Below are 70,012 nucleotides of genomic sequence, written 5' to 3'. Positions count from 1 at the left end.
CACATGGAACCACTGAGGGTACGAAAATGGCAGTGTCATTGACCAATATTTTCATGGCGGAAATTGAAACGAAATTAATTCAACAAGGTAAAATCAAGCCAAGAGAATGGAAACGTTACATCGATGACATTTTCTCCCTTTGGGATGCGACAGAAAAGTGCTGGATCGGTTTATTAAGACGAGCAAACTATCTCGACCATACTTTCAAATTCACGGCCGAAATATCAGAGAACCAAATCACTTTTCTCAATACGACAGTGTTTAAAGGGGAAAGATTTGCAAAAGATTTCATCTTGAACATCAAAACCCATTACAAGCCGACCGAGACCTTAATTCCAATTTACGTACTTCGCCTCGTGCCACCCACCAGGCGTAAAACATGATTTCATTAAAGGCGAAGCAATAAGATTGCTTAGAACTAACTCTTCGAAAAAACATTTGAAGAGGGCCGTTTGAAATTCAAACAACGCCTCAAAGCAAGAGGGTACCCAGAAAACATCATAGAAAGGTCTCTTTCAGGGATCAACTTTGCCTCTTGACAATCGGCCCTTAAACATACACAAAAGCCGAAAGGTCACGAACGTTTATTGGCTTTTGTCATAAAGTACCACCCGGCAGTTAAAAATTTAAAACAAATATTGATGGAGCATTTGAGTCTGATACACAATAAGCCCTTGCTGAAAAAAAATCTTACAAAACCTCCGATCATCTCTCACCAAAGAGAAATTCCTTTAAGACATGCTTGTGAGAGCAAAAATGTAATTTCAAGGAGATAATGCGACGCAACTTCGAAGACCACCCAGGGAGTCCATGCCGGTCTTTATCTTTTTTCTTACATCGTGTCGCCGCGACTTATCGATTGTATCCAGTTCTCTCTCCTCTCTGTTTTCAATTCTTCTTCGAAAGAAGACTAACTTTTAAAAACTGATGGTATTCGATAAAATCCAATTCCTTTGTCCTGATCAGTTCTGGTGCCACAGCCGAAAACTACACAAAGAATCATTTCTACTTTTTCACTTTTACCTAACTACAAGCGCATTTGTAACTATTTGCTTGAGCACCAACATGGCGGATAGCAACCGCCGTCAAGACAAAAGTAACTTGGGTGAAAACCAAGAATAAGGGAGAAAGTTAAAATACTAAAGAGCCCGAAACAACCATAAACCTCCGACCTTACCCCCTCCCCCCCTAGACGATAAAATATGACTGGTTCCTTAAGATGTGTGATTTGGAAATCATATATCTAAGCATTAACAAACTTTGTTCAACATTAAGCAGCCTAATCATACCTTTTTAAATTAATTTTCTTATTTCATCGGCTCATAACCAATTAGAACAATCCTCTCTGAATATTTCGTACAGGACCATTAAAACGTTCCCATTTCAATGATAGTTGAGATAATTTTATCAAGTCATGTTTCCGCATAAACCGTCAAAGGTTATGCAATGTTATATTTTAGTCATAATAATATCCTTTCTTTACGTGAAAAAGAGAAGCATCACAAGCAACTGTTACATCTTGCCAACCTGAACTTCACTTTTAGTATTTTAAGTTTGCATATTGTTTTTTGTAGTCTTAAGGTATGTGGGTTGAGATTATGAACCCGTTGTGCAACAAATACTGACCTAATCATCTTGCCAAAATGATATGGGTTTTTCGCATGACTACAGCCTATCATGATCTCCATCATATCGAAAAGTTCATGGTCAGTTCTCATCAAACATCTGGAGCTCATAAATAAACACCTGGTCAATTAAGGCGGTTTTGCCATTTTCGTCATTTCCTATTCTTCCCTGCGGGGAATCGAATTTTAGAAGCTAAATTAATTCATATCATACTTCAAATTAACGTCGTTTGGATCAAAGTAAATAGTTTTGTATTTGCATGTACCTGTAAACGTTTTCAGCTTGTCCTCGACGTTTTTGTCTGCTTCATTTGTCGTCTTCATGCGACTTTCAACGGCCAAAATACGCAGTTCATTGATTTGCGTTCGCTTGTTGATCATCTCCATCCTCAGGAACAGCGCAATAATCAGTAGAATTGAAATAAAAGAAAGAACCGATGAGCTCTTTCGAAAGACGTCGTCTGTCCTTTTTCTGTGAGCTCTCTCTGTAGAGTCCATTGTAGCTTTTCGGGAATTTCGGGCTCTTCTACTGAACAACGTTTATAATAAACGTGTAAGAAAACTGACGTACTTGTTTTCTTCCCGAGTGACTGAAGTAGCTAAAGTTTCCTGTTTATCTTATTCCTCTATCACGAATGCGTTACTTGTAAACGTAATACGCTTAGGATTGGAGACCGGAAATCTGTCTGTTGACCTCAAATTGACTAGAGTTGCATAATATGGGTTTCACCTAAGGTGTTCTCTTATTTTCAATTTCTCATGTGGAATCATAAGGAGTTGTTTTATTAATCTCATGGACGTTTGGACTCTTGCTCTGATAAAACACAATAACTATTGCACTTCATTTAAGACTAGAAGCGGCGAGTTAACATGTCAAAATGTATTATGTTAGTATCACGTTTCCCTTAAACGCTATTCTTTTCACCGTGAAAGCTGGAACCGGGACTGATACAATCTTTACTTCCGGTGTTCTCAATCCTTTAGTTGACAAACGACTCAGTTTTGCGGAGATCTTCTGCCACCAGGACATTGCAAAACTGAAAATAGACTAAACCATTGACCGAGCTTGAAAAAAATCAGTCTCAGAGATCTCGCACATCTGACTCTGATAATTCTTCTTTCAAAAAACCTCAGTGAAATTATGCTGACTTGTAGTGCTACTTTAACACAAAGAACAAAAACAATGCTCGTTTTTTATGCCAAAAAATAGGCTAACACAATTTATAAGGGCCTAGCTTAGATGGACTAAAGGGGAGATTGATAAGTTTCTTTAGTGAGACTATAAAAAATGGACCAGACCCTCCTGGAGATTTAACAATGAATATTTTTTTCATGCTAAATGAAATTAAAATGAAAAAGATTTGGAATGGAGAACTGATATTTATAATGAAAATGTTTTTTTGCAATCTCTTACCAAAGACTTCAACCTCTTCTACCTTTTATTTTTATGGCGGAATAAGGGATCTTTCACCAAGGATGTTTATCAAAACAGCAATGTGTTTATCTAATTACCCATTTATTTCTTTATGCTCATTCAATTAAACAATAGGTGTATGATAAAGTTTCACCAATTCATCACTACACAATCAATGAAAAATACTTCAGATCTCCTCAACAAGTTTAGTAATGAGTCTGTTAAAACAATTCTAATGAAAATGACTTTCTAGGAAAAAGAACTTAATTGCAATTCGTTGCCAATGAAGATCTAAAGATGTGAAAATCTTAAGATCTTTTCCCTTTCGTAGCTTTGCTTTGAGAGGGAAAAGATGCGATGTTAGTGACCATTTTTAAATGATCAAATAACTTGGATCACAGAGTGAAAATAAATAATTAATACCGTCCTCTCCACGGTTCCTTTTAGCAGATAATTTTTAACAGATCCACAAGTTCAACGACTAGGACTGGGATTGGTTGTCATGTATTTGAGCATCATAACCAAAGTCATATTTAAAAGGTGAAGAGATATTATATCATAACAAGTAAATTGTGGTTTAAGGGTTAATGTAAACAACGAGAGAATTAACGGTTTTGATTTTTAAAGTGAAATACAGTAAACCTATAAACTATTTTCTGAGTCTTATTTTCTATTTTTTGTCAACTTCGAAAGCTACTGCTGTTTTAAAAAAGCCAAAATTTATAGTATAAAAAGCGATATATCTAAAACAAGTCTGCCATGTTGGTTGACGTCACCGAATCACCACAGCGCGATTTGCATATGTATCCCATGATATCAACAGCATCTCGTAGACAAAGGCTATCTATTAAATGTAAAAACCTTGAGAAATATTGCAAGGTAAATAAAACGCAAGGGAGACTTCCAACCAATCCCTCCCCCCCCCCCCTTGTACAACGGTGGAGGTTTAAGCTTTCATGTACGTTTGACAATGAAACTAGGATAATAAAGTGACAAGAAATGAGCATTATCCTTTTCAACGTTCTTCAGTCCTAATCTTAGTTTGAAAAAGAAAGATCGTATAATTTTCAACGGATCCATAAGTTCAACGAGTAGGACTGGTCTAGAGGGGAGTTTGGCCTGGCATCATAACCAAAGTCATATTCAGTTTCACCATGACCTATTTCAACGAAAGAAGCAGCGTCAGTTTCTGTGATCCCAATCCCATGATCAGCACGTGCACAGCTACCTCCTCCTCCTCCAATCATCATCACTGCTCCATCCCAACCCACATCACACCAGAAGCCGATCTTGTCAGCGCTTTGGATGCTTCCATTGCAATCAGCCTGTTGAAACCCGTCTGTTGACTTGTACTGTCCGCCATATTGAACTGCACAACTTCCTCGACACTGATCACTGGCCCAGACCTTGCCATTTCTAAAGTCGCCATAACTTGTGATTTTAGATCGGAATGTTTGTCCAGCCAAACAATTACCTGTGGTCTGTAACAGAGGAGTGTGACTGGGGTCGTCACTGCGCGTGATTTTTAATTCTCTGCCGCTGACTGACCAAAAGGCTGTTGAAATCATATCGTCGTTCTTTGAAGGGTTGTTTATCGCTCCAATGGCAATTTGTTGGTCATACCACCATCTACCATCGTCACGCATCCAATTTTTGCCATCGCTGTTTGAGAATCGAGCAATAAGAGTCCAGCCTGTAGTGAAAAAACAGTTCTCATATTTTCTGTTTTTTGATTATTATTATTATTATTATAGTGCATGGACATTTTAATTTTATTTCTACGTCTTTCTGGCATATGATGGGAATATTGTAGAGGATAGCTCTGTATTCTCTTTCTAACTTGAAACGAATTGTGCAATGTTCCCACCCTTCTTCTGTTTTTATCGGTGGTAAAAAAAAAAATAATAATAAAAAATAAAAAAAGCGGTGACTATAATGAAAAATATTAACCGTTAGCCGTAAAAACTATCACTACATTCAGACACTCTTTAAAGACCAACTTTTGAGCCAGAGGTAGATCGATATAACTACGGATTTAGGGCACCGATTGCAATTTTCAGAGCCTCGCTTTCTAGTCTAATAGGAAAAAATGCGGGCGGGGGGCACTTTCTCGGTTTTACCACCTGATATCCACAATCGGCCAGAAAGTTTGGAAATGTGAAAAAGATAATGGTTCTTAGCTGTTGCAAAGAAATAATCCTATGTTTTATAAACCGTACATTTTCTTCTAGCCCCTTGTCAAATAAATCTTTGAAAGCCTTACACCAGAGGCCAAAAGCTGTCCGTATGAAAATGTTGTTTTTGGTCAGTGAGCGCAAGCTTATTTAAAAAAAGATGAAGTTATCAAAACTGGTGGAGAGGAATTAGTTATAGCCTAACTAATAAACTGACTATAAGTAGTGTGACTAATAGAATCCATTTTTACAGGAACACTTGTGGGAGCCATAGGTGTTCTGGCAGTTTGCATTAACGTCACAAGGCCGGATGGAAGCACTGCACTCGTCCATATCTAAACATTAAACGAAATTAACTTGGGTCGGAATGAATTAAAGGAAGAATTTGGAAATATTCGACGAGGACAAGAAAGTGGTAAACAGCAAAGTTCTAAGTCATTCTCCGGTAATGGAAGAGAATTACGCCGTCAGTTAAGTTTGAAGCAGTCTTGTAAATGTACACTAAATTATGTCTCACCCGTTTCGCAATGTTCCCCTGTGTATCCTTTCGCGCAAATGCACACGTAACTGTTCTTCTCGTACTGTACCGCACATTTCCCATTGTTCTGACAAGGCCATTTGAAACATGGAGACTAAAGAAAATATATAAAAATAAGAAAGAAAGGAGAAAGATGTGGCACCAATCATTTTAAATATCATCACGGACCGTGTTTACAATAGAGTCTGTATATCTCTAAATAAACCTTCCCCGCTAATACCCAAAAATTCTTTGTAAGTCTTCCGCTTAAATAACCCCTCTCCCAATTTCTGCAATTAATCACACTGTCCTCCTTCCACTGAGGAGAAACTTCCAAAGAAAAACATAGAGCTCAAATGTTACAGTTATCAGATTGGATCAGTTAGCCTTAAGCGTATTATTGAAAAAGCTAAAAAAGAAAAAACTTCCACAATAAATTGTCTGTAATTCCTTGCCTTTTCCTTTCATAAAAAGAGAGTCAATGTTTTTCATGTCCGACTCACTACGATACTATAGTGATGGTGACTCTGACTAGGGACAAGGTTGTCTGAGTTGTTGTACAAATCCGATGGAAGTAATTCACACAGAACTTTGCCATTGATATCATGAAATGCAGCCAGGTTTAAACTAAAAACACGACTGAATGTTGACACAAGCAAATCCACCCTCGCTTTCCTTTCCAACCTGGAGCGGTTCCAGGATGTACTGAACGGGGGTTCGGGTAAACGTCTGCTGAAGGGAGCCTATCCAAGGGGTCGGGGGCATGCTTTCACCAGAGTATTTTGAAATCTAGATCGTCGGAAAGGTGATATATCCAGGTTTTTTGAGCCGATGATTGTAGTTCATTAATGCCATTGAAAAAATCTCTGTTTTGAACTATTTAAAATTTTTATGTCCATCAACTCGTCAGAAACCGCGCGTATTGAAATGTTTTTCATTTCATTGTAGGGTGTTCGGCCGAACCCCCCGAAACAATTCTGCACCTGCCCTAGAGTGGGCAACTACTTTAGGCCTTTGTTGAGAAAAAAGCAAGGCGCATTTTAACTTGGTTTGGCGAGTGGCTCACAACTGAGACAGGGTTGATGTTTACCTTTGTTTACATTTACGTGAGTGTTCGTAAACGAATCCGAAGTGTTCTTTCCACACACAAACGCTGATAAAAGTTCTTGTTAAGTGTTTTCATACACGCGTGTACATTCTGTTTAAAAAAATAAACTCTTCCAATATGGTTTGCGTGTGAGAGAAAGGCCTCGACACTTAAACAAAATAGGATTAAGAACGTAAACGTAAGCCTGTGGAGCATATGCCAAGGGATTCAGAATCAGGCAGCGACAGATGTTTCATTGCTCCAGTGTAATAGTTTATCCTACAACTCATAATCAAGAGAAAGACTAACTCTAACGGAGGTTAACTAACCGTGAGATTAAACAACTGTGCAAAGATGAATCCACGCATAGGTAGAAGGGAAGAGGTATCATCTCCAGCACCTACTATTCCTTCATCGTTTAGTTCACAAATCATGGTTCTTTCTTGTTCCTTGTAATTCACCGAGAGGCAAAGTGGACGGCTTCTCAGGCAGAGATGGACGCAGGATAAAACGCTGGACGCCTTCTGACGATCTATGACATGACCGGTTAGGTAATAATCTTTCACAATTTTAATGAAGGATGATCGGCCCTGTAGAGCTGATGATGAACTGTACACTGCAGTGGTCACAGTCAGTAGCATCATGAAGACGTTCATGTTCTAACCTGTGAAAAGCGGAGTTGTCCTACACTGGTAAGGCAAATTATAGAGGATCGATTGCCGATATATTTTTTGTTGAAATTAGAATTTCGCATTTCCTAACCCATCTGTTTAACTGATTTTCATTTGTTGATTGTAATAAAACTTTTCAAAGCATATTTTGTTATGGCAATAGAAACGAGTGTAGCCCAATTCGGCCTGTAATCATACGAGTGATCGAGTGATAACAAAGTCGGACGACCGCGAAGCGGGAGCCCGATTTGTTTATCACGACTTTACGACACGAATTCTTAAGTCTCTTCTACCAAAATGCACTGATGTTGCTGAGTAAAGCAGAACATTGGAAAGCTGATGTTGTTTTTCAAGAAATTTGCGTCATTGTCTTTTCAGTTAGGAATGAAAATTTTCCATACCACACATTTCAAGAGTTCATGTCTTCCGCAGTATCTGATCGAAAGGAAGCTTGAAAGCTACAATCACGTTAAATTTGCCCCTCTGTTTCCGAAAAGCTAAATTCTTCAACCGAACATGAACTGATAGATATTTTGACCTCGCTTTCACAGACCTTTGAATCTGCTTTTATAATTACAATTACATGTATTTAAAAACATTAGCAGTGTAAGAAGCGAAAATTACCTGATGTTTGGTTATGTAATTCTGCTTTTGTATTCGACTTATTCCAAAGGTTGGATGTAAAAGATTGAGAAAGACAACCTTTAGTTGTCACTTAGCAAGCTTCTATATAAGGTTTTGACAGAATCATCGATCTGTCTGCAGGTTGTCTGCTGACAGGCGTCGTTCAAAAGTAGTATGTAATTAGTTAAACCTATTTTGCGCTTATGTCATGAGTTGCCCTTCGATCGCTTACAGCCAGAGAATAATCTCTGTAAGAAAGAGGAATTAGGGAAAAAGAGAAAAACAAAAGTCCACAACGCTTTCCTCTCGATCGAATAAAAGTACGAGAAGATGATTGGGAAAGAAACCGTTCGACGTTTGATTATGACGGACGTCAAAAATGCAAATAGATATCAAAAATGCAAATTTATATATGTCTTTTTTTGTGTGCACCCTGCCTTCGTCAACGGTAGAACCAAATGGAAACTTTTCGTGTCAAAGATGCATTTTATGTGCTTCGATGTTGGTTGGATAACCACCTGCTGGTGATTGACTGAAACATTGCACAGGACGAAATCACATGTTTCCGTATTTCTGAAACGTGGCGGAAACATGCAACTCCATGTTTCCGTTATGTTTATGTCTTACGGAAACGTGAAAATTAAAGTCTACGTGTTTTCGTCACGTTAACGGAACGAAAAACACAAACGCGAGATGGTTCTTTGAACAACAAGGAATCTTAATGCGACAGCTGTGTTATTTAATCCGGTTAGGCCAAATGAGACAGTTGTGTGACTTAGGTCGGTTGGTGCCAATGAGACAATTGTGTCATTTGATCTGGTTGACCCAAATGAGACGAGTTGTGTCATTTGATCCGGTTACCCAAAGAAGACAGTTGTGTGCACTGAGCTGGTTGGGCCAAACGAGACAGCCAAAATTAGACATTGTATCATTTGAGCCAGTTTAAGGCCAAATAAGACAGTTGTGTGATTTGCACCAGCTGGGCCAAATGAGACAGTTATGTAATTTAAGTCGGTTGGGCCAAATGAGACCACTGTGTCATTTGATCTGGTTGGCCCAAGTAAGACAAGTTGAACCGGTTGTGCCAAATGAGACAGTTGTGTCATTTAATCTGGTTTGTCCAAATGAGACAGTTGTGTGATTTGAGCCGGTTGTATCAGATGAGACAGTTGTGTGACTTGAGCCAGTTGGGCCAAATGAGATGGGCCAAATGAGACAGTTGTGTGATATGAGCCAGTTGGGTCAGGTGAGACAGTTGTGGGATTTAAGTCGATTGGGCCAAATGAGACTGTTGTGTCGTTTGATTTGGTTGGCTCAAATGCGACAAGTTGTGCCAAATGAGACAGTTGTGTGATTTAAGCCGATTGGGCAAAACAAGACAGTTGTATGATTTGAGTCCGATGAGACGGTTGTGGGATTTGAGCCGGTTGGGCCAAATGAGACACTTGTGTCACTTGATCTGATTGGGCAAAATGAGACAGTTGTGTGATTTGTGCCGGTTGGGTCAGATGAGGCGGTTGTGGGATTTGAGCCAGTTGGGCCAAATGAGACAGTTGTGTCATTTGATCTGATTGGGCCAATCGAGGCAGTTGTGTGATTTGAGCCAGTTAGGCCAAATGACACAGTTGCCTCATTTGTTGATTGTAATAAAACTTTTCAAGCATATTTTGTTATGGCAATAGAAACGAGTGTAGCCCAATTCGGCCTGTAATCATACGAGTGATCGAGTGATAACAAAGTCGGACGACCGCGAAGCGGGAGCCCGATTTGTTTATCACGACTTTACGACACGAATTCTTAAGTCTCTTCTACCAAAATGCACTGATGTTGCTGAGTAAAGCAGAACATTGGAAAGCTGAGCAGATGTTGTTTTTCAAGAAATTTGCGTCATTGTCTTTTCAGTTAGGAATGAAAATTTTCCATACCACACATTTCAAGAGTTCATGTCTTCCGCAGTATCTGATCGAAAGGAAGCTTGCCCCACTGTTTTCGAAAAGCTAAATTCTTCAACCGAACATGAACTGATAGATATTTTGACTTCGCTTTCACAGACCTTTGAATCTGCTTTTATAATTACAATTACATGTATTTAAAAACATTAGCAGTGTAAGAAGCGAAAATTACCTGATGTTTGGTTATGTAATTCTGCTTTTGTATTCGACTTATTCCAAAGGTTGGATGTAAAAGATTGAGAAAGACAACCTTTAGTTGTCACTTAGCAAGCTTCAATATAAGGTTTTGACAGAATCATCGATCTGTCTGCAGGTTGTCTGCTGACAGGCGTCGTTCAAAAGTAGTATGTAATTAGTTAAACCTACTTTGCGCTTATGTTTTCCTCTCGACTGAATAAAAGTACGAGAAGATGATTGGGAAAGAAACCGTTCGACGTTTGATTATGACGGACGTCAAAAATGCAAATAGATATCAAAAATGCAAATTTATATATGTCTTTTTTTGTGTGCACCCTGCCTTCGTCAACGGTAGAACCAAATGGAAACTTTTCGTGTCAAAGATGCATTTTATGTGCTTCGATGTTGGTTGGATAACCACCTGCTGGTGATTGACTGAAACATTGCCTGCTGATAGCAGTGCATATTTTTCTCCATTGGTTGAGGGTTGTGCAAGAAAAGCAAGGATTTTACCAAACGCGGAAGGGAAGGTGCATTTGAAATTGGAAGACGCATTTGTGGAGAACCATCCATTTTTCAAATCTAGAAGAAAGTGTTACGAGGCAATTTAATTTTTAAGTCGGTCAATGAAACTTGCTCAGTCCATTTTAATAATCAACATGGAAATGGCTTGTTCTGCTATTTTTGGCCTGATGTGAAGCTGGACGAGACTATCCGCGATTTAGACCACAATTTTATTCGATCCAAAAAAAAGCAACAACAACAGCTGAAGCAAACTACTACGAATACATCTTAAAGCAATAACGGAAATGGGGATAGTAACTCTTAAGCTTGGTGGTTAATGAGAAAGATACTGAAGTCGTTTCGTTTATTTTTTGCCCATGAATAGGGTTAAGGACACGTGTAGTGAAAAAATAGTTTAGTTCTTCTCCAATTCTCTTTTTTGCGTCACCACATGCCAAAAATGATTTTTGATCAGAGGAGAAGGGTCTCCTCGGATCACGCTGGTGTTAAAAATATTTCAGCTGAAGTTTCCATATTAATTTTTTGTCTGTGAACTAACTGAAATTTACACTTTCGATCGCTGTCCACACGGGTTGTCTAGCCATAAATTTGAATTAAGCAATTTATAACAAACTGAAAGGAACTTGCCAATTTTGATCTTCTCTACACTGTGCGTAGTTTATGGCCTGTGTTTCAAAGAAAATTATCGAAAAGGCGCCTTCCGATCACCTTTGGTTACTTTGTAAGCCACGCAAGCGCGCAAGTGTTACGATCGATCACGTTTACGCAATGCTCTCGGTCAATTTTCTTGATGAGCATAGACAGGATGCCTACTCTTGTTGAAAAGTCTGAATTATCGATCAGTTCGAAGTACATTAACATCTTTAATCAGGAGTCAGTCTAAAACGCTTTACGTACCACTGGAAGCCTGCGGTAGAAAAACTATTTCACTAGTACATGGAAATGGTTCCTTGAAAGTTCGAGGAGTCCAAACTGCATTTTAAAGTCGAAGTTGTAAGTGTTTTTCACCAGGCCACTGAAATTTCATTAGTTCCCTGGTATTTAAATTAAGCAATTTTATAGAAAATTGAAATGAACTTGCCAAAGTGTAAAACAAATGGTAAAATTCTAAGGGCTAAATAAAACTTTTTTGTCGTAAATTTATGTACGCCTAGACTGAAATTTGTTTATATCATTTAATTAGCATATACAAGAGGTCTTCTCCTGTTGAAAACTTTGAACTATTGATTAGTAAGAGGTATATTAATATTTTTTATCAGTATTCAGTCTAAAACGCTTTACGTACCATGAGAAGTATGCAGTAAAATAGCTATTTTCATTAGTGCATGGAAATAGTTCCTTAAAAGTTCAGGGAGTCCAAACTGAATTTTGAAGTAGAAGTTATATGCTACCTTCATCAGGCCACCGAAATCTGATCAGTTTCCCGGCATTTGAATTAAACAATTTTATAACAAACTCTAAAGAACTTGCATAAGCGTAAAACGATATGTTAAAATTCTAAAGGCTAATTGTTATTTGTTGTAACAGATCATATATCAATTGATAACCTGTTGTCTAGTTATATATATTTAGACTGAAATGTGTCTTTATCATTTAACTTGCACATACAGGAAGCCTCACTGAAAACTTTGAATTATTGATCAGTAAGAAGTATATTAATTTTTTATCTCCTTCACATAGTTTTTAGGTGTTTAAATTTCAATATCTTATCAAAGTATCTAAAACAGTCGAATTATATTACACCAAGGTAGTTAAGTGTTATCGAATGATTTTAAAACGTAAATTGGCCACCGTAAAGAGTTTAAAGGCTGACGTTTCGAGCGTTAGCCGTTTTTCAGGGCCCTACGTCCATCGCTCTAACGAAGGGCTAACGCTCGAAACGTCAGCCTTTAAACTCTTTACGGTGGTCAAATTACGTTTTCAAATCAGTTGGTAACACTAAATGACCCTGTTATACTCTCCCACCGACGCAGCACCACAGTTTCTTTAGAAACATACCCCCTTTATATTACACCACGCCTGTCTTTCTCTGCCATCTTGTATTTGTAAACTGACAAAATCTAACATCAGACGTGACTTCAGAAAATCAACCAGTTAGAGCTGGCAAGTTTTCACGGAAATATTTTTCTTATACTCTTTATGAGGACAATAACAAAGAGAAAATTCAGCAAAGGGATCGATGAAACAAACTTGTCGTCATGGATTCTTCAACATTATGAGTGTTCTTAAGACACCTGTCACTTAATTTTCCGTAGAAGTTGATATCCTTCAAACTTACTAACTCTTTTTCGGGACAAAACAGTTGCAGCACTTTTCAAGAAACATACAATTTTGGAGCAGATGCACGGAGAATCAAAATTTCACTCATACTCCTCGACCTATTTTTCCTTTCCTTTCTTCCTCCTCTTATATTTTGCTATTATTCTCAGAAACACCATCTATATCATTGCTCTCTCCATAAAGTTGTTAATCATCTCATGATAGGACTCCGCTTTTGATGAACAAGTTGATGTGTGTCTTGGTAACAATTTTAAGCATTTCACCCAAGACACCAGCTAAAAATTTTTCCCAATCTGGTATTTTCGAGGAAAAAAATGATCTTTACTGCATTCTGAAGTAGGTGTGAAAGAATGCCATGGGGATACGAAGGAGATGGCAGCTTTTAGCGTAACATTACCAAAAATGAACCAAAAATATAGTTCATCTGAAAGCTTTGAATGCATTCCAGCAAAATTATCCAGTTTACTATATAACTAGTAACATAATAATAATTATATCACCTTGGTCTGCAACAGCCCGGCAATGAAACCATGATGAGAATAGAAAAGACGCAAAACCAAAGGGAAGCACCGTCAAGAGGAAGCATTGATCTTTCAAATACATCATGTACAACCGAAATATATACAGCGACAGACTGTTCGTTAACTGCTGACGATTTTAGGATGTTGCACGACTAGAGATCAAGGTTGTGGTTTGTTTCTGCAACGCAAAGCAGTAAAATTTTAATGTTATCTGGCTTTTTCAGCATTATAAATTATTTAAAGCGTGGTTGTATACATTTTATACATTTTACTTGGTGACTACATTGTTAAATTCTTATATTTTAATATTAGCTAGTTCTTAATCTTAATTTATTTAAATTTATATACCTTCATAAGGCTTTATAATTTCCTTTTCTCTTTTTATTTCGTGGCGTACCTGTAAACTAGCTTTTAGCTAAGCGTTCTGACCACGTTAAATAAATTGATTGATTGATTGATTGAATTGATTGATTGATTGTTGTCTATGCCGCCTAGGATAGATCAGTTAACAACCCACGCTCACGATTTTGAAATGTGATTGTTTGGCATATGCTTTTTTTCGTTCGAGAAACATTCAGGCGCAATTCCCAACATCTTTCATCTTAATTATCTGGTTTCTCTTCCAAATAACCAGTTCTAGAGGCAGTTAACGCCAAAAAAGATTACATGGATTCGTTATTTTCTGCAATATTACCCGTTTATACCAATGGAATGAGACGAGGTGTTCTCCTGAAATGAAAAATTAAAACAAGCTTGTTTATTGGCAGAAAATGCTATAGAGACGTAGCATTTGTGCGTTTTGTTGTTAATATCCGACGTTTTATATGTATTGTTATAAAACAAACAGAGAAGGGGCAGTATTGGTCCTGCAGGTATCGATTTAGCGGGTGAAATGTAAACCTTGATTTGCAAGTGTTTCCCGTTTTTTCCTCTTCTTTTTGTGGTCTCTTGTTTGTCCATAAGCCTTTACACGTGGATACTCTAGATCTAGTAGTATTGCATACCGGAACTGAAATTTTCAATTGAAAAGACACTATTTTGACATGTCCCTATTGGAAAACTCTGTTTCAGATCTCGAGAAATTTCTTCCCATGAGAATCCCACTAAATGAACTCTAATGAATTTTCTACTACATTCAAACAACAGCTAAAAAAGGAATATGATTTACATTATTGTGTAGTATTCCTGCATTTATAAACATAGAAGGAGTCGACTTAGATTAAATTTAATTTATGTTTAAAAAAACATTGAGGTAAGATGCATGTCACTTATCAAGCGTAAAGATTTATGTTTTGCTCACATCGTGATTGGTTTACTCTAGATACTAGAAATATAGTTCTCAATCAACTTTTTGGAAGACAAACAGATGACACAGATATTGTACTCTTTCCACAACGCGCTACAAACAAAAAAGTACAATATACGGGGCCAGGCAAAGAAAAATCTGAAAAAAGTCTGCCATGTCGGATGACGTCACCGAGTCTCAGCAGCGAAATTTGCATACGAATCCCATGATATTAACAACATCTTGTGGACGACATAAGGCCATCTATTAAAGGTAAAAACTTTTCAAAATATTGCAATGTAACGAAAACGCATGGCAGGGTTCCAACTAACCCCTTCCACTCCCCTTGTACCACAGTGAGGGTATAAGTTTTTATTTACGTTTTGAAAATTAAACTTGAATAATAAGGTGACAAGAAATAAGTAACATCTTTCTTTTCAGCGGTCTTCAGTTCTGAACTAAGTTTGAAAAAGAAAGATCCTATAATGTTTTAACGGATCCATAAGTTCAACGAGTAGGACTGAGATGGAGCGTTATATTTGACACCATCATAACCAAAGTCATATTCAGTTGCACTACCACCATCTTCAACGAAAGAAGCAGCGCCAGTCTCTGTGATCCCAATCCCATGATCAGCACGTGCACAGCTACTTCCTCCTCCTCCAATCATCATCACCGCTCCATCCCCAGTATCCCAGTCACACCAGAAGCCGATCTTGTCAGCACTTTGGATGCCTCCACTGCAATCAGCCTGTTGAAACCCGTCTGTTGACCTGTACTGTCCGCCATATTGAACTGGACAACTTCCCAGACACTGATCACTGGCCCAGACCGTGCCATTTCTAAAGTCGCCATAACTTGTGATTTTAGATCGAAATGTTTGTCCACCCGAACAGTTACCTGTGGTCTGTAACAGAGGGATGTGGCTGGGGTCGTCACTGCGTGTGATTTTTAATTCTCTGCCGCTGACCGACGAAAAGGCTGTTGAAATCATATCGTCGTTCTTTGAAGAGTTGTTTGTCGCTCCTAGGGCAATTTGTTGGTCGTACCACCATCTACCATCGTCACGCATCCAATTTTTGCCATCGCTGTTTGAGAATCGAGCAATAAGAGTCCAGCCTGTAGTGAAAAAACAGTTCTCATATTCTCTGTTTTTTGATTATTATTATTATTATTATTATAGTGCATGGACATTTTAATTTTATTTCTACGTCTTTCTGGCATATGATGGGAATATTGTAGAGAATAGCTCTTTATTCTCTTTCTAACTTGAAACGAATTGTGCAATGTTCCCACCCTTCTTCTGTTTTTATCGGTGGTAAAAAAAAAAAAAATAATAAATAAAAAAATAAAAAATTTGCGGTGACCATAATGAAAAATATTAACCGTTAGCCGTAAAAACCATCACTACATCAAGACACTCTTTGAAGACCAACTTTTGAGCCAGAGGTAGATTGATATAACTACGGATTTAGGGCACCGATTGCAATTTTCAGAGCCTCGCTTTCTAGTCTAATAGGAAAAAATGCGGGGCGGGGACACTTTCTCGGTTTTACCACCTGATATCCACAATCGAACAGAAAGTTTGGAGATGTGAAATAGATAATGGTTGTTAGTTGTTGCAAAGCAATAATCCTATGTTTTATAAACCGTACATTTTCTTTTACTTTATCTTCTAGCTTCTTGTCAAATAAATCTTTGAAAGCCTTACACCAGAGGCCAAAAGCTTTCGGTATGAAAATGTTGTTTTGGTCAGTGAGCGCAAGCTTATTTAAAAAAAGATGAAGTTATCAAAACTGGTGGAGAGGAATTAGTTATAGCCTAACTAATAAACTGACTCTAAGTAATGTGACTAACAAATAACAAACAGGGTTTACCGCTACGTATACATGTTTTTCCATTTCCATAAAATCCACTTTTACAGGAACACTTGTGGGAGCCATAGGTGTTCTGGCAGTTTGTATTAACGTCACAAGGCCAGATGGAAGCACTGCACTCGTCCATATCTGAATATTAAACGAAATTAACTTGGAGTGAATTAACGGGAGAATTCGGAAATATTCGATGAGGACAAGAAAGTGGTAAACAGCAAAGCTTTGAGTCATTCTCAGGTAGTGGAAGAGAATTACGCCGTCAGTTAAGTTTGAAGCAGTCTTGTAATTGTACACTAAATTATGTTTGAGTCACTCTCAGAGAATTACACCTTCAGTTAAGTTTGAAGCAGTCTCAGTGTAAATGTACACTAAATTATGTCTCACCCGTTTCACAATGTTTCCCTGTGTATCCTTTCGCGCAAACGCACACGTAACTGTTCTTCTCGTACTGTGCCGCACATTTCCAATTGTTCTGACAAGGCCATTTGAAACATGGAGACTAAAGAAAATATATAACAATAAGAAAGAAAGGAGAAAGATGTGGCACCAATCATTTTAAATATCATCACGGACCGTGTTTACAATAGAGTCTGTATATCTCTAAATAAACCTACCCCGCTAATACCCAAAAATTCTTTGTAAGTCTTCCGCTTAAATAACCCCTCTCCCAATTTCTGCAATTAACCACACTGTCCTCCTTCCACTGAGGAGAAACTTCCAAAGAAAAACATAGAGCTCAAATGTTACAGTTATCAGATTGGATCAGTTAGCCTTAAGCGTATTATTGAAAAAGCTAAAAAAGAAAAAACTTCCACAATAAATTGTCTGTAATTCCTTTCCTTTTCCTTTCACAAAAAGAGAGTCAACATTTTTCATGTCCAACTCACTGCAATACTATAGTGATGGTGACTCTGACTAGGGACAAGTTTGTCTGAGTTGTTGTACAAATCCGATGGAAGTAATTCACACAGAACTTTGCTATTGATATCATGAAATGCAGCCAGGTTTAAACTTAAAACACGACTGAATGTTGACACAAGCAAATCCACCCTCGCTGTCCTTTCCAACCTGGAGCGGTTCCAGGATGTACTGAACGGGGGTTCGGGTAAACGTCTGCTGAAGGGAGCCTATCCAAGGGGTCGGGGGCATGCTTTCACCAGAGTATTTTGAAATCTAGATCGTCGGAAAGGTGATATATCCAGGTTTTTTGAGCCGATGATTGTGGTTCGTTAATGCCATTGAAAAAAATCTCTGTTTTGAACTATTTTTAAATTTTTATGTCCATCAAACTCGTCAGAAACCGTGCGTATTGAAATGTTTTTCATTTCATTGTAGGGTGTTCGGCCGAACCACCCGAAACAATCCTGGATCTGCCCTAGAGTGGGCAACTACTTTAGGCCTTTATTGAAAAAAAAGGAAGGCGAATTTTAACTTGGTTTGGCGAGTGGCTCACAACTGAGACAGGGTTGATGTTTACCTTTGTTTACATTTACGTGAGTGTTCGTAAACGAATGCGAAGTGTTCTTTCCACACACAAACGCTGATAAACGTTCTTGTTACGTGTTTTCATACACGCGTGTACATTCTGTTTAAAAAAATAAACTCTTCCAATATGGTTTGCGTGTGAGAGAAAGGCCTCGACACTTAAACAAAATAGCATTAAAAACGTAAACGTAAGCCTGTGGAGCATATGCCAAGGGATTCAGAATCAGGCAGCGACAGATGTTTCATTGCTCCAGCGCAATAGTTTATCCTACAACTCATAATCAAGAGAAAGACTAACTTTAACGGAGGTTTACTAACCGTGAGATTAAACAACTGTGCAAAGATGAATCCACGCATAGGTAGAAGGGAAGAGGTATCATCTCCAGCACCTACTATTCCTCCATCGTTTAGTTCACAAATCGTGGTTCTTTCTTGTTCCTTGTAATTCACTGAGAGGCAAAGTGGACGGCTTCTCAGGCAGAGATGGACGCAGGATAAAACGCTGGACGCCTTCTGACGATCTATGACATGACCGGTTAGGTAATAATCTTCCACAATTTTAATGAAGGATGATCGGCCCTGTAGAGCTGATGATGAACTGTACACTGCAGTGGTCACAGTCAGTAGCATCATGAAGACGTTCATGTTCTAACCTGTGAAAAGCGGAGTTGTCCTACACTGGTAAGGCAAACTATAGAGGATCGATTTCCGATGTATGTTTTGTTGAAATTAGAATTTCGCATTTCCATCCCCATCTGTTTAACTGATTTTCATTTGTTGATTGTAATAAAACCTTTCAAAACATATTTTGTTGTGGCAATAGAAACGAGTGGAGCCCAATTCGGTCTGTAATCATACGAGTGATCGAGTGATAACAAAGTCGGACGACCGCGAAACGGGAGCCCGATTTGTTTATCACGACTTTACGATACGAATTCTTAAGTCTCTTCTACCAAAATGCACTGATGTTGCTGAGTAAAGCGGAACATTGGAAAGCTAAGCAGATGTTGTTTTTCAAGAAATTTGCGTCATTGTCTTTTCAGTTAGGAATGAAAATTTTCCATACCACACATTTCAAGAGTTCATGTCTTCCGCAGTATCTGATCGAAAGGAAGCTTGAAAGCTACAATCACGTTAAATTTGCCCCACTGTTTCCGCCTTAGTTACAAATGCATACAGAAATGTTTCATTGAAAGATTGTTGCGACGACATTCGTAATAAGAATCAAACACAGGCTCGCACATCAATCAGACAGGAAAGTGAAGCTAACAATCACCGTTTGGCCGTTGCTAAGAGCTTTGAGGCTTAAAGTCGAACAAGCTCTCCTGGTGCGAACGAGCATAAACCTGGTGCCCAAACAGGAGGGATCAAAAGCGCAGACCAAAAAGATGAAATTATTCACAAACAACTATCTTTCTTCCGCTTTTACATCCCATATTTCTTCTGACCTTTGAAGTTAACTACTAGTGGACAAGAGGATGCCTGAATTAAGATAAGGAAGTGTTTTCATAGGAGGTTCGAAGGCTGTTAGTTTCCTAAGAACCAAAAGCTGTAATAACTTGTCAAGCGGTCAAGGCTTTTAAGTAGTGCGATTTTAAACATCTCTCAAGAGGCTATTCTTGACGAATGCATTTTAAGAAGGGGCTCACATTTCACTCTAACTTCCCGGAGTAAGTATTCAAATAAATAATAGAAAAGTCTTTTGGGAGGAGGTTCCAAGTAGCCTCTGCTTTTGTTTCTCATTGGCTGACGACCGGTTACTTCTGCTGCGAAAAGCTAAATTCTTCAACCGAACAGGAACTGATAGATATTTTGACTTCGCATTCACAGACCTTTGAATCTGCTTTTATAATTACAGTTACATGTATTTAAAAACATTAGCAGTGTAAGAAGCGAAAATTACTTGATGTTTGGTTATGTAATCCTGCTCTTGTATTCGTCTTATTCCAGAGGTTGGATGTAAAAGATTGAGAAAGACAACCTTTAGTTGTCCCTTAGCAAGCTTCAATATAAGGTTTTGACAGAATCATCGATCTGTCTGCAGCTTGTCCACAATGCTTTCATCTCGACCGAATAAAAGTACGAGAAGATGATTGCAAATAAAATGAAAAATGCAAATAGATGTCAAAAATGCAAATTCATATATGTCTTTAGTTGTGTGCGCCCGGCCTCGTCAACGGTAGAACCAAATGGAAACTTTTCGTGTCAAAGATGCATTTTATGTGCTTCGATGTTGGTTGGATAACCACCTGCTGGTGATTGACTGAAACATTGCCTGCTGATAGCAGTGCATATTTTTCTCCGTTGGTTGAGGGTTGTGCAAGAAAAGCAAGGATTTTACCAAACGCGGAAGGGAAGGGGCATTTGAAATTGGAAGACGCATTTGTGGAGAACCATCCATTTTTCAAATCTAGAAGAAAGTGTTACAAGGCAATTGAATTTTTAAGTCGGTCAATGAAACTTGCTCAGTCCATTTTAATAATCAACATGGAAATGGCTTGTTCTGCTATTTTTGGCCTGATGTGAAGCTGGACGAGACTCTCCGCGATTTAGACCACAATTTTATTCGATCCAAAAAAAAGCAACAACAACAGCTGAAGCAAACTGCTACGAATACATCTTAAAGCAGTAACGGAAATGGGGATAGTAACTCTAAAGCTTGGTGGTTAATGAGAAAGATGATACCTTGGTGTCTTACGCCATTCAATTACCATGACTGCCATAATAATTGTTGTTATTATCGTTGTTACTATGGCTTACACCTCTTAGCATTTCATATATGCCTTGATTCAATCATAAAGATGGTGGAAGGACACTGTTTGTCTATTAGCCGAGGCGGTTCCAGAATGTACTAAACGTGGGGGTCGGGGGCATGCCTCCACCGGAACATTCTGAGATTTAGATCCTCAGAAAGGTGATATCCAGGTTTTTTGAGACGATGATTGTGGTTTGTTAATGCCATTGAAAACAATCTCTGTTTTGAGCTATATTAAACATATACTATGTCCATCAAACTCGTCAGAAACCGCACGTGTTGGAATGTTTTTTTTATTTCATAGCCTTGCTCTTTAAAATACATCACATACGACAGATATATTCACAGCGTCAGACTATTCGTACATTGCTGAGGATTTTAGGTAGTTGCGCGACTGAACATCAAGAATGTGGGTCTTGATTCAACGACCAGTAGAGGACCACTGGCTTTGTTTCTTTCTGTAACTCAATGCACTAAATTTTTAAATGTTATTTGGCTTTATCAGGAAAATAAATTATTTATAGCGCGATTGTCCATGCCGCTTGGATAGATCAGATAACCCCACGCTCAAAGTGATTCTTTGGCATATGGGTTTTTTGTTTTCCAAAAACATTCAGGCGCAATTCCGAACATCTTTCATGTTAATTATCTAGTTTCTCTTCTTCCAAATAACCAGTTCTAGCGGTAATTAACATCAAAAACGATAACATGTACTGGCTGTTTTCTAAAATATTAGCCGTTTATACCGATGGAATGAGGCAAGGTGTTCTTCTCTTTTAATGAAAAATTAAAACAAGCAGAAAATACTATAGAGACGTAGCATTTGTGTGTTTTGTTGTTAATATCCGACGTCTTAACTGATTAACGTCGTAAAAGGTTCTTTGAAGGGAAAGTAAGTTTTCAAGATTAAACGGGCCGGCAAGGTCACCAGATATTTGCAATTAGTTGCCTTTAGGAAAAGTTGTATTTTCATTCTTTCAGTTAATTGCATTAAGTGCGCATGTCTCTTAATAAAACAAACAGATGAGGAGCAGTATTGGGCCAGCAGGTATCAATTTAGCAGGTGAAATGTAAACCTCAACTTTTGCCATGTTTAAAATGCAAGTGTTTTCTGTTTTGTCCACTTCTTTTTGTGGTCTCTTGTTTATCCTTAAGCCTTTAACTCCAATTTCTCCTAACAATATCAATAGAATAGCAAACAGACAAGTGATTAGAATAAAGAAAAATATCTATAAGGAGATTGTAAGTTGATCCAATGCCAAATTCTCTAAACTAACATCACAGGAACTGTATGGAAGATAGTAAGGAGAATTACTAATGAGATCTTGGCTCTTGGGAGTTAAAGGGTTAAGTCTTCTCGTGCGGATACTGAAAGTTTCAATTTATAAAAAATCATTTTCGGAAGCATAAGCCGTTGAAATGTCCATATTGAAAAACTCTGTTTCAGACCTTGAGAAATTCCTTGCCATGAGGATCCCACTAAATGAAATCTAATGCATTTTCTAGAACATATAAACAGCCGTTAAAAAATAAATAGATATCATGATTGTGGAGGCGGACAAGCCCCGAGTACTGTTTCTGCAGTCATAAAATTAAAGGAGTCGGCTTAGATTAATCAGGAGTCAGTCTTAAACGCTTTACGTGCCATGAGAAGCATGCTGTAGAAAAATTATTTCACGAGTACGTGAAAATAGTTCCTCGAAAGTTCAAGGAGTCCAAACTGCATTTCAAAGTCAAAGTTATATGCTATCTTTCCCTCGTCACCGAAATTTGACCAGTTCCCTGACATTTGAATTAGGCAATTTTATAACAAATTGAAATGAACTTGCCAAAGTGTAAAACGATGTGGTAAAATTCTAAGGGCTAATTATTATTTGTTTGGTAAAAGATCAGATATCAATTGAAAACCTGCCGTAAATCTATGTATACCTAGACTGAAATTTTTCTTTATCATTTCAGTGACAGGATGCCTACTCTTGTTGAAAAGTCTGAATTATCGATCAGTTCGAAGTACATTAACATCTTTAATCAGGAGTCAGTCTAAAACGCTTTACGTACCACTGGAAGCCTGCGGTAGAAAAACTATTTCACTAGTACATGGAAATGGTTCCTTGAAAGTTCGAGGAGTCCAAACTGCATTTTAAAGTCGAAGTTGTAAGTGTTTTTCACCAGGCCACTGAAATTTCATTAGTTCCCTGGTATTTAAATTAAGCAATTTTATAGAAAATTGAAATGAACTTGCCAAAGTGTAAAACAAATGGCAAAATTCTAAGGGCTAAATAAAACTTTTTTGTCGTAAATTTATGTACGCCTAGACTGAAATTTGTTCATATCATTTAATTGGCACATACAAGAGGTCTTCTCCTGTTGAAAACTTTGAATTATTTATTAGTAAGAGGTATATTAATATTTTTAATCAGTATTCAGTCTAAAACGCTTTACGTACCATGAGAAGTATGCAGTGAAATAGCTATTTTCATTATTGCATGGAAATAGTTCCTTAAAAGTTCAGGGAGTCCAAACTGCATTTTGAAGTAGAAGTTATATGCTACCTTCATCAGGCCACCGAAATCTGATCAGTTTCCCGGCATTTGAATTAAACAATTTTATAACAAACTCTAAAGAACTTGCATAAGCGTAAAACGATATGTTAAAATTCTAAAGGCTAATTGTTATTTGTTGTAACAGATCACATATCAATTGATAACCTGTTGTATAGTTATATATATTTAGACTGAAATGTGTCTTTATCATTTAACTTGTATATACAGGAAGCCTCACTGAAAACTTTGAATTATTGATCAGTAAGAAGTATATTTTTTATCTCCTTCACATAGTTTTTAGGTGTTTAAATTTCAATATCTTATCAAAGTATCTAAAACAGTCGAATTATATTACACCAAGGTAGTTTAGTGTTATCGAATGATTTTAAAACGTAAATTGGCCACCGTAAAGAGTTTAAAAGCTGACGTTTCGAGCGTTAGCCGTTTTTCAAGGCCCTACTTCCATCGCTCTGACGAAGGGCTAACGCTCGAAACGTCAGCCTTTTAACTCTTTACGGTGGTCAAATTACGTTTTCAAATCAGTTGGTAACACTAAATGACCCTGTTATACTCTCCCACCGACGCAGCACCACAGTTTCTTTAGAAACATACCCCCTTTATATTACACCACGCCTGTTTTTCTCTGCCATCTTGTATTTGTAAACTGACAAAATCTAACATCAGACGTGACTTCAGAAAATCAACCAGTTAGAGCTGGCAAGTTTTCACGAAAATATTTTTCTTATACTCTTTATGAGGACAATAACAAAGAGAAAATTCAGCAAATGGATCGATGAAACAAACTTGTCGTCATGGATTCTTCAACATTATGAGTGTTCTTAAGATACCTGTCACTTAATTTTCCGTAGAAGTTGATATTCTTCAAACTTACTGACTCTTTTTCGGGACAAAACAGTTGCAGCACTTTTCAAGAAACAAACAATTTTTGAGCAGATGCACGGAGAATCAAAATTTCACTCATACTCCTCTACCTATTTTTCCTTTCCTTTCTTCCTCCTCTTATATTTTGCTATTATTCTCAGAAACACTATTTATATCATTGCTCTCTCCATTAAGTTGTTAATCATCTCATGATAGGACTCCGCTTTTGATGAACAAGTTAATTTGTGTCTTGGCAACAATTTTCAGCATTTCACCCAAGACACAAGCCCAAACTTTTTCCCTCACTCCGGTATTTTCGAGGAAAAAATTGATCTTTACTGCATTCTGAAGTAGGTGTGAAAGAATGCCATGGGGATACGAAGGAGATGGCAGCCTTTAGCGTAACATTACCAAAAATGAACCGAAAATATAGTTCATCTGAAAACTTTGAATGCTATTCCAGCAAAAATATCCAGTTTACTAAATAACTAGTAACATGATAATAATTATATCACCTTGGTCTGCAACAGCCCGACAATGAAACCATGAGAAGAAAAGAACAGACGCAAAACAAAAGGGAAGCACTGTGAAAAGGAAGCATTGATCTTTCAAATACATCATATACAACTGAAATATATACAGCGACAGACGCTTCGTTAACTGCTGACGATTTTAGGATGTTGCGCGACTAGACATCAAGGTTTTGGGTCCTAATTCAACGACCATTAGAAGACTACTGCCCTCGTTTGTTTCTGTAACGCAAAGCAGTAAATGTTTAATGTTATTTGGCTTTTTCAGCATTATAAATTATTTAAAGCGTGGTTGTCTATGCCGCCTAGGATAGATCAGTTAACAACCCACGCTCACGATTTTGAAATGTGATTGTTTGGCATATGCTTTTTTTCGTTCGAGAAACATTCAGGCGCAATTCCCAACATCTTTCATGTTAATTATCTGGTTTCTCTTCCAAATAACCAGTTCTAGAGGTAGTTAACGCCAAAAAAGATTACATGGATTCGTTATTTTCTGAGATATTACCCGTTTATACCAATGGAATGAGGCGAGGTGTGCTTCTCCTGAAATGAAAAATTAACACAAGCTTGTTTATAGGCAGAAAATGCTATAGAGACGTAGCATTTGTGCGTTTTGTTGTTAATATCCGACGTTTTATATGTATTATTATAAAACAAACAGCTGAGGAGCAGTATTAGTCCTGCAGGTATCGATTTAGCGGGTGAAATGTAAACCTTGATTTCATTTTTAACTTTTCCCATGTTTCAAATGCAAGTGTTTCCCGTTTTTTCCTCTTCTTTTTGTGGTCTCTTGTTTTTCCATAAGCCTTTACACGTGGATACCCCAGATCTAGTAGTTTTGCATACCGGAACTGAAATTTTCAATTGAAAAGACACTATTTTCGGAAGTATAAGCCGTTGACATGTCCATATTGGAAAACTCTGTTTCAGATCTCGAGAAATTTCTTTCCATGAGAATCCCACTAAATGAACTCTAATGAATTTTCTACTACATTCAAACAACAGCTAAAAAGGAATATGATTTACATTATTGTGGAGGCGGACAAGCCCGGGTAGTATTCCTGCATTTATAAAGATAGAAGGAGTCCACTTAGATTAAATTTAATTTATGTTTAAAAAAACATTGAGGTAAGATGCATGTTACATATCAAGCGTAAATATTTATATTTTGTTCACATCGTGATTGGTTTACTCTAGATATTAGCAATATAGTTCTCAATCTACTTTTTGGAAGACAAACAGATGACGCAGATATTGTACTCTTTCCACAACGCGCTACAAACAAGAAAGTACAATATACGGGGCCAGGCAAAGAAAAATCTGAAAAAAGTCTGCCATGTTGGATGACGTCACCGAGTCTCAGCAGCGAAATTTGCATACGAATCCCATAATATTAACAACATCTTGTGGACGACATAAGGCCATCTATTAAAGGTAAAAACTTTTCAAAATATTGCAATGTAACGAAAACGCATGGCAGGGTTCCAACTAACCCCTTCCACTCCCCTTGTACCACAGTGAGGGTATAAGTTTTTATTTACGTTTTGAAAATTAAACTTGAATAATAAGGTGACAAGAAATAAGCAACATCTTTCTTTTCAGCGGTCTTCAGTTCTGAACCAAGTTTGTAAAAGAAAGATCTTATAATGTTTTAACGGATCCATAAGTTCAACGAGTAGGATTGAGATGGAACTGTATTTGTTAAACCGTCATAACCAAAGTCATATTCAGTTACACTACCACCATCTTCAACGAAAGAAGCAGCGTCAGTTTCTGTGATCCCAATCCCATGATCAGCACGTGCACAGCTATGTCCTCCTCCTCCAATCATCATCACTGATCCATCCCCACTACCATAGTCACACCAGAAGCCGATCTTGTCAGCACTTTGGATGCTTCCACTGCAATCAGCCTGTTGAAACCCGTCTGTTGACTTGTACTGTCCGCCATATTGAACCGTACAACTTCCCAGACACCGATTACTGGACCAGACCTTGCCATTTCTAAAGTCGCCATAACTTGTGATTTTAGATCGGAATGTTTGTCCAGCCAAACAGTTACCTGTGGTCTGTAACAGAGGAGTGTGACTAGGGTCGTCACTACGCGTGATCTTAAATTCGCTTCCTCTGACCAACCAAAATGCTGGTGAGATCATGTCAGTGTTTATAAAGGGACTCTCTGTCTTTCCAGTGGCAACTTGACGGTCGTACCACCAATGGCCAGTGTCAGCCATCCAGTTCTTGACGTCATTATTTGAAAAGCGGGCAATAATAGTCCAGCCTCTACCGTCTGTTGTCAATTCGCAGTAGACCTACAGTAAAAAAAAAAAATGAGTGCTTCACTGATATCGAACCGTGAAAAAATGCATTGTTTCATGTCTTAAAAATATACATTTTAACAATTTAAATATTTTGTTACAAGAACATTAAAAAAGATAGTAAGTCATGAGCTTGGTGAAGAAATAGAGAAAAATCTTTTTTCGTCTTGTCACAACCGTGGGAAAAAGAAAATGTCTGAGTCCCCATGAGTAATCGAACCTCAGACGTTCGGATCCCGCGCTCCGATGCTCAACCAGAGACACTATGATTAGCAAGGCTTATTAAGAAGTTAACATGACATGCGTTGTGCAGACCTCTAGGGTCATCAATGTCTTGAGCGTCATGTTTTTTAACATGTCATTGAAGTTCGTAATGGGCCTTACTCACCATAGAGTCTGTTGCTCTCTGTCTCTTTGCATCATAGTTCTCGTCTGAAATTTTCCAGTTGTTGCGTGAATGCAGCCTCGAATCGTTACTTTAGTTGGAGATTTAACTATTCTTATCAAGGTTGCTGACCGGCATGGCTGCATTGCCGTTATTTAGGGAAGGAATATATATTACATTTTTCTTCGGTTTAGACTTACAGGAAAGGCTTGTTGAGTGTTTTTATCGCATACGTGGTACATCGCGGCAGTTTCGCGAGAGGGTCCGTGAAAACAAGAGGAAGAGTTCACATTGCGCTTCATTAGTTAACTTTTGACCTTTTTATGTTCGTGGAGCGATTTTGTTGTTGTTGCAAAATAATTTGTTTAAAAAGGGTTGATATGTAACGGCCAGGTGTAAGATAATTCAACATTAGCCAACATCAAGACGCCTACGAGGTCCTTCAAAGTGCCAAAGAGAAACCAGGTTAGATGAGAATCTGACCATGCGCGAGAAACCTTTTTTAGCCATGTCAACGAAATGCGTAAAGCATTCTTAGAAAACGGTCTCCACTTTCTTTGCATCATAGTTCTTACTTGGAAGTTTCCAGTTATTGCGTGAATACAGCCTTGAACCGTTATTTCATTTGAAGATTTATCTTTTCTAATCAAGTTTGCTGACTGCCTCGACTGCATTGCCGTTATTTTGAGAGAGGAATACGTACTATATTTAATACGGTTCAGACTTACAGGAAAGGCTGGTTGAGTGTTTTTAGCTCGTAGGTAGTACATCCCATCAGTTTTGCGAGAAGGTCCATGCTGAACTAGGTCGCAAGAACTATCTAAAGACGCAACATAAAACTTCAAGAACTTTCAAGTCAAACTGTTTAAATACATTTTTAAACAGCTTGTGTTTTTCGATTGAAATTAAAAAGACTGTGCTTATCATTTGAAGACTTTTGCCAAACATTTTCTTGTCTAGTTTGTAATAAAAAAAAAACGTAGAGAGGAAATGTGTTTTGGATGTACAGTTGAAAAGTAATAACTGTTATAATACCCATTAATTTCGTAGCAATCACTGTGGTTACTGTTTCCGTTAACCCAAAGCTGTTTGTGGCTCGACAGATGTAGTCTTCTTCACCATGTGCTTTTGCAGTATTTACTGCGAGACATCCGTCTTCCTGGAAAAACGGAGAGAACAAAGTGGACCTTTGATGCCTAGTCCATTCAACTTTAGGACGAGGGGAACCTGTGGCCACGCAGCAGAGGCTGACAGTTGTTGCTTGTTCTACAACGACCTTCGGTGGAGGTTTGTTAGTAAACTGTGGTATCTCTAAACAAAAAGAAGATCATCAAGTTAACAAACAAAATAGGAGACCACGAATAATCTCAGATATATGCGGTTTGCGTAGGTTTTTGAAAATTGAAAATTTTGTCGCGCGTAGATTATCAATTTGAAGGAAAAGCAATAGGAAAAAGTAAACGTCTCTGGTGCAAAAAGAATTACACTCGGTATTATTACAAGTTCATTTTTACTTCACTTTCCTCTAATAGATGATAAAATCACATGAAAAATGAAATAATGTCGCAAGGATCAGATTGGGTAGTAGTATTCGATTGAGACATTTCTACATTCCCTTCAGTTTTATTCTTTGTCTTGTGCGTCAGGATAGGTGACTCAGGCTATGACACATGACTTGAGAGTAGCAGTTGCTGACTCCTTCAATTTTCGAATGCAAGGTTGGAAAGTATTTAAAGTTAAAGATCCTACCTTTTACGAGTAAACTGCCTGCGATTCTGAAAATTCCTAGACCGGTATGAGCTGCACACATATACGACCCCACATGTGACCTTTGAACGCTGTTAATTCGAAGTGCACCATCTTTCACGGTAGCATCAGATAGGGTACCTCCAAGCTTACGCCATGTTATTTTGGAGGACGTCTGGCCTTGAACCCAACAGAAGAATATTGCTGTCTCGTTGATAAAGACTTCCTGAGATAATGGATACACAATGATCTTCGGTGGAACAACACATTCTCCCTTTGGTCCCTGAATACCAACCAATCCTCTGATACCTTTGTTCCCTTTTAAGCCAATAGATCCTTTTTGTCCGTGACGACCCTTCGCTCCAGTATCTCCTTTAATTCCAGGAGCTCCAACAGACCCTTTGTCGCCTTTGTCGCCCTTTACTCCTTGAGGTCTTACGGGTCCTCTTTTGCCACCCACACCTGGAGCCCCAATAGGCCTTGATGGGCCTGGTGGTCCTACCTTTCCAGAGGCCCCTTTTTCTCCCTTATATCCGGGATACCCAAGGGCTCCTGGCGGTCCCGGAGGTCCTGCCTGGCATATTCTGTCTGAGGAGTTACAAACTTCAATGAACTTGTTGTTTATTTCTTGGCGGATTTGTTGTAAAGTTACAGTTCCTGCCGTTGGATTTGGAGCAATATTTCTTTTCTCTCTTTTGCGATGATCCACTGGATGTTTTCTCATAACACTTTCGAAATCTTTGTATGAAAAAAGTGGAAAAAAAATGGTCAAGAGTTTTAAATATTTTTAGAAAAAAAAATATTTATCCTGGGGTGCGGGAGCTTCACTATTTGTTTTAAAACAATTTAATTCTGCATTAAACATCATCGTCTTTAATGCAAAAAGACCACTTGGTAAGTCACAAAGGACAAATCTCTTGGCCAGTCATTATTGGTCGCGAGGGGTTGGGATCGGGGAATTTTGTGGGAATCACGTGGTTTTCATCGGGAACAGAGGGGAGGATCAGTGGTCACTAACAGAATGTAAAGGGGGGCTGTAGAAAATTGACGGTCATACATCTATGCAAATTAAGCGTCCACCATGTTGGTTCCCACCTCAGGTGTGCAAATATATTGCCATCTCTACAGTGCCCTCTCTCAAATACTTTGTTTTATGAATATTTCTGGTGAAAAAAATCCAGAATCACAAGAGAATATTCTCCTTAGAATACCTGTGCTTTCGAACTATGCGGAAGGCCTAGAAAGCCACATTCGAGAGCGATAACTTAAGAAACTTTTTGGTGATTGGTGTCGATCCAGTAGCCATTCCAAGCAGAATGTCTGCCGTCGATAGAAGTCTCGCACCTTCTTTCTTATTTTGTTCTGGAGACAAGTTATTCCTGACAAATAAGCAATTTAAAACATTCAAAAGTCTTGAAGCTTACAACCAAATAGTGTCTGGCTTCGTAACATCAGTTCAAGGAGCAGAGATTGTAAACAAGATTGTTGTTGTAGCGAAGGTGAGACATTCGCAGCGGATGAACGATCCCCTTGAAGGCATTTGGATTATCGCAAAAAGGGATACACAGATATACGTCAAGAAGAAGGAACGAATATAGTATGTGAAACATAGGAAATGTTCCACAATCATAACGCACGATCCGAACGCACTACTTAGGGGAAATGCTTGGCTTAATCCTTAAAGAAAATTCGTTGTAATTCAATGAGGAGAACTTCCTCCAAACACATGGAACCACTAAGGGTACGAAAATGGCAGTGTCATTTGCCAATATTTTCATGGCGGAAATTGAAACGAAATTAATTCAACAAGGTAAAATCAAGCCAAGAGAATGGAAACGTTACATCGATGACATTTTCTCCGTTTGGGATGCGACAGAAAAGTGCTGGATCGGTTTATTAAGACGAGCCAACTATCTCGACCATACTTTCAAATTCACGGCCGAAATATCAGAGAACCAAATCAGTTTTCTCAATACGACAGTGTTTAAAGGGGAAAGGTTTGCAAAAGATTTCATCTTGAACATCAAAACCCATTACAAGCCGACCCAGACCTTAATTCCAATTTACGTACTTCGCCTCGTGCCACCCACCAGGCGTAAAACATGATTTCATTAAAGGCGAAGCAATAAGATTGCTTAGAACTAACTCTTCCAAAAAACATTTGAAGAGGGCCGTTTGAAATTCAAACAACGCCTCAAAGCAAGAGGGTACCCAGAAAACATCATAGAAAGGTCTCTTTCAGGGATCAATTTTGCTTTTGACAATCGGCCCTTAAACATACACAAAAGCCGAAAGGTCACGAACGTTTATTGGCTTTTGTCATAACGTACTACCCGGCAGTTAAAAATTTAAAACAAATATTGATGGAGCATTTGAGTCTGATACACAATAAGCCCTTGCTGAAAAAAAATCTAAAAAACCTCCGATCATCTCTCACCAAAGAGAAATTCCTTTAAGACATGCTTGTGAGAGCAAAAATATAATTTCAAGGAGATAATGCGACGCAACTTCGAAAACCACCTAGGGAGTCCATGCCGGTCTGTCTTTACCTTTTTTCTTACATCGTGTCGCCGCGACTTATCGATTGTATCCAGTTCTCTCTCCTCTCTGTTTTCAATTCTTCTTCGAAGGAAGACTAACTTTTAACAACTGATGGTATTCGATAAAATCCAATTCCTTTGTCCTGATCAGTTCTGGTGCCACAGCCCAAAACTACACAAAGAATCATTTCTACTTTTTCACTTTTACCTAACTACAAGCGCATTTATAACTATTTGCTTGAGCACCAACATGGCGGATAGCAACTGCCGTCAAGACAAAAGTAACTTGGGTGAAAACCAAGAATAAGGGAGAAAGTTAAAATACTAAAGAGCCCGAAACAACCATAAACCTCCGACCTTCCCCCCTCCCCCCCTAGACGATAAAATATGACTGGTTCCTTAAGATGTGTGATTTGGAAATTATATATCTAAGCATTAACGAACTTTGTTCAACATTAAGCAGCCTAATCATACCTTTTTAAATTAATTTTCTTATTTCATCGGCTCATAACCAATTAGAACAATCCTCTCTGAATATTTCGTACAGGACCATTAAAACGTTCCCATTTCAATGATAGTTGAGATAATTTTATCAAGTCATGTTTCCGCATAAACCGTCAAAGGTTATGCAATGTTATATTTTAGTCATATTAATATCCTTCCTTTACATGAAAAAGAGAAGCATCACAAGCAACTGTTACATCTTGCCAACTTGAACTTCACTTTTAGTTTTTTAAGTTTGCATATTGTTTTTTGTAGTCTTAAGGTATATGGGTTGAGATTATGAACCCGTTGTACAACAAATACTGACCTAATCATCTTGCCAAAATGATATGGGTCTTTTGCATGACTACAGCCTGTCATGATCTCCATCATATCGAAAAGTTCATGGTCAGTTCTCATCAAACATTTGGAGCTCATAAATAAACACCAGGTCAATTAAGGCGGTTTTGCCATTTTCGTCATTTCCTATTCTTCCTTGCAGGGAATCGAATTGTAGAAGCTAAATTAATTCATATCATACTTCAAATTGACGCCGTTTGGATCAAAGTAAATAGTTTTGTATTTGCATGTACCTGTAATCGTTTTCAGCTTGTCCTTGACGTTTTTGTCTGCTTCATTTGTCGTCTTCATGCGACTTTCAACGGCTAAAATGCGCAGTTCATTGATTTGCGTTCGCTTGTTGATCATCTCCATCCTCAGGAACAGCGCAACAATCAGTAGAATTGAAATAAAAGAAAGAACCGATGAGCTCTTTCGAAAGACGTCGTCTGTTCTTTTTCTGTGAGCTTTCTCTGTAGAGTCCATTGTAGCTTTTCTGGACTTTCGGGCTCTTCTACTGAACAACGTTTATAATAAACGTGTAAGAAAACTCACGTACTTGTTTTCTTCCCCTGAAGATTTGCACTTCCCGAGTGACTGAAGTGGCTAAAGTTTCCTGTTTATCTTATTCCTCTGTCACGAATGAGTTACTTGTAAACGTAATACGCTTAGGATTGGAGACCGGAAATCTGTCTGTTGACCTCAAATTGACTAGAGTTGCATAATGTGGGTTTCACCTAAGGTGTTCTCTTATTTTCAATTTCTCATGTGGAATCATAAGGAGTTGTTTTATTAATCTCATGGACGTTTGGACTCTTGCTCTGATAAAACACAATAACTATTGCACTTCATTTTAGACTAGAAGCGGCGAGTTAACATGTCAAAATGTATTATGTTAGTATCACGTTTCCCTTAAACGCTATTCTTTTCACCGTGAAAGCTGGAACCGGGACTGATACAATCTTTACTTCCGGTGTTCTCAGTCCTTTAGTCGACAAACGACTCAGTTTTGCGGAGATCTTCTGCCACCAGGACATTGCAAAACTGAAAATAGACTAAACCATTGACCGAGCTTGAAAAAAATCAGTCTCAGAGATCTCGCACATCTGACTCTGATAATTCTTCTTTCAAAAAACCTCAGTGAAATTATGCTGACTTGTAGTGCTACTTTAACACAAAGAACAAAAACAATGCTCGTTTTTCATGCCAAAAAATAGGCTAACACAATTTATAAGGGCTTAGCTTAGATGGACTAAAGGGGAGATTGATAAGTTTCTTTAGTGAGACTATAAAAAAATGGACCAGACCCTCCTGGAGGTTTAACAATGAATATTTTTTTTCATGGTAAATGAAATTAAAATGAACAAGATTTGGAATGGAGAACTGATGTTTATAATGGAAAAGTTTTTTTGCAATCTCTTACAAAAGACTTCAACCTCTTCTACCTTTTATTTTTATGGCGGAATAAGGGATCTTTTACCACGGATGTTTATCAAAACAGCATTGAGTTTTCTAATTACCTATTTATTTCTTTATGCTCATTCAATTAAACAATAGGTGTATGATAAGGTTTCACCAATTGATCACCACACAATCAATGACAAATACTTCAGATCTCCTCAACAAGTTTAGTGATGAGTCTGTTAAAACAATTCTAATGAAAATGACTTTCAAGGAAAAAGGACTTAATTGCAATTCGTTGCCAATGAAGATCTAAAGATGTGAAAATCTTAAGATCTTTTCCCTTTCGTAGCTTTGCTTTGAGAGGGAAAAGATGCGATGTTAGTGAGCATTTTTAAATGATCAAAAACTTGGATCACAGGGTGAAAATAAATAATTAATACCGTCCTCTCCACGGTTCATTTTAGCAGATAATTTTTAACAGATCCACAAGTTCAACGACTAGGACTGGGATTGGTTGTCATGTGTTTGAGCATCATAACCAAAGTCATATTTAAAAGGTAAAGAGATATTATATCATAACGAGTAAAGTGTGGTTTAAGGGTTAATGTAAACAACGAGAGAATTAACGGTTTTAATTTTTAAAGCGAAATACAGTAAACCTATAAACTATTTTCTGAGTCTTATTTTCTATTTTTTGTCAAGTTCGAAAGCTACTGCTGTTTTAAGAAAGCCAAAATTTATATTATAAAAAACGAAAAATCTAAAACAAGTCTGCCATGTTGGTTGACGTCACCGAATCACAACAGCGCGATTTGCATATGTATCCCATCATATCAACAACATCTCGTAGACAAAGGCTATCTATTAAATGTAAAAACCTTGAAAAATATTGCAAGGTAAATAAAACGCAAGGGAGACTTCAAACCAATCCCTCTCTCCCCCCCCCCCCTTGTACAACGGTGGAGGTTTAAGCTTTCATGTACGTTTGACAATGAAACTAGGATAATAAAGTGACAAGGAATGAGCATTATCCTTTTCAACGTTCTTCAGTCCTAATCTTAGTTTGAAAAAGAAAGATCGTATAATTTTCAACGGATCCATAAGTTCAACGAGTAGGACTGGTTTGGAGGGGTGTTTGACCAGGCATCATAACCAAAGTCATATTCAGCTTCACCATTACCATCTTCAACGAAAGAGGCAGCGTCAGTTTCTGTGATCCCAATCCCATGATCAGCACGTTCACAGCTACTTCCTCCTCCTCCTCCAATCATCATCACTGCTCCATCCCCACCATTCCAGTCACACCAGAAGCCGATCTTGTCAGCACTTTGGATGCTTCCACTGCAATCAGCCTGTTGAAACCCGTCTGTTGACTTGTACTGTCCGCCATATTGAACCGTACAACTTCCCAGACACTGATTACTGGCCCAGACCTTGCCATTTCTAAAGTCGCCATAACTTGTGATTTTAGATCGGAATGTTTGTCCAGCCAAACAGTTACCTGTGGTCTGTAACAGAGGGGTGTGACTGGGGTCGTCAGTGCGCGTGATCTTAAATTCGCTTCCTCTGACCGACCAAAATGCTGGTGAGATCATATCAGCGTTTAATGATGGATCATTTGTTGTTCCATTGGCAGCTTGCTGGTCATACCACCATCTACCATCGTCACGCATCCAATTCTTGCCATCGCTGTTTGAGAATCGAGCGATAAGGGTCCATCCTTCAAGACTTGCTGTGATATCACAATAGACCTAAAAGTACATTGCAAATATATTACAATCAAAAGCAGGGCATTTATTATTTTTGTTATAAGTTGGTGAGGAATTGATAGAATACCTTGATAGATATGAAGTACTCTAACAGCTTTAAAACCATAAGATAAAAAATTGAAATATTCACTGGGAGGCTTGGGATCTAGTCGTAACTCTTGCACTCAGTGAGAAGGAGGGGTGGGATAGGAGAGGTGAGAATGAAAGTGAGAAGGCACCTCTTCACATCAGGAAAGGTTTTTCTCTTACTAAGAGTCTCTTTTTAATTTAAATGTGTAATATTTTAATTGCCATCGCGACTGAATTTTTGACCGGAAGATGTAAATAGGTGCAACCCATTGAAAAATGCGTGCTCTCTTGTTGGTATGTGCTATGAACTATTCTCGACGGAAAAATATTTTATAATCTTTGGATTCCTGGGTGATGCTAAGATGGCGACTATTAACATTTTTTTTATTAAAGTTTATACTGTCAGTAAGGCTGGAAGAAAAGTCGAACTACATTGAACTCTTTATTTGGCTCAAAAAAGCTCTCGTCCGGAGAGGAAAAAAAAGAGAACACAACAGAAAAATTCAACACCGAACAAAACAAAAACAAACAACAAAACAAACCAAGGACAGGAAAAGTAACAAAAATTGTTTATTTACGAGATCGTCTTTAAAGCAATAATTCATATTTAATCTATTCTGGATTTAAAGAAAACGAGAAAGCTATTAAGTTTGTAAAACATGCTTCGACAGAAACTTCTGTCATCTTCATTTAATTAATGTACAAAGCGTTGGAAGTTGAATTTATAATAAGTAGAAAATTGATAATTATGATAAATGGTGACAACAAGAAAGAGGCAAAGCTTGAAAGTGTGAGAATTAAAAGGATAGTTTCAACTTAAGATAAAAGAGGCTATTCATATACAACCCTCTTCGAATCAACAATCACACCATGTAAATCTAAAACTATCCTTTTAACCCTCACACTTTCATGCTTTGCCTCTTTCTTGTTGTCGGCATTTATCATAATTAGCATTTTCTTCTCACTATAAATTCAACTTCCAACGCTTTGTACATTAATTAAATGAAGATGACAGAAGTTTCTGTCGAAACATGTTTTACAAACTTAAAAGTTTTGTCGTTTTCTTCAAATTCTTGACTTGCCTGCTACTATTAAGAACCTTTGGAAGTATTTATTCTGAAAGAGAAATAAAGGCTCTAGACTTACTTTATATCCAAAATTGACCGCGAAAAGCTCGAAGCTTCCGGGACGTCTCTCCATGTTTTTCTTTGAAACTTCTTCACAAGAATGTACTGAAAGTTGATAAAAAGAAGACATGGATAATGAATAAGAAAAGGGAGAAATATTTACGAAGATATCAACATGTTTTTGTGGTTCTCGTTCTAGAAAGGGAGGCATAAGAACACACAAGAACAAGAAAGCACACAGAACAGAACTAAACGAAAAACCTAAATCACACCGACAGTGAAAAATTGTTGGACGCCAATTTTTTTATACGGTCGCCTAGATGTTAGTAATGAGATAACCGCTAGCCTGAATGTAGGCAATATCACGACAAATGTATTAAACTTAGGATTTTTCACATTTCGACGAAGATACCGGCTAGTTACTCACGAGATAGGCCAGGAGCTAGGGCATGTAGTTGTTTGTTTGTTTATTGGTGTTATTGACCCACCTATTCATGTATTATAATCATCATTTTGAGTCTCACGTGCAAGATATTGTCGGAGATCATGACAATCAGGGACGGGACCTCAGTCAGTTTTAACGACGCTCTTATCAATCTTTGATTATTGAAAAGAGCGCTCCGAGATGCTTAACCATGTAACAAGTGTTTGTATTTTTGGAATTCTGTACAGTTTTTGTTAATTTAAGTAGGCTATTGGTGTTACTGTCATGACAGAATTGGTCTCCGGATTGGTATGCAATGAGTATTTGATAACTGGAATGATGGCAAGTCATATTATTGATTTAAAGACACCTTTTGTCTTGACGACTACTGTCGTTGTTGTTTCTGCCAGTCCGAAGCGGTTTCTTGCGCGGCAGACATATTTCCCGTCGCTGTTGAACCCAACAGGGTTGTATTGGAGGCAGCCTTGTTCCTCGAAAGCCAATGATGTATCAGCGGAGTGTACCTGACGAGCGCGTGACCATTCCACGTTAGGAGGAGGAGAGCCCACAGCCTCGCAACAGAGACTTAAAACGGAGCCTTCATCTACAATGACCAAAGATGGTAGTTTCTTGACAAATGTTGGTGGCTCTGAAGGTAGAGTAAAATCGATTCAAAAACCGACGTGTAATAAACAACATCATGTGATCAATAGCAACCGTCAGCAATAGCAACTTAACAACAATAAGCAACAAAATAGCAAGAATATACAACTAAAACCTATTATACTTTTTAACATTATCAAGTAGACATAACTTTTCCCGTGATCGGTATTAAAGGAGCTAAATTACTATCTGAACGCACTCAATGTCGACGGCCCACTGTGGAAGGACAAAAATGTGTATTTCATTTACAAGTGGCAGTCTACACTGGTGTTAAAGAAACATATTATAAAAAATCAGAAAAATGAGGGAGTGATATCCATACCTTTTACTTGTAAAGTGCTGAAACCTGTTAGATTTCTGAGACCAGTGTTAGCTGAACACATATACGACCCCACATGTGACCTTTGTACGCCATTGATTCGAAGCGCACCATCTTCCACGATAGCATCAGATAGAGTACCTCCAAGTCTACGCCATGTTATTTTGGACGACGTCTGGCCTTGAACCCAACAGAAAAATATTGCTGTCTCATTGATAAAGACTTCCTGAGATGCTGGATACACACTGATCTTAGGTGGAACGACACATTCTCTGGTTGGTCCCTGAATACTAACCAATCCTCTGTCCCCTGTGTTCCCTTTTAAGCCAATAGATCCTTTTTGTCCTTGACGACCCTTCTCTCCAGTCTCTCCTCTAATACCACGAGCTCCAACGGGCCCTTTGTCACCTTTTTCACCCTTTTCTCCTTGAGGTCCCACAGGTCCTCTAAGACCACTTTCGCCTGGAACCCCAGTGGGCCCCCATGGACCTGGTGGTCCTTTACTTCCAGGGGCCCCTTTTTCTCCCTTATATCCGGGATACCCAGGGGCTCCTGGCGGTCCCGGAGGTCCTGCCTGGCATATTCTGTCTGAGGAGTTACAAACTTCATTGAACTTGTTATTTATTTCTTGGCGGATTTGTTGTAAAGTTATAGTTGCTGGCGTTGGACTCAAAGCAGCATTTCTTTTATGTCTTTGGCGATAATCCACATTATGTGTTTCCATTCCGCTTTCAAAATCTGTATATTACAAATATAAAAATATTAGCAATTTATATTCTGAAATCAGTATGCAAATTCTCCATACATTTACTAAGACGGTGACAAGGAGAATTAGTTGAACAATCAAAAGGTTCTTTATTTGGTATTTATTTCCTCTATTCTCATGACCATAATGCTTGATTCAGGGGTGAAATTCAGGAGAAATTAGATGCTTGTCTTTCTTGGAAACAGTTACACCTTGTTTGATTAAAAAATATCAAATTTTGAAAACAACATCAAAACATGGGTTGACAGCAACCTGACCATCTATTTACACAATCTAATTGAATTTATCCGACCTACTTCTAATTAGTTCAAAAATAGGTCATCAGTTCTTTTCAATCTCCGAAGAATTTTTTTGGGGAAATGATTCAGCGTGATTTAATCAAATTTTAAAGTTGGATAAAATGAGTCGATTCGAGAACGGGAATTGGCGATATTTTCAATAACAATTATAATCCAGTGTTTAGGTGCTAGTTTCGTATTCGCGCGACAAAAAAAATAAAGAAACGCTATGGTCCAGCGCAAAAGTTTTGACATAAAAATAGTCAGTCGAAAAACTGCTCAAATAATTTGTATGATCCAATAAAAACTCCATTAATCAGTAGCATCTACTACCTCAGCAATCTCCCACCCCTCCCTGCGTACTAATATTTCCTCTTCCACCCCTCTCTTAGTAACAAAAGTCTGTCTACCACGTGCACCCCTCCCTGGGTACTGATAGACTGCATCCCAACCCTCCCTAAGTACTAATGGTCTGCCTCCCCCGTGATTAAGCGGTTCAAAAATTGAACTAAAAAAGGGTCTAAAAATTGGTCCACATAAATGGTCCAAAAAATGGTCCAAAAACTAGCCCAATGGTGTAAGGGTCCACTGGTTCAGTCCATATTTCACCTTATGTCCTGTTATCTGTCATTCATTTTCCGAGGTCAGTGGCTAATAACTTCATAGAGTAATCATCTCTAGATCAAGACGACTATACTACCTTGATGAAAACTTTTTGACACAAAATAATTTGTCAAGTCACTTATCTGCTTGAACCATGATGGTTTTGGCAACATGTCTAACCATTTTCGAGCCATTTGATAATTTATTTTCTACATGATAAACAAAGGAAGCATCGTTCAATCTGATGTAGAGTTTTAGCGATGATTTGGTGGAAATCACATATATTGCCACAAAGAGTAAGAAAAAGGTTTGCAATGAGAATAACGCAATTGTCGCAAAATCTAGACGTAAATGTACAGATAATCTTTTGCAGTACCTTCTCTGCTGATAAACCTAAGAACGAAATTGTATAGAGACAATGGAACCATTAAATTTGAGTGTGTAATAATCTACTCACTAGTGAGCAGTTTACAAAATTTGGGAATTTGGGGTGCCTCCTAGAGTAAATGTTATTGCTACAATGCCCATTGATGCAAAACTACCGTCGTAGACACATTGATCGATGGGGAATGGTATGTGTATGCGTTGCTAAGCTTCCATCTAGGAAAGCGCCGATAGAAATGATCGGGATTTAGTTCTAAGATTGCCTTCTTTGAATCTATGTTGTGAATTACTGTACCGTTAAGATGAAACTAAATTGGCCCAAATTATTGGAGACGGGCTAATTTCATGCGATGAAGCCGGATTCCTTAGAGCAAATTATCATAGACTTGCAAATAAAATGTTACTTACCCTTTGACAGTTTCCCCTCGTTACCTGCTCTTTTCCTCAAAACGGCGATCTTAAGGTGAGCTTCAACATCTGAAATGCGAAGTTCGTTCCTCTTCGTGTTCCTGTTTATTGTTTCCATCCTTAAGAACAGCACAACAATCAACAGAATGGAAATGAAAGAAAGAATTGAAGAGCATCTGTGAAAAGCATCGATTGAGCATTTTGCTGAATGTTTCTTCGTAGAGTCCATTGCAGCTTCAAGGGGATTTGAGTGAACAGCTTCCCTGATTAGCAAAGTCTGTACCGTTTCGCCAGCGGGAACCAATAGTTTATGCTTCGCATCGTATGCGTGAAGTTTAAATTCATCGTTTTTCTCTTAGAGAATCGGGATGAAATTTCATCCTTCTCTGTGTTATTGAAAGAATGTTATCTGTTTGTTTAGTTGTCTTGTTTTTTCCTTTCTCGGTTGGAAAAGAATATGCCCGGAAAGCACGGTTACAAGGGTCCGCACGCACAGTTTGCGTGGCTTCTTCCATCTGCAGTATCCTTGTGCCCGTTGAAAATTATTGTTTTCCATAATGATATGATAAAATTCTGACGACACTGATGCAAATATAGTGCCTTATTTGTGTCAAGGTGTATATCGTATTTGCGGGTGACAAGCCATGGAAGTCGTTAAATTATTATTTTGTTACATTAAGCATATATTTGTCCGGTTAAGGTATTAAGTGAGTTGTTTGTTATCTTTTTTGTTTAGTTGTCTTGTTTTTTCCTTTTTCGGCTTGGAAAGAATATGCCCAGAAAGCACGTTTACAAAGGTCCGCACGCATAGTTTGCTTGACTTCTTCCATCTGCGGTATCTCTGTGCTCGATTAAAATTTTAGTTTTCCTTGATGATATGATAAAATACTGACAAAACTAATGCAGATGGTGCCTTATTTGCGTCAAGGTATTTATCTTGTTTGCGGGTGACAAGTCATGGAAGTCGTTAAATTACTTTTTTCACATTAATCATATATTTTTCCGGCTAAGGTATTAGTGAGTTGTTTGTTATCTTGCTTGTTTTATCCTTTTGCGGTTAGGAAAGAATATGCCCGGAAGGCACATTTGCAGAGGTCCGCACGCATAGTTTGCTCGACTTCTTCCATCTGCAGTATCCTTATCCCGATTAAAATTCTTCTTTTCTTTGATGTTAATGGCGAACTACTTATTAAACTAATGCAAAATCTTTAAAATCTACCATTTTATGAAGCTACTAATAAAAAACGGTCGGGGTTTGTTTAACAGACTAATTTGCATAATTCTGCTGCCAGGTTAGCAAAATCACCAAAAGTTTTAAGACACTAATAACTGCAAGATGTTTTTACATTTATGCTTTCGCAAATCGTATTAGTAATAAGTAATTATTAATGGTCCGGTCTGGACTTGAGAAATATCACCGAAGAAAGAAAGAGTAACTTTGACCAATTTCAAAAAGCTTTCAAACGATTGTTTTCAATAAATTATGGCGAATCTCTGAATAACATATCAAAATTGAAATACTTTCCAAACTCTCGAGATATCACATAATTCAAGAATCCAAACGTTTTCCTGCTGCATGTAGTATATTACGAGGAGCAAGCCTATCACCTTGAGAAATTTTCGATGTCACAAGAGGTCAAAAACGGGCCTTATGCAGCTTTGATTATTGAGAGCTCTCAAAAGAAATTTTTAACGTATTTCCAGAAACCAATGTGGTTTTACTTACTTACTCCCAAAGATAGTTTAATAGTTATAGTTTTTGGGCAAAGTTTGAGGCAAACGTTTCTCCGATGCGAAATGCCTTGGACCGCTCTAACAGAGATCGCCACCTAATGTGTGTCTTGGTAAAAATTTTAAACACTTCACCCAAGACACAAACTAAGACTTTTTTTCCCCGAGGAAAAAAATGATCTTGATTGCATTCTGAAGTTGCGAAAGAAAATGCTATGGTGATTTGAAAGAGATGGCACCTTTTAACACAACATTACCAGAAATGAACTTAAAATATAGTTCATCTGAAAGCTTTAAATGCTCTACCAGCAAAAAATATCGACATCACCTTTGTCTGCAACAGCCCGGCAATGAAACCACGTGATCAAAACAACAGACGCAAAACCAAAGGGAGGCATCGTGAAAATGAAGGCTTTCCCTTTAAAATACATCACATACGACTTAGATATATATAGCGACAGGCTATTCGTACAGTGTTGACGATTTTAGGTTGTTGTGCGACTGGACATTAAGGTTGTGGGTCCTAATTCAACGACCACTGCCCTGATTTGTTTCTGCAATGCAAAGCAGTAAAATATTAATGCTATTTGGCGTTTTTAGCAAAATAAATTATTTATAGGGTGATTGTCCATGCTGCTCAGAACAGATTAGGAAAACCTCACTCTCATGATTTGAAAGGTGATTCTTTGGCATACGTTTTTTTTTTGTGGAACGCTTAGGTGCAATTCCGAGCATCTCTAAAGTTAATTATCTGGTTTCTCTTCTTCTAAATAACCATTTCTAGCGGTAGTTAACGCCAAAAACGATAACATGTACTCGTTGTTTTCTAAAATATTATCCGTTTATACCTATGAAATGAGGCAATGTCTTTTCTCCTGAAATGAAAAATTGAAACAACCTATTTATGGGGACGTAGTATTTGTGTGATTTGTTGTAAAAATATCCAATCTTTTAACTGATTAACGTCGTAAAAGGTTCTTGGAAGGGAAAGTAAGGTCGTTAGATACTTGAAATTAGTTGCCTTGAAGAAAAGTTGTATTTTCATTCTTTCAGTAGATTGCATTAAGTGTGAATATCTCTTCATAAAACAAACGGATGCGGTGCAGTGTGGGCCCAGCAGGTACTATTTAGCAGGCGAAATTTAAACTTTAATTGGTAATCTAGTGTTAACAACTGGGTTGAAAACGTAAATTAGCCACCGTAAAGAGTAAAAAAGCTGACGTTTCGAGCGTTAGCCCTTCGTCAGTCGAAACGTCAGCTTTTTTACTCTTTACGGTGGCTAATTTACGTTTTCAACCCAGTTGTTAACACTAAATTACCTGCTATACTGTCCCACCGACGCAGCACCACAGTTTCTTTAGAAACTTACCTCTTTAAACTTTAATTGCTTTGTTAACTTTTGACATGTTTAAAATGAAAGTGTTTCATGTTTTGTTCACTTCTTTTTGTGGTCTCTTGTTTATCCTTAACCCTTTAACTCCCATGAGTGACCAAGACAGAATTTCTCCTTACAATATTAGTATAATATCAAGCAGACAAGTGATTAGAATGAAGAAAAATATCAATGAGGTATTGTACGTTGATCCAATACCAAATTCTCTAAACTAACATCACAAGAACTGTATGGGAGACCGTGTGTAAGGAGGATTAATAATGAGATCTTGGGAGTTAAAGGGTTAAGTCTTCTCGCGTGGGTACTCTAGATCTAGTAGTTTTGCATACCGGAACTGAAATTTTAAATTGAAAAGAAAGTATCTAATTTTCGGAAACCGTTGACATGTCCATAATGGGAAACTCTCTTTTAAGATCTTGAGAAATTCCTTTAATAAGGATCCCACTAAATGAACACAAATGCATTTTCTACTACAGTCATACAACCATTAAAAAGAAATAAATACTACTGTGGAAGCCCCGAGTTCAATTTCTGCAGTTTTAACACTAAAGGAGTTGACTAAGATTAAAATATAATTTCTGTATATAAAAACATTGAACTAAGATGCATGATACATATCAAGCATAAAGATTTATTTTTTGTTCACATCGTGATTAGTTTGCTCTAATACTAAATACTACAATATAGTTCTCAGCTAATTTTTGAAAAAAAATAGATAACACAAATATTGTACTCTTTCCGCAACACGCTACAAACAAGTAAGAACAATACAGAGGCCTACAAAAAGTTCAAAACAGGATGCAGAATTCTAAATTGATTTTTTTAAAAAACGAATCAGAGGCACCATCTAAACTACTAGGTAGCCATTATTTAAAACGCATAACTGAGATATGTTGCAAGCAGTTGTCGAAACTAAATGTAAAAGTTGTTAGTCAGCAAAATGACATTTAAATGTACTCGTCTCTGAAACAAAAATCGAATCGAAAGCACGCCTCTTCTGACTTCACTCGCTCTTTCTCGTTAAACTTATGTCTGAACCTCACCTCATTAAGGAGAGTCTAATTGGTGGAGTGAAGCCATAGAGGGCAAGAAATGCAATATCTTAGGTTCAAAAAATGTATATCCGAGCCTTCATACTCTCCGACTTACCAGTCAGAAGATCAGAGTTTGTAATTTGGTTTATGGCTTGTTAACTTCATTACTAATCACACAAGTATTACGTTATAATTTTTAACGTATAATTCTTATAATTTTTAACGGATCCATAAGTTCAACGAGTAGGACAGGGATGGAGCGCTTTTCGTTTGAGCATCATAACCAAAGTCGTATTCAGTTTGTGTGCTATCCTCTTCAACGAAAGAAGCAGCGTTAGTTTCTGAGACTCCAATGCCGTGATCTGCACATGCACATTTATATCCTCCTCCACCAATCATCATGACTGCTCCATCCCCAGTATCCCAGTCACACCAGAAGCCGATCTTGTCAGCACTTTGGATGCTTCCACTGCAATCAGCCTGTTGAAACCCGTCTGTTGACTTGTACTGTCCGCCATATTGAACCGTACAACTTCCCAGACACTGATCACTGGCCTAAAGTCGCCATAACTTGTGATTTTAGATCGGAATGTTTGTCCACCCAAACAGTTACCTGTGGTCTGTAACAGAGGGGTGTGACTAGGGTCGTCACTACGCGTGATCTTAAATTCGCTTCCTCTGACCAACCAAAATGCTGGTGAGATCATGTCAGTGTTTCTAAAGGGACTCTCTGTCCTTCCAGTGGAAACTTGACGGTCGTACCACCAATGGCCAGTGTCAGCCATCCAGTTCTTGACGTCATTATTTGAAAAGCGGGAAATAAGAGTCCAGCCTCTACCGTCTGTTGTCAATTCGCAGTAGACCTGCAGTAAAAAAAAAAAAAAAAAAAAAATGAGTGCTTCTCTGATATCGAACCGTGGAAAAATGCATTGTTTCATGTCTTAAAAATATATATTTTAACAATTTAAATATTTTGTAACAAGAACATTAAAAAAGATGGTAAGTCTTGAGCTCGGTGAAGAAATAGAGAAACATCTTTTTTCGTCTTGTCACAAGCGTAGGAAAAAGAAAATTTCTGAGTCCCCATGAGGAATGGAACCTCAGACGTTCGGATCCCGCGCTCCAATACTCAACCAGAGACACTTTGATTAGAAAGGCCTATTAAGGAGTTCCTATATAACATGCGTTCTGCAGACCTCTAGGGTCATCAGTGTCTTGAGCGTCATGTTTTTTGAACTTCGTAATGGGCCTTACTCACTATAGAGTCTCTTTGCATCATAGTTCTCGTCTGAAAGTTTCCAGTTGTTGCGTGAATGCAGCCTCGAATCGTTATTTTAGTTGGAGATTTAACTATTTTTATCAAGGTTTCCGACCGGCATGGCTGCATTGCCGTTATTTAGGGGAAGAATATATATTACATTTTTCTTCGGTTTAGACTTACAGGAAAGGCTAGTTGAGTGTTTTTATCGCATACGTGGTACATCGCGGTAGTTTCGCGAGAGGGTCCGTGAAAACAAGAGGAAAAGTTCACATTGTGCTTCATTGGTTAACTTTTGACCTTTTTATGTTCGTGGAGCGATTTTGTTGTTGTTGCAAAATAATTTGTTTAAAAAGGGTTGATATGTAACGGCCAGGTGTAAGATAATGCAACATTAGCCAACATGAAGACGCCTACGAGGTCCTTCAAAGTGCCAAAGAGAAACCAGGTTGAATGAGAATCTGACCATGCGAGAGAAACCTTTTTTAGCCATGTCAACGAAATGCGTAAAGCATTCTTAGAAAACGGTCTCCACTCTCTTTGCATCATAGCTCTTACTTGGAAGTTTCCAGTTACTGCATGAATACAACCTTGAACCGTTATTTCAGTTGAAGATTTATCTTTTCTAATCAAGTTTGCTGACTGGCTCGGCTGCATTGCCGTTATTTTGAGAGAGGAATACGTACTATATTTAATACGGATCAGACTTACAGGAAAGGCTGGTTGAGTGTTTTTTAGCTCGTAGGTAGTACATCCCATCAGTTTTGCGAGAAGGTCCATGCTGAATAAGGTCACAAGAACTATCTAGAGACGGAACACAAAATTTCAAGAACTTTCAAGTCAAACTGAATGAACACATTTGTACACAGCTTGAGTTTTTGATTAAAAGTAAAAGAATGTGCTTACCATTCTAAGACTTTTGTCAAACATTTTCCTGTCCAGTTTGTCATAAACAACATGGGGAAGAAATGTGTTTTGGATGTACAGTTGAAAAGTACTCAAAATAATAATTGTTATAATACCAGTTAATTTCGTTGCAATCACCGTGGTTATTGTTTCCGATAACCCAAAGCTGTTTGTGGCTCGACAGACGTAGTCTTCTTCATCATGTATTTTTGCGGTATTTACTGCGAGACATCCGTCTTCCTGGAAAAACGGAGAGAACAAAGTGGACCTTTGATGCCTAGCCCATTCAACTTTAGGACGAGGGAAGCCTGTGGCCACGCAGCAGAGGGTTACAGTTGTTCCTTGTTCTACAACGACCTTAGGTGGAGGTTTGTTAGTAAACTGTGGTACCTCTAAACAAAAAGAAGATTATCAAGTTAACAAACAAAATAGGAGACCACGAATAATCTCAGATATATGCAGTTTGCGTAGGTTTTTGAAAATTGAAAATTTTGTCGCACGCAGATTATCAATTTGAAGGAAAAGCAATAGGAAAAAGTAAGCGTCTCGCAAAAAGGATTACACTTGGTAGTATTAGAAGTTCACTTAAATTTCACTTTCCTCTAATAGATGATAAAATCACATGAAAAATGAAATAAAAATATAATGATGTTTTTGTCGCAAGGATCAGATTGGGTAGTAGTATTCGATTGAGAAATTTTTACATTCCCTTCAGTTTTATTCTTTGTCTTGCGCGTCAGGAGAGGTGACTCAGTCTATGACACATGACTTGAGAGTTGCAGACGCCGACTACCTAAATTTTTTAATACAAGGTTGGAAAGTATTTAAAGTTAAAGATTCTACCTTTTACGAGTAAACTGCCTGCGATTCTGAAAATTCCTAGACCGGTATGAGCTGTACACATATACGACCCCACATGTGACCTTTGAACGCTGCTGATTCGAAGCGCACCGTCTTTCGCGGTAGAGTCAGATAGAGTGCCTCCGAGCTTACTCCATGTTATTTTGGACGACGTCTGGCCTTGAACCCAACAGAAGAATATTGCTGTCTCGTTGAAAAAGACACAATGATCTTCGGTGGAACAACACATTCTCCCTTTGGTCCCTGAATACCAACCAATCCTCTGATGCCTTTGTTCCCTTTTAAGCCAATAGATCCTTTTTGTCCGTGACGACCCTTCGCTCCAGTATCTCCTTTAATTCCAGGAGCTCCAACAGATCCTTTGTCGCCTTTGTCGCCCTTTACTCCTTGAGGTCCCACAGGTCCTCTTTTGCCACCCACGCCTGGAGCCCCAATAGGCCTCGATGGGCCTGGTGGTCCTACCTTTTCAGAGGCCCCTTTTTCTCCCTTATATCCGGGATACCCAAGGGCTCCGCGGATCCTGGGGGTCCTGCCTGGCATATTCTGTCTGAGGAGTTACAAACTTCAATGAACTTGTTGTTTATTTCTTGGCGGATTTGTTGTAAAGTTACAGTTCCTGCCGTTGGATTTGGAGCAATATTTCTTTTCTCTCTTTTGCGATGATCCGCTGGATGTTTTCTCATAACACTTTCGAAATCTTTGTGTGAAACAAGTGGAAAAAAAATGGTCAAGGGTTTTAAATATTTTTGGAAAAAAAAACATATTCATCCTGGAGTGCGGGAGCTTCACTATATGTTTTAAAAAAATTTAATTCTGCATTAAACATTATCGTCTTTAATGCACAAAGACCATTTGGTAAGTCACCAAGAACAAATCTCTTGGCCAGTCATTATTGGTCGCCAGGGGTTGGGATCGGGGGATTTCGTGGGGATCACGTGGTTTACATCGGGAACAGAGGGGAGGATCAGTGGTCACTAACAGAATGTAAAGGGGGGCTGTAGAAAATTGACGATCATACATCAATGCAAACTAAGCGTCCGGCTTGTTGGTGCCCACCTCAAGTGTGCAAATATATTGCCATCTCTACAGTGCCCTCTCTCAAATACTTTGTTTTTTGAATATTTCTGGTGAAAAAAATCCAGAACCACAGGAAAATATTCTCCTTAGAATACCTGTGCTTTCGAACAATGCGGAGGGCCTAGAAAGCCACGTTCGAGAGCGATAACTTGAGAAAATTTTTTGTGATTGGTGTCGATCCAGTAGCCATTCCAAGCAGAATGTCTGCCCTCGATAGAAGTCTCGTATCTTCTTTCTTATTTTGTTCTGGAGACAAGTTATTCCTGACAAATAAGCAATTTAAAACATTCAAAAGTCTTGAAGCGTACAACCACGTGTGTCTGGCTTCGTAACATCAGTTCAAGGAGCAGAGATTGTAAACAAGATTGTCGTTGTAGCGAAGGTGAGACATTCGCAGCGGATGAACGATCCTCTTGAAGGCATTTGGATTATCGCAGAAAGGGATACACAAATATACGTCAAGAAGAAGGAACGAATATAGTATGTGAAACATAGGAAATGTTCCACAATCATAACGCACGATCCGAACGCACTACTTAGGGGAAATGCTTGGCCTAATCCTTAAAGAAAATTCGTTATAATTCAATGGGGAGAACTCCAAACACATGGAACCACTAAGGGTACGAAAATGGCAGTGTCATTTGCCCATATTTTCATGGCGAAAATTGAAGCGAAATTAATTCAACAAGGTAAAATCAAGCTAAGAGAATGGAAACGTTATATCGATGACATTTTCTCCCTTTGGGATTGCGACAGAAAAGTGCTGGATCGGTTTATTCAACGAGCCAACTATTTCGACCATACTATCAAACTCACGGCCGAAATATCAGAGAACCAAATCACTTTTCTCGATACCACAGTGTTTAAAGGGGAAAGATTTGCAAAAGATCCCATCTTGGACATCAAAACCCATTACAAGCCGACCGAGACCTTAATTCCAATTTACGTACTTCGCCTCGTGCCACCCACCAGGCGTAAAACATGATTTCATTAAAGGCGAAGCAATAAGATTGCTTAGAACTAACTCTTCCAAAAAACATTTGAAGAGGGCCGTTTGAAATTCAAACAACGCCTCAAAGCAAGAGGGTACCCAGAAAACATCATAGAAAGGTCTCTGTCAGGCATCAACTTTGCCTCTTGACAATCGGCCCTTAAACATACACAAAAGCCGAAAGGTCACGAACGTTTATTGCCTTTTGTCATAACGTACCACCCGGCAGTTAAAAATTTAAAACAAACATGGAGCATTTGAGTCTGATACACAATAAGCCCTTGCTGAAAACAAATTTTACAAAACCTCCGATCATCTCTTACCAAAGGGAAATTCCTTTAAGACATGCTTGTGAGAGCAAAAATATAATTTGAAGGAGATAATGCGACGCAACCTCGAAAGCCACCTAGAGAGTCCGTGCCGGTCTGTCTTTACCTTTTTTCTTATATCGTGTCGCCGCAACTTATCGATTGTGTCCAATTCTCTCTCCTCTCTGTTTTCAATTCTTCTTCGAAGGAAGACTAACTTTTAACAACTGATGGTATTCGATAAAATCCAATTCCTTTGTCCTGATCAGTTCTGGTGCCACAGCCGAAAACTACACAAAGAATCATTTCTACTTTTTCACTTTCACCTAACTACAAGCACATTTGTAACTATTTGCTTGAGCACCAACATGGCGGATAGCAACTGCCGTCAAGAAAAAAGTAACTTGGGTGAAAACCAAGAATAAGGGAGAAAGTTAAAATACTAAAGAGCCCGAAAAAAAGTTATTGTGCCATAATTGTGGCATAACCATAAACCTTCGACCTTCTCCCCTCCCCCCCTAGACGATAAAATATGACTGGTTCCTTAAGATGTGTGATTTGGAAATTATATATCTAAGCATTAAACGAACTTTGTTCAACATTAAGCAGCCTAATCATACCTTTTTAAATTAATTTTCTTATTTCACCGGATCATAACCAATTAGAACAATCCTCTCTGAATATTTCGTACAGGACCATTAAAACTTTCCCATTTCAATGATAGTTGAGATAATTTTATCAAGTCATGTTTCTGCATAAACCGTCAAAGGTTATGTAATGTTATATTTTAGTCATATTAATATCCTCTCTTTACATGAAGAGAGAAGCATCACAAGCAACTGTTACATCTTGCTAACTTGAACTTGACTTTTATTTTTTTAAGTTTGCATATTGTTTTTTGTAGTCTTAAGGTATGTGGGTTGAGATTATGAACCCGTTGTATAACAAATACTGACCTAATCATCTCGCCAAAATGATATGGGTTTTTCGCATGACTACAGCCTATCATGATCTCCATCATATCGAAAAGTTCATGGTCAGTTCTCATCAAACATTTGGAGCTCATAAATAAACACCAGGTCAATTAAGGCGGTTTTCCCATTTTCGTCATTTCCTATTCTTCCTTGCGGGGAATTGAATTGTAGAAGCTAAATTAATTCATATCATACTTCAAATTAACGTCGTTTGGATCAAAATAAAATAGTTTTGTATTTGCATGTACCTGTAATCGTTTTCAGCTTGTCCTCGACGTTTTTGTCTGCTTCATTTGTCGTCTTCATGCGACTTTCAACGGCTAAAATGCGCAGTTCATTGATCTGCGTTCGCTTGTTGATCATCTCCATCCTCAGGAACAGCGCAACAATCAGTAGAATTGAAATAAAAGAAAGAACCGATGAGCTCTTTCGAAAGACGTCGTCTGTCCTTTCTCTGTGAGCTCTCTCTGTAGAGTCCATTGTAGCTTTTCGAGACTTTCGGGCTCTTCTACTGAACAACGTTTATAATAAACGTGTAAGAAAACTGACGTACTTGTTTTCTTCCCCTGAAGATTTGCACTTCCCGAGTGACTGAAGTGGCTAAAGTTTCCTGTTTATCGTATTCCTCTGTCACGAATGCGTTACTTGTAAACGTAATACGCTTACGATTGGAGACCGGAAATCTGTCTGTTGACCTCAAATTGACTAGAGTTGCATAATGTGGGTTTCACCTAAGGTGTTCTCTTATTTTCAATTTCTCATGTGGAATCATAAGGAGTTGTTTTATTAATCTCATGGACGTTTGGACTCTTGCTCTGATAAAACACAATTACTACTGCACTTCATTTTAGACTAGAAGCGGCGAGTTAACATGTCAAAATGTATTATGTTAGTATCACGTTTCCCTTAAACGCTATTTTTTTCACCGTGAAAGCTGGAACCGGGACTGATACAATCTTTACTTCCGGTGTTCTCAGTCCTTTAGTCGACAAACGACTCAGTTTTGCGGAGATCTTCTGCCACCAGGACATTGCAAAACTGAAAATAGACTAAACCATTGACCGAGCTTGAAAAAAATCAGTCTTAGAGACCTCGCACATCTGACTCTGATAATTCTTCTTTCAAAAAACCTCAGTGAAATTATGCTGACTTGCAGTGCTACTTTAACACAAAGAACAAAAACAATGCTCGTTTTTTATGCCAAAAAATAGGCTAACACAATTTATAAGGGCCTAGCTTAGATGGACTAAAGGGGAGATTGATAACTTTCTGTAGTGAGAATATAAAAAATGGACCAGACCCTCCTGGAGGTTTAACAATGAATATTTTTTTCATGGTAAATGAAATTAAAATGAACAAGATTTGGAATGGAGAACTGATATTTATAATGAAAATGTTTTTTTGCAATCTCTTACCAAAGACTTCAACCTCTTCTACCTTTTATATTTGTGGCGGAATAAGGGATCTTTTACCACGGATGTTTATCAAAACAGCAATGTGTTTATCTAATTACCTATTTATTTCTTTATGCTCATTCAATTAAACAATAGGTGTATGATAAAGTTTCACCAATTCATCACTACACAATCAATGACAAATACTTCAGATCTCCTCAACAAGTTTAGTAATGAGTCCGTTAAAACAATTCTAATGAAAATGACTTTCTAGGAAAAAGAACTTAATTGCAATTCGTTGCCAATGAAGATCTAAAGATGTGAAAATCTTAAGATCTTTTCCCTTTCGTAGCTTTGCTTTGAGAGGGAAAAGATGCGATGTTAGTGACCATTTTTAAATGCTCAAATAACTTGGATCACAGGATGAAAATAAATAATTAATACCGTCCTCTCCACGGTTCTTTTTAGCAGATAATTTTTAACAGATCCACAAGTTCAACGACTAGGACTGGGATTGGTTGTCATGTGTTTGAGCATCATAACCAAAGTCATATTTAAAAGGTGAAGAGATATTATATCATAACAAGTAAAGTGTGGTTTAAGGGTTAATGTAAACAACGAGAGAATTAACGGTTTTAATTTTTAAAGCGAAATACAGTAAACCTATAAACTATTTTCTGAGTCTTATTTTCTATTTTTTGTCAAGTTCGAAAGCTACTGCTGTTTTAAAAAAGCCAAAATTTATAGTATTAAAAAACGATATATCTAAAACAAGTCTGCCGTGTTGGTTGACGTCACCGAATCACAACAGCGCGATTTGCATATGCATCCCATCATATCAACAGCATCTCGTAGACAAAGGCTATCTATTAAATGTAAAAACCTTGAAAAATATTGCAAGGTAAATAAAACGCAAGGGAGACCTCCAACCAATCCCTCTCTCCCCCCCCCTCCCCCCTTGTACAACGGTGGAGGTTTAAGCTTTCATGTACGTTTGACAATGAAACTAGGATAATAAAGTGACAAGAAATGAGCATTATCCTTTTCAACGTTCTTCAGTCCTAATCTTAGTTTGAAAAAGAAAGATCGTATAATTTTCAACGGATCCATAAGTTCAACGAGTAGGACTGGTTTGGAGGGGTACTTGACATGGCATCATAACCAAAGTCATATTCAGTTTGACTATGACCTATTTCAACGAAAGAAGCAGCGGCAGTTTCTGTGATCCCAATCCCATGATCAGCGCGTGCACAGCTACTTCCTCCTCCTCCAATCATCATCACTGCTCCATCCCCAGCATCCCAGTCACACCAGAAGCCGATCTTGTTGGCGCTTTGGATGCTTCCATTGCAATCAGCCTGTTTAAACCCGTCTGTTGACTTGTACTGTCCGCTATATTGAACTGGACAACTTCCCAGACACTGATCACTGGCCCAGACCGTGCCATTTCTAAAGTCGCCATAACTTGTGATTTTAGATCGAAATGTTTGTCCACCCAAACAGTTACCTGTGGTCTGTAACAAAGGGATGTGGCTGGGGTCGTCACTGCGCGTGATTTTTAATTCTCTGCCGCTGACCGACCAAAAGGCTGTTGAAATCATATCGTCGTTCTTTGAAGAGTTGTTTGTCGCTCCAAGGGCAATTTGTTGGTCGTACCACCATCTACCATCGTCACGCATCCAATTTTTGCCATCGCTGTTTGAGAATCGAGCGATAAGAGTCCAGCCTGTAGTGAAAAAACAGTTCTCATATTTTCTGTTTTTTGATTATTATTATTATAGTGCATGGACATTTTAATTTTATTTCTACGTCTTTCTGGCATATGATGGGAATATTGTAGAGGATAGCTCTGTATTCTCTTTCTAACTTGAAACGAATTGTGCAATGTTCCCACCCTTCTTCTGTTTTTATCGGTGGTTAAAAAAAAATAAAAATGAAAAAAAATAAAAAATTTGCGGTGACCATAATGAAAAATGTTAACCGTTAGCCGTAAAAACCATCACTACATTGAGACACTCTTTTAAGACCAACTTTTGAGCCAGAGGTAGATCGATATAACTACGGATTTAGGGCACCGATTACAATTTTCAGGGCCTCGCTTTCTAGTCTAATAGAAAAAATGCGGGGGGGGGGCACTTTCTCGGTTTTACCACCTGATATCCACAATCAGCCAGTAAGTTTGGAAATGTGAAATAATGGTTGTTAGCTGTTACAAAGCAATAATCCTATGTTTTATAAACCGTACATTTTCTTTTACTTTATCTTCTAGCTTCTTGTCAAATAAATCTTTGAAAGCCTTACACCAGAGGCCAAAAGCTGTCCGTATGAAAATGTTGTTTTTGGTCAGTGAGCGCAAGCTTATTTAAAAAAAGATGAAGTTATCAAAACTGGTGGAGAGGAATAAGTTATAGCCTAACTAATAAACTGACTCTAAGTAGTGTGACTAACAAATAACAAACAGGGTTTACCGCTATGTATACATGTTTTTCCATTTCCATAAAATCCACTTTTACAGGAACACTTGTGGGAGCCATAGGTGTTCTGGCAGTTTGCATTGACGTCACAGGGCCAGATGGAAGCACTGCACTCGTCAATATCTGAACATTAAAAGAAATTAACTCGGAAGTGAATTAACGGCACAATTTGGAAATATTCGATAACAACAAGAAAGCGGTAAACAACTAGGCTTTGAGTCATTCTCTCGCAGTGGAAGAGAATTACAACGTAAGTTTGAAGCAGTCTTGTAAATGCACACTAAATTGTATCTCACCTGTTTCACAATGTTCCCCTGAGTATCCTTTCGCGCAAACGCACACGTAACTGTTCTTCTCGTACTGTGCCATACATTTCCCATTGTTCTGACAAGGCCGTTTGAAACATGTAGACTAGAGAAAACGCATAACAATGAGAAAGAAACGAGAAAGATGTGGCATTCGGTCGACCAACACAAGTCGCCAATCATTTTATATTTTCTATTTTTACAAATAGAGTCAGTATCTTTAAGTAAACTTTCCCCGCTAATAATAAAATTTCTTTGTAAGTCTTCTGGTCAGATAACCTCTCTACCTAATTCTGCAATTAACCACAGTGTCCTCCTTCCACTGAGAAGAAACTTGAAAAGAAAAACATATGGCCTAAATTATACCGATGCCAGATTGAACCAGTTAGCGTTTAGGCGTATTATTAAAAAAAATAATAAAAAAACCGCTATAAGCAGTTGTCTGTAATTCCTCTCCTTTCCTTTCACAAAAAGAGAGTGAACTTTTTTTCATTTCCAACTTACTGCGATGCTATAGTGATGGTGCCTCTGACTTGGGACAAGCTTGTCTGAGTTGTTGTACAGATCCGATAGAAGTAATTCACACAGAACTTTCCCATGGATATCGCGAAATCCAGCCAGGTTAAACGAAAAACACGAGGGAATGTTGACACAGGCAAACCCACACTCGCTGCCCTTTCCAACATAATCCGAGCCAATAGCAGTGACGTTGAGGTAGAAAACTTGTGGGCCTTAAATTTGGCATAAGCTATTCCTTCAGCTGTACCTCGGCTGAGAGGTTTACCCCGCACATCGACGACTTTTGTTTCTAGAAATGAAGAAAGGAATGATAAATGATTACTTAACCTTTAACTCCCACAATCTTATTAGTAATTCTTCTTACTGTTTGCCATACAGTTCTTGTGATGTTAGTTTGGAGAATTTGGTATTGGGTCAATCTGTAATCCCCTAATCGATATTTTTCTTTATTCTCATCACTTTTCTGCTTGATATTGCATCGATATTGTATGGAGAAATTCTGTCTTGGTCACATACACATGGAAGTTAAAGGGTTAAAGTATTTTGCTCATGCACGATATTTAATCAGGAGTCAGTCTTAAACGCTTTACGTGCCATGAGAAGCATGCTGTAGAAAAATTATTTCACGAGTACGTGAAAATAGTTCCTTGAAAGTTCAAGGAGTCCAAACTGCATTTCAAAGTCGAAGTTATATGCTATCTTCCCCTCGTCACCGAATTTGATCAGTTCCCTGACATTTGAATTAGGCAATTTTATAACAAATTGAAATGAACTTGCCAAAGTGTAAAACGATGTGGTAACATTCTAAGGGCTAATTATTATTTGTTTGGTAAAAGATCAGATATCAATTGAAAACCTGTCGTAAATCTATGTATTCCTAGACTGAAATTTTTCTGTATCATTTCAGTGCCGCTCTCACTAAGAGCGGTCGTTTCGACTTTCCGTCAATTAAAAAAAAAAGTTTCGTTTATTTTTTGCCCATGAATAGGGTTTAGGACACATGCAACGAAAACATAGTTTAGTTCTTCTTCAATTCTCTTTTTTTGCGTCACCACATGCCAAAACTGATTTTTGATCCTCGGATCACACTGGTATGAAAATATTTCAGGTGAAGTTTCTATATTAATTTTTTGCCTGTGAACTAACTGAAATTCACACTTTCGATCGCTGTCCACACGGGTGGTCTAACCATAAATTTGAATTAAGCAATTTTATAACAAATTGAAAGGAACTTGCCAATTTTGATCTTCTCTACACTGTGCGTAGTTTATGACCTGTGTTTCAACGAAAACTATCGAGAAGGCGCCTTCCGATCACTTTTGTTTACTTTTTAAGTCACGCAAGCACAAAAGTGTTACGGCCGATCAAGTTTGCGCAACGTTCTCGGTCAATTTTCTTGATGAGCATAGATAGGAAGAATACTCTTGTTGAAAACTTTGAATTATTGATCAGTTCGAAGTATATTAACATCTTTATCAGGAGTCAGTCTAAAATGCTTTACGTATCACGAGAAGCATGCTGCAGAAAAACTATTTTCACTAGTACATGTAAATAGTTCCTTGAAAGTTCAAGGAGTGCGAAATGCATTTTGAAGTCGAAGTTATATGCTTTTTTCACCAGGCCACCGAAATTTCATCAGTTCCCTGGTATTTGTATCAAGCTATTTTGTAACAAATTGAAAGGAACTTTCCAAAGTGTAAAACGATATGGTGAAATTCTAAGGGCTAATTATCATTTTTTTTAACACTAAGATCATATATCATTTGAAAACCTGTCTTAAATTTATGTACACCTAAACTGAAAATTGTTTATATCAATCAATTAGCATATACATGAGGCCTTCTCTTGTTGAAAACTTTGAATCATTGATCAGTAAGAAGTATATTAATATTTTCAATCAGTATTCAGTCTAAAACGCTTTACGTACCATGAGAAATTTGCGGTAAAAGAACTATTTTCACTAGTGCATGGAACGAGTTCCTTGAAAGTTCATGGAGTCCAAACTACATTTTGAAGTCGAAGTTACATGCTACCTTCATCAGGCCACCGAGATCTGATCAGTTTCCCGGCATTTGAATTAAAAAATTTTATAACAAACTCTAAAGAACTTACATAAGCGTACAACGATATGTTAAAATTCTAAGGGCTTATTATTAATTGTTGTCACAGATCTAGATCACATGTCAAAGTGATAACCTGTTGTATAATTATATATATTTAGACTGAATTTGTCTTTATGTTTTAATTTGCACATACAGGAAGCCTCACCGAAAACTTTGAATTATTGATTAGTAAGAAGTATATTTTTTATCTCCTTCACATAGTTTTCAAGTGATTAAATTTCGATATCTTATCAAAGTATCTAAAACAGTCGCATTATATTACACCAAGATAGTTTAGTGTTATCGACTGATTTGAAAACGTAAATTGGCCAGCGTAAAGAGTTTAAAGGCTGACGTTTCGAGCATTAGCCCTTTTTGAGCGCCCCTCGTCCATCGCTCTGACGAAGGGCTGAAGCTCGAAACGGCAGTCTTTAAACTCTTAACGGTGGCCAATTTACGTTTTCAACTTAGTTGATAACACTAAATTACCCTGTTATACTCTCTCACCGACGCAGCACCACAGTTTCTTTAGAGAATTACCCTCTTTATATTACACCAAGCCTGTTTTTCTCTGCTATCTTGCATTTGTAAACTGACAACATCTAACATCAGACGTGACTTCCGAAAAGGAACCAGTTAGAGCTGGCAAGTTTTCACGAAAAGACATTTCTTATACTCTTTATGAGAACAATAACAATAAGAAAATTCAGCAAAGGGATCAATGAAACTAATTTATGGTCATGAATTCTTCAACATTATGAGTGTTCTTAAGATGCTTCTCTCTTAATTTTCAGTAGAAGTTGATTTCTTTCAAACTTACTGTCTCTTTGTCGGGAGGAAACAGTTGCAGCACTTTTCAAGAACATGCAACTTTGAAACAGATGCATTGAGAATCAAAGTTTTCACTCATACTCCTCTACCTATTTTTCCTTTCCTTTCTTCCTCCTCTTTTTGCTATTATTACTTTTGCTATTATTCTAAGAAACACCATCTATATTATTACTCTCTCCATAAAGTTGTTAACTATCTCATGATAGGACTCCGCTTGTGATGAACAAGTTAATGTGTGTCTTGGTAACAATTTCAAACACTTCAGCTTTGAACATAACATTAGCAAAAATGAACCGAAAATACAGTTCATCTGAAAGCCTTGAATGCTATTCCAGCAAAAATATATAGTTTACTGTATTACTAGTAACATAATAATAATTATATCACCTTCGTCTGCTACAGCCCGGCAATGAAACCATGAGAAGAAAAGAAGAGACGCGAAACCAAAGGGAAGCACCGTGAAAATGAAGCGTTGATTTTGAAAATACATCATATACAACTGAAATATACACAGCAACAGACTTTTCGTACACTGCTGACGATTTTAGGATGTTGCGCGACTGGACATCAAGGTTGTGGGTCCTAATTCAACGACCATTGGAAAACCACTGCCGTCGTTTGTTTCTGCAACGTAAAGCAGTAAATTTTTAATGTTATTTGGCTTTTTTAGCATAATAAATTATTGAAAGCGTGATTGTTTATGCCGCTTAGGATAGATCAGTTAACAACCCATGCTCACGATTTTGAAATGTGATCGTTTGGCATATGTTTTTTTTTCGTTCGAGAAACATTCAGGCGCAATTCCGAACATCTTTCATGTTAATTATCTGGTTTCTCTTCCAAATAACCAGTTCTAGAGGTAGTTAACGCCAAAAAAGATTACATATATTCGTTATTTTCTAAGATATTACCCGTTTGTACCGATGGAATGAGACAAGGTGTTCTTCTCCTTGAATGAAAAATTAAAACAAGCTTGTTTATTGGCAGAAAATGCTATAGAAACGTAGCATTTGTGCGTTTAATATCCGACGTTTAATATGTATTGTTGAAAACAAACAGATAAGGAGCATATATTTCCAAAGCGAACGAGAGTGTCGTCAGCATGCTCTATACTCTCATAAAGCACGTTACAATAAGCCAATCAGAATCCCTGTTAGAATGGTTCTAATAATCTGATTGGCTGCACAAGACTAAAGCTGTCAAAAGTGTCAAACCATCAAAGTTCCCATTCTGCGATAGTTTACAAACTAAAATAGTTCGGCAGGTCGAATCTAACACTTTTGCCTGAAGTTTTTAAGTCTATAATACAGAATCTTATAGTGAAATGTTTAGTGAACTTCAGCCGAATTATGGCTCATAAAAACACGCGAGTTTTTTCACATGACAAGGTAGAAAACAAACTGTTCTAGGCAAGTGTTTTATGAATGAACGACAGCCAAATTCACCGGAACCTGAAGATCACTCGGGATGACAGCGCCGCAAAACTCGGCTGCAGTGATGACTGATGAGACTTTCCTCTCAACGCATCGGAAAGGATATTAGAGCAAGCTTTTATTTTTTCAATCGAGGAGCGGCCGATGCATTTTCTGAAGCTTGCTTTACTACGATAACTGGAGATCGCCATGATGAGCGAGCCGCGATGGACTTCAGCATGATCATATTCGCTCTGACATGTCAGTTTGATTGATTTTTCATCATTTCTGTTTTGTTTTTGAACACTGAATTTTATATACTATACGAGTGTTAGGTGTGTTTGATTTTTATTACCGTACTAAAGCTTGCAATCTAACTGAGCGTGAAAATCTTTAAAACTCGGAATGTCTATTTTGTTTTTCCTTTGAGGATTTTCGTATCTGCTCACGTTTTAGTAAAGTAAATTACAGCGGCTAGTATGTTTACAAACCTTTGTTTGGTTCTTCTTTTGCGGTTCACTTGTTCCGAAATTTCACTTTCAATTATCGAAAAAAGCTAAAAAGAAGTCCTGGAAAAGGTCGAACATAGTACAATTTGGCAGGTGGCGTGACAGCTTTAGCTCAGCTCTATACTCTATACCTCATAGAGCACGCTCTTTCAACCAATGACAGCGCGCGTTATACCCGAACATTATTTTAAATCAAGCATAAAGATTTATTTTTTGTTCACATCGTGATTGGTTTACTCTAAATACTAGCAATATAGTTCTCAACTTACTTTTTGGAAGACAAATAGATGACGCAGATATTGTACTTTTTTCACAACGCGCTACAAACAAAAAAATACAATATAGGGGCCAGGCCAAGCCTGGCCTGAAAACATAATGCAGAATTCTCAATTGATTTCTTTTAAAAAGGAATCATAGATGTATCATCTAAACTACTAGCTAGGTATCTTTTAAAAGCATAATTGAGACATGTTGTAGAAAGTTGTCGAAACCAAATAAAAAAGTTTTCATTCAGCAAAATGACATCTCAATGTACTCGACTTTGAAGCAGGAATTGAATCAAAAGCACGCAACTTCTGACGTCACCTGCTCTTTCTACTTAAATTTATGTCTGAACCTCACTTCATTTAGGAGATTTTAAACGATTGGCTCACTCCCATTAAAACTCTCCCTAAAACCCGATAAGCCTAAGGATTATAAGCTAAATGGAATATTGACGTTTGCAAAATTGACCACCTAATGCTAAGGTGACTTTTTGACTACCACTTTCGTCGCTTGAACGTGAATGACAAAGTAACCGTGAACAAATCCAAAATTTCAAAGCAGTGCAAAATCAAGTTAGTTTAACTTTATTACGAGGCGAAAACAGAACATTTACTGACCATTTAAAACGCTCATTGATAAACCCACGGCAAATGTCCACTTCTGTAGCATTTTGTATATTATGGACACATATTTGCTTAGGGTTAAGGTTTTATTGCTGACAATTGAAGTGTGGTTTAAGGGTTGATATATGAGCTACGAAGGAATGAACGATTCCAATTTTCAAGGTGAAACACAGCAATCCCTGAGTCTTATTTTCTATTTTACTGTCAGCTTCGATAACTACTGTTCTTTTGAAAAGCCAAACTTATGGCCAAAAAAAAGGAAAAATCTGAAAAAAGTCGGCCATGTCGGATGACGTCACCTCGTCCCAGCAGCGAGATTTGCATAGTTATCCCATGATATTAACAAGATCTTGTGGACGACATAAGGCTATCTATTAAAGGTAAAAACTTTTCAAAATATTGCAACGTAACGAAGACGGATGGCAGGGTTCCAAGGGTGAGGGTATAAGTTTTTATTTACGTTTTGAAAATTAAACTTGAATAATAAGGTGACAAGAAATAAGCGACATCTTTCTTTTCAGCGGTCTTCAGTTCTGAACCAAGTTTGTAAAAGAAAGATCTTATAATGTTTTAACGGATCCATAAGTTCAACGAGTAGGATTGAGATGGAACTTTATATGTTAAACCATCATAACCAAAGTCATATTCAGTTTCATGACCACCATCTTCAACGAAAGAAGCAGCGCCAGCTTCTGTGATCCCAATCCCATGATCAGCACGTGCACAGCTACCTCCTCCTCCTCCAATCATCATCACTGATCCATCCCCACCACTCCAGTCACACCAGAAGCCGATCTTGTTAGCGCTTTGGATGTTTCCTTTGCAATCAGCTTGTTGAAACCCGTCTGTTGACATGTATTGTCCGCCATATTGAATCGTACAACTTCCCAGACACCAATTACTGGCCCAGACCTTGCCATTTCTAAAGTCGCCATAACTTGTGATTTTAGATCGGAATGTTTGTCCACCCAAACAGTTACCTGTGGTCTGTAACAGAGGAGTGTGACTGGGGTCGTCACTGCGCGTGATCTTAATTTCGCTTCCCCTGACCAACCAAAATGCTGGTGAGATCATGTCAGTGTTTATAAAGGGACTCTCTGTCTTTCCAGTGGCAACTTGACGGTCGTACCACCAATGGCCAGTGTCAGCCATCCAGTTCTTGACGTCATTATTTGAAAAGCGGGCAATAAGAGTCCAGCCTCTACCGTCTGTTGTCAATTCGCAGTAGACCTGCAGTAAAAAAAAAAAAAAAAAATGAGTGTTGAGCACTGATACCGAACCGTGAAAAAATGCATTGTTTCATGTCTTAAAAATATATATTTTAACAATTTAAATATTTTGTTATAAGAACATTAAAAAAGATGGTAAGTCTTGAGCTCGGTGAAGAAATAGAGAAACATCTTTTTTCGTCTTGTCACAAGCGTGGGAAAAGATAATTTCTGAGTCCCCATGAGGAATCGAACCTCAGACGTTCGGATCCCGCGCTCCGATGCTCAACCAGAGACACTATGATTAGTAAGGCCTATTAAGAAGTTCCTGTATGACATGCGTTCTGCAGACCTCTAGGGTCATCAATGTCTTGAGTGTCATGTTTTTTAACATGTCATTGAACTTCGTAATGGGCCTTACTCACCATAGAGTCTCTGTTGCTCTCTGTCTCTTTGCATCATAGTTCTCGTCTGAAAGTTTCCAGTTGTTGCGTGAATGCAGCCTTGAATCTTTATTTTAGTTGGAGATTTAACTATTCTTATCAAGGTTGCTGACCGGCATGGCTGCATTGCCGTTATTTAGGGGAGGAATATATATTACATTTTTCTTCGGTTTAGACTTACAGGAAAGGCTTGTTGAGTGTTTTTATCGCATACGTGGTACATCGCGGCAGTTTCGCGAGAGGGTGCGTGAAAACAAGAGGAAGAGTTCACATTGTGCTTCATTGGTTAACTTTTGACCTTTTTATGTTCGTGGAGCGATTTTGTTGTTGCGAAATAATTTGTTTAAAAAAGGTTGATATGTAACGGCCAGGTGTAAGATAATTCAACATTAGCCAACATCAAGACGCCTACGAGGTCCTTCAAAGTGCCAAAGAGAAACCAGGTTAGATGAGAATCTGACCATGCGCGAGAAACCTTTTTTAGCCATGTCAACGAAATGCGTAAAGCATTCTTAGAAAACGGTCTCCATTCTCTTTGCATCATAGTTCTTACTTGGAAGTTTCCAGTTATTGCGTGAATACAGCCTTGAACCGTTATTTCATTTGAAGATTTATCTTTTCTAATCAAGTTTGCTGACTGCCTCGACTGCATTGCCGTTATTTTGAGAGGGGAATACGTACTATATTTAATACGGTTCAGACTTACAGGAAAGGCTGGTTGAGTGTTTTTAGCTCGTAGGTAGTACATCCCATCAGTTTTGCGAGAAGATCCATGCTGAACTAGGTCACAAGAACTATCTAAAGACGGAACATAAAACTTCAAGAACTTTCAAGTCAAACTGTTTAAATACATTTTTAAAGAGCTTGCGTTTTTCGATTAAAATTAAAAAGACTGTGCTTATCATTTTAAGACTTTTGCCAAACATTTTCTTGTCTAGTTTGTAATAAAAAAAAAAAATTATAAAAAAAACGTAGAGAGGAAATGTGTTTTGCATGTACAGTTGAAAAGTAATAACTGTTATAATACCCATTAATTTCGTAGCAATCACCGTGGTTACTGTTTCCATTAACCCAAAGCTGTTTGTGGCTCGACAGATGTAGTCTTCTTCACCATGTGCTTTTGCAGTATTTACTGCGAGACATCCGTCTTCCTGGAAAAACGGAGAGAACAAAGTGGACCTTTGATGCCTAATCCATTCAACTTTAGGACGAGGGGAACCTGTGGCCACGCAGCAGAGGCTGACAGTTGTTGCTTGTTCTACAACGACCTTCGGTGGAGGTTTGTCAGTAAACTGTGGTATCCCTAAACAAAAAGAAGATCATCAAGTTAACAAACAAAATAGGAGACCACGAATAATCTCAGATATATGCAGTTTGCGTAGGTTTTTGAAAATTGAAAATTTTGTCGCGCGCAGATTATCAATTTGAAGTAAAAGCAATAGGAAAAAGTAAGCGTCTCTGGTGCAAAAAGGATTACACTCTGTATTATTACGAGTTCATTTTAATTTCACTTTCCTCTAAAAGATGATAAAATCACATGAAAAATGAAATAAAAATATTATTTAGGAATAATGTTTTTGTCGCAAGGATCAGATTGGGTAGTAGTATTCGATTGAGACATTTTTACATTCCCTTCAGTTTTATTCTTTGTCTTGCGCGTCAGGAAAAGTGACTCAGGCTATGACACATGACTTGAGAGTAGCAGACGCTGACTCCTTCAATTTTCGAATGCAAGGTTGGAAAGTATTTAAAGTTAAAGATCCTACCTTTTACGAGTAAACTGCCTGCGATTCTGAAAATTCCTAGACCGGTATGAGCTGCACACATATACGACCCCACATGTGACCTTTGAACGCTGTTAATTCGAAGTGCACCATCCTTCACGGTAGCGTCAGATGGGGTACCTCCAAGCTTACGCCATGTTATTTTGGAGGACGTCTGGCCTTGAACCCAACAGAAGAATATTGCTGTCTCGTTGATAAAGACTTCCTGAGATAATGGATACACAATGATCTTCGGTGGAACAACACATTCTCCCTTTGGTCCCTGGATACCAACCAATCCTCTGATACCTTTGTTCCCTTTTAAGCCAATAGATCCTTTTTGTCCGTGACGACCCTTCGCTCCAGTATCTCCTTTAATTCCAGGAGCTCCAACAGACCCTTTGTAGCCTTTGTCGCCCTTTACTCCTTAAGGTCCTACGGGTCCTCTTTTGCCACCCACACCTGGAGCCCCAATAGGCCCCGATGGGCCCAGTGGTCCTACCTTTTCAGAGGCTCCTTTTTTCTCCCTTATATCCGGGATACCCAAGGGCTCCTGGCGGTCCCGGAGGTCCTGCCTGGCATATTCTGTGTGAGGAGTAACAAACTTCAATGAACTTGTTGTTTATTTCTTGGCGGATTTGTTGTAAAGTTACAGTTCCTGCCGTTGGATTTGGAGCAATATTTCTTTTCTCTCTTTTGCGATGATCCGCTGGATGTTTTCTCATAACACTTTCGAAATCTTTGTGTGAAACAAGTGGAAAAAAATGGTCAAGGGTATTAAATAATTTTGGAAAAAAAAACATATTCATCCTGGAGTGCGGGAGCTTCACTTTATGTTTTAAAACAACTTAATTCTGCATTAAACATTATCGTCTTTAATGCAAAAAGACCATTTGGTAAGTCACAAAGAACAAATCTCTTGGCCAGTCATTATTGGTCGCCAGGGGCTGGGATCGGAGGATTTTGTGGTGATCACGTGGTTTTCATCGGGAACAGAGGGAAGGATCAGTGGTCACTAACAGAATGTAAAGGGGTGGCTGTAGAAAATTGACGGTCATAAATCTATGCAAATTAAGCGTCCACCATGTTGGTGCCCACCTCAGGTGTGCAAATATATTGCCATCTCTACAGTGCCCTCTCTCAAATACTTTGTTTTATGAATATTTCTGGTGAAAAGAATCCAGAATCACAAGAGAATATTCTCCTTAGAATACCTGTGCTTTCGAACTATGCGGAGGGCCTAGAAAGCCACATTCGAGAGCGCTAACTTAAGAGAATTTTTTGTGATTGGTATCGATCCAGTAGCCATTCCAAGCAGAACGTCTGCCGTCGATAGAAGTCTCGCACCTTCTTTCCTATTTTTTTTTCTGAAGACAAGTTATTCCTGACAAATAAACAATTTAAAACATTCAAAAGTCTTGAAGCGTAGAACCAAATAGTGTCTGACTTCGTAACATCAGTTCAAGGAGCAGAGATTGTAAACGAGATTGTTTTTGTAGCGAAGGAGAGACATTCGCAGCGGATGAACGATCCTCTAAATCACTTTTCTCGATACCACAGTGTTTAAAGGGGAAAGATTTGCAAAAGATTCCATCTTGGACATCAAAACCCATTACAAGCCGACCGAGACCTTAATTCCAATTTATGTACTTCGCCTCGTGCCACCCACCAGGCGTAAAACATGATTTCATTAAAGGCGAAGCAATAAGATTGCTTAGAACTAACTCTTCCAAAAAACATTTGAAGAGGGCCGTTTGAAATTCAAACAACGCCTCAAAGCAAGAGGGTACCCAGAAAACATCATAGAAAGGTCTCTTTCAGGTATCAACTTTGCCTCTTGACGATCGGCCCTTAAACATACACAAAAGCCGAAAGGTCACGAACGTTTATTGCCTTTTGTCATAACGTACCACTCGGCAGTTAAAAATTTAAAACAAACATGGAGCATTTGAGTCTGATACACAATAAGCCCTTGCTGAAAACAAATTTTACAAAACCTCCGATCATCTCTTACCAAAGGGAAATTCCTTTAAGACATGCTTGTGAGAGCAAAAATATAATTTGAAGGAGATAATGCGACGCAACCTCGAAAGCCACCTAGAGAGTCCGTGCCGGTCTGTCTTTACCTTTTCTCTTATATCGTGTCGCCGCGACTTATCGATTGTGTCCAATTCTCTCTCCTCTCTGTTTTCAATTCTTCTTCGAAGGAAGACTAACTTTTAACAACTGATGGTATTCGATAAAATCCAATTCCTTTGTCCTGATCAGTTCTGGTGCCACAGCCGAAAACTACACAAAGAATCATTTCTACTTTTTCACTTTCACCTAACTACAAGCGCATTTGTAACTATTTGCTTGAGCACCAACATGGCGGATAGCAACTGCCGTCAAGACAAAAGTAACTTGGGTGAAAACCAAGAATAAGGGAGAAAGTTAAAATACTAAAGAGCTCGAAAAAAATTTATTGTGGCATAACCATAAACCTCCGACCTTCTCCCCTCCCCCCCTAGACGATAAAATATGACTGGTTCCTTAAGACGTGTGATTTGGAAATTATATATCTAAGCGTTAAACGAACTTTGTTCAACATTAAGCAACCTAATCACACCTTTTAAAATTAATTTTCTTATTTCATCGGCTCATAACCAATTAGAACAATCCTCTCTGAATATTTCGTACAGGACCATTAAAACGTTCCCATTTCAACGATAGTTGAGATAATTTTATCAAGTCATGTTTCCGCATAAACCGTCAAAGGTTATGTAATGTTATATTTTAGTCATATTAATATCCTTTCTTTACATGAAAAAGAGAAGCATCACAAGCAACTGTTACATCTTGCTAACTTGAACTTGACTTTTAGTTTTTTAAGTTTGCAAATTGTTTTTTGTAGTCTTAAGGTATGTGGGTTGAGATTATGAACCCGTTGTATAACAAATACAGACCTAATCATCTTGCCAAAATGATATGGGTTTTTGGCATGACTACAGGCCATCATGATCTCCATCATATCGAAAAGTTCATGGTCAGTTCTCATCAAACATTTGGAGCTCATAAATAAACACCAGGTCAATTAAGGCGGTTTTGCCATTTTCGTCATTTCCTATTCTTCCTTGCAGGGAATCGAATTGTAGAAGCTAAATTAATTCATATCATACTTCAAATTAACGTCGTTTGCATCAAAGTAAATAGTTTTGTATTTGCATGTACCTGTAAACGTTTTCAGCTTGTCCTCGACGTTTTTGTCTGCTTCATTTGTCGTCTTCATGCGACTTTCAACGGCTAAAATACGCAGTTCATTGATTTGCGTTCGCTTGTTGATCATCCCCATCCTCGGGAACAGCGCATCAATCAGTAGAATTGAAATAAAAGAAAGAACCGATGAGCTCTTTCGAAAGACGTCATCTGTCCTTTTTCTGTGAGCTCTCTCTGTAGAGTCCATTGTAGCTTTTCGGGACTTTCGGGCTCTTCTACTGAACAACGCTTATAATAAACGCGTAAGAAAACTGACGTACTTGTTTTCTTCCCCTGACGATTTGCACTTCCCGAGTGACTGAAGTGGCTAAGGTTTCCTGTTTATCTTATTCCTCTGTCACGAATGAGTTACTTGTAAACGTAATACGCTTAGGATTGGAGACCGGAAATCTGTCTGTTGACCTCAAATTGACTAGAGTTGCATAATGTGGGTTTCACCTAAGGTGTTCTCTTATTTTCAATTTCTCATGTGGAATCATAAGGAGTTGTTTTATTAATCTCATGGACGTTTGGACTCTTGCTCTGATAAAACACAATTACTACTGCACTTCATTTTAGACTAGAAGCGGCGAGTTAACATGTCAAAATGTATTATGTTAGTATCACGTTTCCCTTAAACGCTATTCTTTTCACCGTGAAAGCTGGAACCGGGACTGATACAATCTTTACTTCCGGTGTTCTCAATCCTTTAGTTGACAAACGACTCAGTTTTGCGGAGATCTTCTGCCACCAGGACATTGCAAAACTGAAAATAGACTAAACCATTGACCGAGCTTGAAAAAAATCAGTCTCAGAGACCTCGCACATCTGACTCTGATAATTCTTCTTTCAAAAAACCTCAGTGAAATTATGCTGACTTGTAGTGCTACTTTAACACAAAGAACAAAAACAATGCTCGTTTTTCATGCCAAAAAATAGGCTAACACAATTTATAAGGGCTTAGCTTAGATGGACTAAAGGGGAGATTGATAAGTTTCTTTAGTGAGACTATAAAAAAATGGACCAGACCCTCCTGGAGGTTTAACAATGAATATTTTTTTTCATGGTAAATGAAATTAAAATGAACAAGATTTGGAATGGAGAACTGATGTTTATAATGGAAAAGTTTTTTTGCAATCTCTTACAAAAGACTTCAACCTCTTCTACCTTTTATTTTTATGGCGGAATAAGGGATCTTTTACCACGGATGTTTATCAAAACAGCATTGAGTTTTCTAATTACCTATTTATTTCTTTATGCTCATTCAATTAAACAATAGGTGTATGATAAGGTTTCACCAATTGATCACCACACAATCAATGACAAATACTTCAGATCTCCTCAACAAGTTTAGTGATGAGTCTGTTAAAACAATTCTAATGAAAATGACTTTCAAGGAAAAAGGACTTAATTGCAATTCGTTGCCAATGAAGATCTAAAGATGTGAAAA

The 70,012-nt window shown here is 38.0% G+C and overlaps 8 protein-coding genes and 3 pseudogenes across 11 annotated transcripts in view; all 11 read right to left on the bottom strand.

Annotated features, from left to right (window-relative positions):
- The window catches only part of LOC131780198 (uncharacterized), a 7,152-nt gene extending 4,955 nt beyond the window's left edge, over positions 1–2,197 (bottom strand). For 2 of the 3 annotated variants that reach the window (XM_066166952.1, XM_066166953.1), the window contains exon 1: positions 1,892–2,197. In XM_066166952.1, coding sequence (XP_066023049.1) covers positions 1,892–2,123 — 232 coding nt within the window. In that variant the 5' untranslated portion in view covers positions 2,124–2,197. Of the gene's footprint in view, positions 1–1,626; positions 1,704–1,891 lie in introns of those variants that run through there. The other variant, XM_066166954.1, reaches the window with a different exon arrangement.
- An 866-nt stretch (positions 2,198–3,063) lies between these two features.
- On the bottom strand, positions 3,064–8,212 carry LOC131780202 (uncharacterized). Its single transcript, XM_066166969.1, has 4 exons — positions 8,113–8,212; positions 7,147–7,481; positions 5,731–5,845; positions 3,064–4,732 (listed from the first exon to the last, which is right to left on the bottom strand). Exons 2-4 carry the CDS (start codon positions 7,471–7,473, stop codon positions 4,107–4,109), a joined length of 1,068 nt encoding a protein of 355 aa, XP_066023066.1. The 5' UTR covers positions 7,474–7,481; positions 8,113–8,212; the 3' UTR covers positions 3,064–4,106.
- Positions 8,213–14,901: 6,689 nt separating this feature from the next.
- Positions 14,902–15,964, bottom strand: LOC136280966 (uncharacterized). The gene has a single exon (XM_066166974.1). It carries the CDS (start codon positions 15,922–15,924, stop codon positions 15,343–15,345), a length of 582 nt encoding a protein of 193 aa, XP_066023071.1. The 5' UTR covers positions 15,925–15,964; the 3' UTR covers positions 14,902–15,342.
- A 727-nt stretch (positions 15,965–16,691) lies between these two features.
- Positions 16,692–18,856, bottom strand: LOC136281152 (neurogenic locus notch homolog protein 1-like). The gene is made up of 3 exons (XM_066167371.1): positions 18,530–18,856; positions 17,111–17,225; positions 16,692–16,858 (listed from the first exon to the last, which is right to left on the bottom strand). Exons 1-3 carry the CDS (start codon positions 18,854–18,856, stop codon positions 16,692–16,694), a joined length of 609 nt encoding a protein of 202 aa, XP_066023468.1.
- An 8,207-nt stretch (positions 18,857–27,063) lies between these two features.
- LOC136281151 (uncharacterized) lies at positions 27,064–33,220 on the bottom strand. The gene is made up of 4 exons (XM_066167370.1): positions 32,989–33,220; positions 29,376–30,110; positions 28,662–28,937; positions 27,064–27,235 (listed from the first exon to the last, which is right to left on the bottom strand). Exons 1-4 carry the CDS (start codon positions 33,218–33,220, stop codon positions 27,207–27,209), a joined length of 1,272 nt encoding a protein of 423 aa, XP_066023467.1. The 3' UTR covers positions 27,064–27,206.
- Positions 33,221–34,608: 1,388 nt separating this feature from the next.
- On the bottom strand, positions 34,609–41,191 carry LOC136280960 (uncharacterized). Its single transcript, XM_066166955.1, has 5 exons — positions 40,949–41,191; positions 38,513–39,247; positions 37,898–38,176; positions 37,123–37,208; positions 34,609–35,889 (listed from the first exon to the last, which is right to left on the bottom strand). Exons 1-5 carry the CDS (start codon positions 41,175–41,177, stop codon positions 35,227–35,229), a joined length of 1,992 nt encoding a protein of 663 aa, XP_066023052.1. The 5' UTR covers positions 41,178–41,191; the 3' UTR covers positions 34,609–35,226.
- Positions 41,192–44,979: 3,788 nt separating this feature from the next.
- LOC131788986 (uncharacterized) lies at positions 44,980–48,174 on the bottom strand (annotated as a pseudogene).
- LOC131788987 (uncharacterized) lies at positions 48,175–51,985 on the bottom strand (annotated as a pseudogene).
- An 890-nt stretch (positions 51,986–52,875) lies between these two features.
- On the bottom strand, positions 52,876–56,287 carry LOC131780209 (uncharacterized). The gene is made up of 4 exons (XM_066166971.1): positions 56,159–56,287; positions 55,646–55,760; positions 55,344–55,472; positions 52,876–54,601 (listed from the first exon to the last, which is right to left on the bottom strand). The coding sequence occupies exons 2-4, from the start codon at positions 55,716–55,718 to the stop codon at positions 53,973–53,975; spliced, it is 831 nt and encodes a 276-aa protein (XP_066023068.1). The 5' UTR covers positions 55,719–55,760; positions 56,159–56,287; the 3' UTR covers positions 52,876–53,972.
- A 6,139-nt stretch (positions 56,288–62,426) lies between these two features.
- LOC131770491 (uncharacterized) lies at positions 62,427–65,439 on the bottom strand. 2 transcript variants are annotated; one of them, XM_066166972.1, is made up of 2 exons: positions 65,332–65,439; positions 62,427–63,144 (listed from the first exon to the last, which is right to left on the bottom strand). In XM_066166972.1, exon 2 carries the CDS (start codon positions 63,064–63,066, stop codon positions 62,485–62,487), a length of 582 nt encoding a protein of 193 aa, XP_066023069.1. In that variant the 5' UTR covers positions 63,067–63,144; positions 65,332–65,439; the 3' UTR covers positions 62,427–62,484. The 2 variants fall into 2 exon arrangements, with proteins under 2 accessions (XP_066023069.1, XP_058942183.2); XM_059086200.2 differs by lacking the exon at positions 65,332–65,439 and adding an exon at positions 64,272–64,358.
- On the bottom strand, positions 64,346–68,770 carry LOC131770467 (uncharacterized; annotated as a pseudogene).
- Between the last annotated feature and the right edge of the window lie 1,242 nt (positions 68,771–70,012).

The sequence above is a fragment of the Pocillopora verrucosa genome, chromosome 5, assembly GCF_036669915.1.
Source record: "Pocillopora verrucosa isolate sample1 chromosome 5, ASM3666991v2, whole genome shotgun sequence".
Classification (NCBI taxonomy): Eukaryota; Metazoa; Cnidaria; class Anthozoa; order Scleractinia; family Pocilloporidae; genus Pocillopora; species Pocillopora verrucosa.
The sequence above is the reverse complement of the archived record's forward strand: the minus strand, read 5'-3'. Positions and strand labels throughout refer to the sequence as shown.

Coding starts and splice junctions, on each gene's coding strand:
- LOC136281151 (XM_066167370.1), bottom strand. CDS start 33,220: ATGGACTCTACAGAGAAAGCTCACAGAAAAAGAACAGACGACGTCTTT. Junction 30,111..32,988: donor CAAGCTGAAAACGATTACAG/GTACATGCAAAT, acceptor TTTCATACAAAG/ATTTCGAAAGTGTTATGAGA. Junction 27,236..28,661: donor GATTGCTACGAAATTAATGG/GTATTATAACAG, acceptor TTTTTACTGTAG/GTCTACTGCGAATTGACAAC.
- LOC131770491 (XM_059086200.2), bottom strand. CDS start 64,313: ATGTACTACCTACGAGCTAAAAACACTCAACCAGCCTTTCCT. Junction 63,145..64,271: donor ACACTCAACCAGCCTTTCCT/GTAAGTCTGAAC, acceptor TTTTTACTGCAG/GTCTACTGCGAATTGACAAC.
- LOC136280960 (XM_066166955.1), bottom strand. CDS start 41,177: ATGGACTCTACGAAGAAACATTCAGCAAAATGCTCAATCGATGCTTTT. Junction 39,248..40,948: donor CGAGGGGAAACTGTCAAAGG/GTAAGTAACATT, acceptor TGTAATATACAG/ATTTTGAAAGCGGAATGGAA. Junction 35,890..37,122: donor CGGTCAATTTTGGATATAAA/GTAAGTCTAGAG, acceptor ATGTACTTTTAG/GTCTATTGTGATATCACAGC.
- LOC136281152 (XM_066167371.1), bottom strand. CDS start 18,856: ATGAACGTCTTCATGATGCTACTGACTGTGACCACTGCAGTGTACAGT. Junction 17,226..18,529: donor CACAGTTGTTTAATCTCACG/GTTAGTAAACCT, acceptor TATTTTCTTTAG/TCTCCATGTTTCAAATGGCC. Junction 16,859..17,110: donor AGGGAAACATTGTGAAACGG/GTGAGACATAAT, acceptor TTTAATATTCAG/ATATGGACGAGTGCAGTGCT.
- LOC131780209 (XM_066166971.1), bottom strand. CDS start 55,718: ATGGCACAGTACGAGAAGAACAGTTACGTGTGCGTTTGCGCGAAAGGA. Junction 55,473..55,645: donor AGGGGAACATTGTGAAACAG/GTGAGATACAAT, acceptor TTTAATGTTCAG/ATATTGACGAGTGCAGTGCT. Junction 54,602..55,343: donor AAAAACATGTATACATAGCG/GTAAACCCTGTT, acceptor TTTTCACTACAG/GCTGGACTCTTATCGCTCGA.
- LOC131780202 (XM_066166969.1), bottom strand. CDS start 7,473: ATGAACGTCTTCATGATGCTACTGACTGTGACCACTGCAGTGTACAGT. Junction 5,846..7,146: donor CACAGTTGTTTAATCTCACG/GTTAGTTAACCT, acceptor TATTTTCTTTAG/TCTCCATGTTTCAAATGGCC. Junction 4,733..5,730: donor AGGGGAACATTGCGAAACGG/GTGAGACATAAT, acceptor TTTTCACTACAG/GCTGGACTCTTATTGCTCGA.
- LOC136280966 (XM_066166974.1), bottom strand. CDS start 15,924: ATGCGTGACGATGGTAGATGGTGGTACGACCAACAAATTGCCCTAGGA.